At 65.3% G+C, this 66,570-nt stretch overlaps 3 protein-coding genes and 1 long non-coding RNA gene across 6 annotated transcripts; 3 read left to right on the top strand and 1 right to left on the bottom strand.

The window, feature by feature from the left end:
• Positions 1 to 14,161: 14,161 nt before the first annotated feature.
• Positions 14,162 to 31,408, top strand: CD81 (CD81 molecule). Its single transcript, XM_042905277.1, has 8 exons — positions 14,162 to 14,297; positions 24,678 to 24,792; positions 28,129 to 28,226; positions 28,839 to 28,913; positions 29,258 to 29,362; positions 29,796 to 29,897; positions 30,651 to 30,737; positions 30,819 to 31,408. Exons 1-8 carry the CDS (start codon positions 14,232 to 14,234, stop codon positions 30,879 to 30,881), a joined length of 711 nt encoding a protein of 236 aa, XP_042761211.1. The 5' UTR covers positions 14,162 to 14,231; the 3' UTR covers positions 30,882 to 31,408.
• Positions 31,409 to 32,657: 1,249 nt separating this feature from the next.
• Positions 32,658 to 35,765, top strand: TSSC4 (tumor suppressing subtransferable candidate 4). 3 transcript variants are annotated; one of them, XM_042905943.1, is made up of 3 exons: positions 32,658 to 32,985; positions 34,392 to 34,503; positions 34,669 to 35,765. In XM_042905943.1, the coding sequence occupies exon 3, from the start codon at positions 34,690 to 34,692 to the stop codon at positions 35,644 to 35,646; it is 957 nt and encodes a 318-aa protein (XP_042761877.1). In that variant the 5' UTR covers positions 32,658 to 32,985; positions 34,392 to 34,503; positions 34,669 to 34,689; the 3' UTR covers positions 35,647 to 35,765. The 3 variants fall into 3 exon arrangements, with proteins under 3 accessions (XP_042761877.1, XP_042761875.1, XP_042761874.1); XM_042905941.1 differs by having other exon boundaries at positions 34,592 to 35,765; XM_042905940.1 differs by having other exon boundaries at positions 34,392 to 35,765.
• A 998-nt stretch (positions 35,766 to 36,763) lies between these two features.
• On the bottom strand, positions 36,764 to 52,541 carry TRPM5 (transient receptor potential cation channel subfamily M member 5). Its single transcript, XM_042905944.1, is given in 24 exon segments — positions 36,764 to 36,983; positions 37,390 to 37,444; positions 37,722 to 37,794; positions 38,314 to 38,446; positions 38,763 to 38,944; positions 39,407 to 39,560; positions 42,206 to 42,380; positions 42,497 to 42,629; positions 42,818 to 42,936; positions 43,058 to 43,316; positions 43,416 to 43,508; positions 43,666 to 43,778; positions 44,183 to 44,328; positions 44,591 to 44,636; positions 44,638 to 44,715; positions 44,787 to 45,323; positions 45,553 to 45,671; positions 46,819 to 46,921; positions 47,134 to 47,325; positions 47,493 to 47,557; positions 48,700 to 48,883; positions 49,981 to 50,153; positions 50,709 to 50,889; positions 52,393 to 52,541. Coding segments are annotated over 24 exon segments (3,537 nt in total). The 5' UTR covers positions 52,510 to 52,541; the 3' UTR covers positions 36,764 to 36,876.
• Positions 46,657 to 47,295, top strand: LOC122200380. The gene is made up of 3 exons (XR_006193803.1): positions 46,657 to 46,737; positions 46,829 to 46,886; positions 47,224 to 47,295. It is a non-coding gene; the product is annotated as an uncharacterized LOC122200380 (long non-coding RNA).
• Positions 52,542 to 66,570: the final 14,029 nt, after the last annotated feature.

Here is a 66,570-nt window from a genome sequence, read left to right as displayed (position 1 = left end):
GCCCCCCAGGTGCCCTGCAGAATGTGTTTGAAAGATCACAACCAGCGAGGTGTCCTCTGCACAGCAGTGGCGGAAAGAGGGAAAGAAGATAAGGGGATGTAGTTAAGCTCTACAAACATGGAACTCAGCAGCGAGGGAATCTCCAGATGGTTATTAAGAGAACAGCTGGGGCACCTGGGGGGCTTGTCCGTTAAGCGTCTGACTTTGGCTCAGGTCATGATCCCACCGTTTGGGGGTTTGAGCCCCACATTGAGCTTTGTGCTGACAGCTCAGAGCCTGGAGCCTGCTTCGGATTCTGGGTCTCCCTCTCTTCCCCTCCCCGACTTGTGCTCTGTCTCTCAAAAATAAATAAACAGAGAAAGAAAGAAAGAAAGAAAGAAAGAAAGAAAGAAAGAGAGGAAGAGAAAAAGAAAAAAGGAAGGAAGAAAGAAGAAAGAAAAAAGAAAGAAAAAAGAAAGAGAAAAAAGGAAGGAAAAAAAAGAGAAAGAAAGAAAGAAAAAAGGAAGGAAGAAAAAAGGAAGTAAAGAAAGAAAGAAGAGAGAAAGAGAAAAAGAAAAAAGGAATGAAGAAAGAAAGAAGAAAAAAGAAAGAAGAAAGAGAAAGAAAAAAGGAAGAAAGAAAGAAAGAAAGAAAAGAAAGAGAGGAAGAGAAAAAAAAGGAAGGAAGGAAGAAAGAAAGAAGAAAGAAAAAAGAAAGAAGAAAAGAGAAAAAAAAGGAAGGAAGAAAAAAAGAAAAAGAAAGAAAGAGAAAGAAAAAAAGGAAGAAAAAAGGAAGGAAGTAAAGAAAGAAAGAAGAGAGAAAGAGAAAAAGAAAAAAGGAATGAAGAAAGAAAGAAGAAAAAAGAAAGAAGAAAGAAAGAGAAAGAAAAAAGGAAGAAAGAAAGAGAAAGAAAGAAAGAAAGAAAGGAAGAAAGAAAGGGTGCGGGGGCAAAACCAAGGCCTTAATATAGCACCATTGCAAGGCTGGGTGGGCCCAAGCAATGGGCTGGTGACCCACCAGTGCAGTGTCCCCGGCAAGTCTGGCCTCTCTGTCCCAGCTTGGCGGGGTGGGGTGAAAGAAACAGGAAGACAGAGATCACTAGGAGAAACCAGACCTGGAAGTCCGGGGGCCACGTTGAGGCGCCTGATCAAGATAAAGACCGAGGGGAAGGCCGGGTGGCTGGGCTCCACCCTCCCTGAGGTGAGGAGTCCCCAGGCCTCCTTGACACGGGAGCCCCATGTGCTGTGGTGCCCAAACCCACGGTGAGGCCGCAGTTGGCCCGGGAGAGGGTCGCAAGTGCTGGAGAGAGCAGGCCGTCGGTGAGGTGTCTCCTCCCGGACGGGGTTCTGGGGGCGGACGCGGGGTCCGCCGGGAGGTGGCCCCCATCCGCCACCGTCAGACAGCGAGCACACAACTGCACCCCTCGAGCAATGTCCCTGGGACGCTGCCCTGTGCCCGTGACCCCGGAGCTGCTGGGCTGTCCTGTTCGGAAGTCCGGGTGCCGGTGGAGGGAGGCGACAGGGCCCCGCCCCGAGGGCTGACCCGCCTGAGGCCTGCCCAGCTGCGAGGGAAGAATGGGACAGGTGGGAGGAGCCCCTGCGTTTGGTTTCTGTGGACTCGTGGGCAGTGGCCAGCCGCCCGGCCCTGTGTCCAGAGAGACAGGGGACGGAGATGTGCCTGCTGCTGGGCCCCGTGGGAGCTGGAGTAGGACCCGTCAATGCCCATCGGAAGGATGCCTTCCAGGCTTGGAAGGAGACGAAGCCACAGGCAGGTGTCCCTGAGTGCTCCGGGGGCAGAGTGGACGGAGCAGGGGCAGGGCTGCCGTGCAGAGCGGGCCGGGTTTAGACACACCAGGTGCCGGGAACAGCCTCAGTGGCCCGGCAGCCCGGTCCTCATGGGGACAGCGGTGCTCGGAGGGCAGGCGTTCCCCATCCTGGCCAGAAGGAGGGCTCGGGTCCCTTCCAAAGGGCACAAACAGAACGGTAGTAGCTGAGGCTAGGGGACTGAAACGACCATGTAACGAGGGCCGTGCAGCAGGAGATGACGCTGCCTCCCAGCGCAGTGCCACGGGAGCCACGGGAGCCACGGGAGAGGCGGGACAGCAGCCGGACCAAGCGTAGTCGCGTGCTTTGGACTTTTATGATCATTTTGCTGAAAAGGATGCGGCCAAAGGCCAAGGAGGGGCCGGTGATGTCATTAAAAAATGAATATTGGGTCTTTGTCTGGTTCCCGGCACACATTCCCTAAAACCCCTGGTTCTGCAGTGTTGAGAGCGTCCCAGGTGTGTTCCTGCAGTGACTGGTGGCTTATGGACAGAGACTGGCCTCCCGGGAGGCCCGGCGTACTGAGAGCCCCCGGGAGGGGAGAGGGCGGGAGACTCACCAGTGGCCAGCTGTGAGATCACCCAGGCCCACCCAGCGGGACCCCCGGGCTCGACTGGTGAACACGTGCAGGTGGCAGGAGGGGGGCGCCCCCAGACAGGGGCGTGGACCCCTTCCGCGGCACCTCGCCACCTGCATGCACGCCTCCCGTGTGGCTGTTCCTGAGTCGTGTCCTTATAATGAGTGGGTAACCCCCAACGTGGGGCTGGAACTCACGACCCAAGATCAAGAGTCGCACGCCCCACTGACTGAGCCGGCCGGGCGCCCCTGACTCAAGCTTTGGGGTCACTGGCCCCTGACTCAAGCTGCTGGACCAAGAGAAGGCACGTCCCTGTGCTCACGGCCTGGCGGTTCCGGACCCGGGGATGGACGCTGTGACCGGACGGGCTTCGGGGAGGCACAGAAGGTGTCTGGTGGCATGGAGGGGGCACGCGGGTCAGCAGGTCACCGTGTCCTGGGCAAAGAGAACCGCTGCGTTTCTCAGCCTCCCCGAGGGAGTGGGGTCAACACGGCCACGTGGCTGAGTTTCACCAAGGGCAAGCAAGGCGGGTGAGGTCAGCGTCTTCTTCCCTACGAGGTGACCTTGGAGGACACGTGTTCCCAAAGACACTTTGAAGGTGAAGGAGAGCTGGTCGAGCCCCGTGAGACCCCATGCGAGGGAAAAACAAGCACCCTGGGCTTCGGGGCCAGGCCCGCAGTGTGGTCAGCCCTCGCCCCGGAGCCCCCGGCCCGGAAAAGCCGCTGAGCCCGCAGCTGGGTGGCCGCAGGCCCTCGGGGGGCCCGCTGGCTGTGCAGACTCACAGGGAGCTGGGGGCGCTCGCTAGGGCGCGGTCGTCGTGAGGACCAGGCGTCGGAGGCCCAGCGGGAGCACAGGAGCCGCGGGAAAGCAGATTGCCCGGGAGGAGGCCGGCGAGTGACGTGAGTGCAGAAGGGCCTGGAAGGACGGGGCCCAAAGGGAGCCACCGGCCTCACTCACGGGGGTAGAGGGAAGGAGGCCGGGGCTCACTCACGGGGGTGGCGTGGAGGGGGCTGTCCACTGGGAGGATATGGGCACTCGGCCTGAGAAGATTAGAGGCCGGCCACCGTGGACGTGGCCCTTGGGAACCCCCTCCTGTGCTGACGTCGGACCCCTGGAACAGTTCCAAGGGCACAGCGTTTACACCAGCGTTCTTTAGGGAAGCAAAACTGTGTGCGTGTACATAGAAAAGAGGTTTGTCGTAAGGGATGGGCTCACGTGATTATGGAGGCTGAGAAGTCGGTGGGTGGGAGCGGGGGGTGGGGGGCAGGGGCCAGGCAAGACCGACACTCCAGTATGAGTCTGAAGGCAGGAAGACAGTGATGTGTGGGCTCACACAGTCCGCCAGAGGAGTTCCCTCCTTCTCAGTCCTTTCGGTCTAGTCAGGCCGTCAACTGATTGGGTAAGGCCCACCCACATTAGGGAAGGCCACGTCCTACTCGATCTATGCGTCGAAACGTGAATCTCATCCAGAAGCACCCAGAGACACACCCAGAATCACGTTTGTCCCAATGTCTGGGCCCCCCGTGGCCCAGGTCAGGTGACACAGTTAGCCCTCACACAGGGCTCCTGTTGTCTGTGATGGTGTGGTGTTCTACCCGATCTCCCCCTTCAGGACCACAGGCTCAGATATGACAAGGATGAGACACAAAGGAAGCCACAGAAGCTGGGGGTGTCCGTGGGAGTCTGAGCCCGAGCCTGCCGCCTCGGGGAGAAAACCTATCCAGCTGGATGCGATGTCCGTGTTGGAGCACTCCGTTGTGACACGGGGCTTAACTTCCTTGCAAGGGTCTTAGAGCACCCAGGTCACCCCTAGGCTGGCATTTAGAAGCAGGAGGACGAGAAAGAACTTAGGCTATGTGTCTCTGTCTGCTCGGGCGACCATAACTCACGCCACAGACTGTCGCGTCCCCATCCTGGAGGCCGGAGCCCGAGGTCCAGGCGTGGGCGGGGCCAGGCCTCCCGAGGCCTCTCTCCTTGTGTGTGGATGGCCGTCCTCTCCCTGTGTCCTCGCCGGGTCGTCCCTCCGTGCGTGTCTGTGTCCCGATCTCCTCTTTTTACAAGGACCCCGGTCACACGGGATCAGGACCCACCCCGGTGACCCCATGTTACCTCAGCCACCTCTGTAAAGTCCCCGTCTCCAGATATGGTCACATCCAGGTTAGGGCATCACCATGTGAATTTGGGGGGCCGATTCAGTCCACAACACTGACATAAAAGCACGGGACGTCAGAACATACTGCCTGGTGAGGCCGATGCCTCGTTCCCCATTTCTGCTGGGACATGGGACAAATGACCGCACGCTCGGGGGCCTCAAACAAGAGTTTTGTGGCTCCGCACCGTTCCGGGGGCCAGAAACGGACCTCAGGACGCCGCAGGGCCGCATTCCCCGCGCAGACTCTAAGGGAGGATTCTTTCCTTCCCTTCGTGGCTTCTAAAGCCTCACTCCTCGGCCTGTAGCCTCTTCCACCATCTGCAAAGCCAGCAAGGCTGTGTCTCAGGATGCGTCTCTCTGCGGCCATCCCCCCATCACCTTCTGCGGCTCACTCCCCCTTGTGGCCCTTGCAATGACACTGGGCCACATCTCCACAGCTCAAAGTCCTTCACTTACTCGCATCTACAAAGCCCCTTTTGCCGTAGGAGGGGACATTCCCAGGTCCCAAGGATTAGGACCTGGGTACCTCTGAAGACCATTCCTCAGCCGACCTCGGCCAGAGACCCCAGCAGCTGTGTTTCGTGGGGGCCCCCGAGGACACCCCACTTGCCGAGGCAGCGAGGAGTGGAGAGTGGAGTGGCCGGGCTGAGGGCAGGGCTGGACTCGGATGCTGGGACCCAGCACGGCAGAGGCTCACAAGCAGGGACAGGGCGCTGTCACTGGAGCCAGGACCCAGGCAGAAAACACGGCTTTCCTGGGAGGACACAGGCGGGCAGGCAGCAAGGGTCCTGCTCCGTCTGAACCGTCACAGATACCAAAGATGTGTGCCGAGGAGGCCGAGGGCGGCCATCCTGTTATTGGCGGAATTGTGTCCCCCAAATTCTTGTGTCAAAGTCCTGAGCCCCCAGCACCTCAGGGCATGACTGTATTTGGAGGCAGAGTCTTTAGAGACGTAATTCAGGTGAAACGAGGTCATATGGGTTATTCCGGGTGCGTGTGGGGGAGAGGAATGTTTGGAAGGGCGGACTGGCCCTCCTGGTGTGGACGGGCCTCTCCCAGTCCTGCGGAGAATGGGGGCGGGGCGGGGGGAGGAAAGCTTGCTGCCGTCTCCGTCCTCGTCCTGGCCTCTGGCCTCCACACTTGGCCCAGATCGTACGCGGTGGACCCTCCCGGTCTCAGACCTTCAGCCTGCTGACCTGGGGGCCTGCCAGCCTCCGTGAGCGCGGGGCCAAGTCCCTATCATAAGTCTCTGCGTGCATCCGTCCCGCTGGTTCTGTTTCTCTGGAGAACGCCGACCAACACGAATCCCACCAGAGCAGCAGACGACTCAGCTGCTGGGCCGACCACGCGTCTTCGCCAGGCCAGATGGCATGGGCTCAGGACACGGCGTGGGGCCAGGGACCTCCTGAATGGTTCCGTTCCTCCCCCGTCCAGAAGGTGTCCTGGGCATCTCTCTCTGGGCGGTCGTCACATCTCTCCCCGACCCTGGGGAGGAAGCGCACAGGGGAACCTCTAGCAGTGACGGGCAAAGGTCTTGGGAGCACAGGTCTGTGTCCACCGAGGGGGGGTCCCTGAGCAACCGCAGAGAATGGTCTCTGACCTTGGCCACTCAAATGCTGCCCCACGGGGCCCGTGAGCAGAGTGGCCTTGCCGATAGCCGAGGAAGTCCCTCCCACAAAGGATGACCCCGGTCACGGCTGCTGCCCATTGTCCAACCCGCTGGCCACAGGCCACTGGGGAGCCCCGCTGTGACACCATCCCTCGAGAAAGCTGTTGAGCCCTCTGGAGGCCGCCCGGTCACTTCAGACACCTCTACCTGTAAGGGGCAGTCGTCTTCAGCAGAACGGACACTCAGGCCAGGTCAGTCTTCCCCGAGTGCAGACGCTCAGCCCGCCCCGCTCGATGAGGGTCTGCAGCGTTGGATGAGTGCCCTGGGCCCAGGGACTGCGTTTACGGCATCGCAGGAGGTGCGGCAGTGGGCATGGGTCCCCGTGGAGGTCACACCACTCAGAAGTGGCCAGGCCCACAGAGCCCCGGGACAGCCTTCGGAAAGCTCGGCTGAGGCCCCAGCTCGGGGGGAAAACCTTGAGGCAGGGGGGTCACGAAGCAGGATGCAGTGTCCACCCCAAATCAACAAGCACAGGCGCTCTGTCCCCAACAAGGCTGGAACCAAGGGGTGTTAGCAGGGGTGCAGCCCACCCTCCCAGCCAGTGACCACCCTGTCCATGCCAGGCCGTGTGGCCAGAGGAGGCACAGCAGGGGTGAGGCCATGTGGGCTGGAAAGGGTGCAGCAGGAGCGAGGCCGTGTGGGCTGGAGGGGGCACAGAAGGGGTGAGGCCATGTGGGCTGGAAAGGGTGCAGCAGGGGTGAGGTTATGTGGGCTGGAGGGGGCGCAGCAGGGGCAAGGCCGTGTGGGCTGGAGGGGGCACCGAAGGGGTGAGGCCATGTGGGCTGGAAAGGGTGCAGCAGGGGTGAGGCTATGTGGGCTGGAGGGGGCGCAGCAGGGGCAAGGCCATGTGGGCTGGAAAGGGTGCAGCAGGGGTGAGGCTCTGTGGGCTGGAGGGGGCACAGCAGGGGTGAGGCTGTGTGGGCTGGAAGGGTGTCGAGCAGGGGTCCTACTTTAGACCACAGCTGCTGTCTTGTCACTTCATGTTCTTTGTCCTGACCCCCGCCGGCAGGCAGGACAAGGAGTCCGGTGACTGTGACCGGAACAAGCGGGACAACAGTCACACTACAGAGGCCCGGGTGGTCCACGAGGGGGCTCTCGGTGCCCCCCTGACTGGGCAGGGAGCAGCCCTCTCAGAAGGGAGTGGGGACCAGGGGCTCAGACCTTTGCAGGTGACCCCTCGGCCAAGGGCGGGGCCCGCCGGGAGGGAGGGGAACGGGGCTCGGGTAGCATGTTGGCTGTGGCCCTGAGACGGCGTCAGGGCAGGGGTGTGGTCCGCTGTCCCTCCCTGGGAAATGCCCAGGGCCAAGGGGAGCTGGGTCCCCCGAGGTTCACCCTGGGGACAGTTTGTACCAGCGAGTGATTCGGGGAGGGAGCGTCAGTCCGTGATTTCCATCAGGCCACCTTGGCTCCAAGGATGCACCGTGGCATGAAGCTGTTCTCACGGGCACACCCCTCCACCTGGTCCCCCTCCTCGGCTGTCCCGAGTCTTCCTCCGGAGTCCTCCCCACGACACGCCTGGCCTGGACATCTGTCCCGCAGGGTCTTTTTCGGGGCACCTCAGCCAGCTCCCCATCACCAAGTCTCTAGGTCGTGTCCAGACCCCTCGCTCGGCTGCCATACCCTCCCCGGGGCCTGACAGCCTGCCCCCCTCTCCGCCCCCCAGGCCTGGCACACCCCCACTGCTTGGTACAATTCTTTTTATTATTATTATTATTTTTTTAATGTTTATTTATTTTTGAGAGAGGGAGAGACGGAGTGCAAGCTGCGGAGGGACAGAGAGAGAGAGGGAGACACAGAATCGGAAGCAGGCGGGCCAGGGCCAGGGGGTGTAGACAGCAGACGTCTGTGTTCTCGAGGTCTCGGGGCTGACAGTCCAGATCCAGGTGTGGGCAAGGGAGGATCTGGTCCAGGCACCTCCCCCCCGCTGCTGGCCCCCTTGGGGCTCCTGGGCCGGGAGAGGCATCACCCTGATCTCTGCTTTCACCTTCAGCCCCCTTTCTCCTGTGTCTGCCGCGTCCAGCAACCGGGACCCCGTGGCCTGGGCGTCCCCAGCCCCAGCTCTGAGCTTTGGAGCCGAGCAAGACACGCTTTCAACCCAACTTCCCATTCTCAGTCCACCCGACCCACCCTTTCTCTGTTTCTGCCCCTGTTTCCCTATTTTGCAAGCGCCAGAGAAAGCCAAATACGCCTTTCACGGGCTGCTCCGCTCCGCTCCCGGCTGGCCACCTCCCCCTCCCCCTCCCCCACCCCCCAAGGTTGACAGCCTCCCATCGGGACACACCTAAAACTTCCCTGTTTTCAGCTTTATGGAGATATAATTCACACACCGTAAAATGCACTCACCGAAAGCGTATGGTTCAAGGGTGCCTGGCTCCCTCCGTGGAGCGTGTGACTCTTGGTCTCGGGGTTGTGAGTTCAAGCCCCACGCTGGGCATAGAAATTACTTAAAAGAATTTTTAAAAATCTTAAAAAAAAAACAAACCCTAAAGTGTACAGTTTAGTGTTTTTAAAAATACTCTCAGGGTTATGCAACCACCACCACTGATTTAACTTTTCCGCGTCGCAAAAAGAAACCCTGCGCAAACCCGCTCCGACCCTCCCCCCCACCCCACCCCCATCCCGCGATGGTCGCGAATCTTTCTGCCTGTGGGTCCGCCCCACACGGACATTTCACATCAGTGGAACCATCCAGCGTGCGGCCCTCTGCGTCTGGCCTCCCTCTCCCGGCACAAAGTCCTCAAGGTTTCTCCGTGGTTCGGCCGTGGACGTTTCATTCCGTTTTATGGCCGAGTGGCACTCATGTTGTGGATGGACCAGAGTTCGCTGGACCACACTCCTCAACGTCCCCGGGGGTTGAGCCGCGCCCCCCCCCCCCCCACACAGCCGTTGCGAGCGATGCCGCTGTGAACGTTCGTGTGCACGCAAGAGTGTGCTCTCCATTTCTCGAAATGCCCCGACGGGGAGGTGCCCGGTCACACGGGAACTCTATGTTTAGCATCTGGAGGAAGTGCCCGTCTGCATTCCGGGGCCAGCCGCCCCGCTTTGCACCCCCAGGGCTCCGGTTTCTCCACGCCCTCGTCAACACTTGTCATTGTCTATCTTTTCCACCCTGGTGGGCGAGAAGCCTTGCCTCATCCTGGTTCTGATCTGCATTCCCTGACGGCGTGTGACTTCGCCCCCTGTGTGCTTATCGACCATTCTGTGTCCTCTTTGAAAAAACGAGTATGCACACCCTTCGTCCGTTTTTTACGTGGGGTTATTTGGGGCGTTAAGAGTTCTTTGCGCGCACTGGACGCTCGTGTCTCATCGCATCTATGGTTTACGAATATTTTCCCCTATGTCGTGGGCTGTCTTTCCTCGCCACTATCCAGGTCTGATTTACATAGTTGTTCTTAGTCTGCCTGTGTTTTTGGCGTCCTGTGTAGAAGCCATTGTCTAAGCCAAGGCTGAGGGTCTGCTCAGCCGCCACACCGAGGGCTCCGTCCACCTGAGATCCCCGTGAGCTGGTGTTCGCGTGAAGCGCGAGGCGGGGCCCAGCTCCGTGCCTTTGCGTGTGAAGATCCACAGGTCCCAGCATGGCTCGGTGGACAGACTACCCTTCCTCTCCCTGCCTCGTCCCGGGGCCCCTGCCGAGACCACCTGACGACGGGGACCGCGAGGGCGTATTCCTGGCTCTCAAGTGTTTCCCACGGCGGCTCGGCAGCGCGTTTCCAGGGGGGAGTGGGAGTCCAGTCCTTCATTCTTCTGCCTCAAGACTGTCTTGGCTCCTCTGCAGCCCCCGCGTCCCCTTGTGGATTTTACGATGAGCTCCTTGAAAGGCCAGCCGGGTTTCGAGAGCGACCCCGCGTGCCTGGAGGCTGTAGGTTAATTTGGGGAGTTCAGGGCATTTCAGCGGCATCGGGACTCCCCATCTGGGGACACTGGTATCTTTCCACTCGGTTAGATGGTTTGCATTTCCTTTTGATGATGTTTTGTAACTCTTTGTGCACAAGTGTTACTAAATCCATTCCTGGGTATTTCGTTCTGTTTGCCGCGACGCCTCCGGGACCCCGTTCGCACACTGACCATTGCTCGTGCGTGTTGTTAGCACGCTGCTTGTTTTTCAGACTTTAAACTCTTTTCTTCCTTCTCTCTCTTTCTTTCTTTCTCTCTCTTTCTTTCCTTTTCTTTCTTTCTTTCTTTCTTTCTCTCTCTCTTTCTTTCTTTCTTTCTTTCTCTCTGTTTCGTTTCTTTCTTTTTTTCTTTCTTTCTCTCTCTGTTTTGTTTCTTTCTTTCTTTCTTTCTTTCTTTCTCTGTTTCTTTCTTTCTTTCTTTCTTTCTTTCTTTCTTTCTTTCTTTCTTTCTTTCTTTCTTTCTTTCTTTCTTTCTCTTTTAAATATAAAGCTGTCCCCTCTGGGCCTGTCTCTGCCCAGTGCAGGGATGGTCGTTGACTCCCTCACGGAGCACACTCCGCATAAACTCCCTGCTGGCTTCATTTGGGTGGTCTTTGTTGATTGCTACAGGAAATCAAGGCACAGGAGTGGGGTTCAGGGACTCCCCCAACAGGAAGTGTGCTCCACGGGAGCAGTGGCTCCGGCCCCTGGAGCTGTGCCTGGCAAGCAGACTCCAGTCCAACAAGCCTGAAGGAGGAAGCTGCCTCCTGCCTCCCAGGGGCCAGGCCCTGCTCCACGTCCCTGGGCGTGGGCGTGACCTCACGTCCCACCACCCAAGAGCAGGTGATGGGCACTGCCACAGATGGGGAAACTGAGGAAGCTCGGAGCCAGACCCGGGGAGGCGGGGCAGCAAAGGCCTGCTCTTCCCACGTGCCCAGCACATGGCCACCCTCATCACCCCAGCAGCCTCACCTGCCCTCAGGGTAGCCAGCCCCTCTCGGGGCGCGGCTCTCCCGTCGGGGGGTGTAGCACTGGCAAACCGGACCCCATTCTCTAGCCCCCTCACGGCGCTATGCCATGCATCCTGGAGCCAGAACAGAAACCCTTCTCGGGACACCCCCCCCCCCCCCGGGTACCCACCTGCCCCGATCACACCAACACGTGTCACGTCACTGCCGCCCGTGACGTTAGTATTGTGCGTCAGGGCGACCGGCTGCAGGGGGCCCGGACCGGACATCACTTCTGGGGGCGTCCGGAGGGCGTCTCTGGACACACGAGCTGGCATCCGTGGACTCAGGACCACAGACAGCCTTCCCCAGTGCGGGGGGACCTCACCGGGTTCCCCTCGAGGCCCGGGCAGACCAGAAGGCGGAGGAAGGGGGAAGTTGCCCCTTTTCCTGCCTCCCCCCTTGAGCTGGGACGTCTCCTCTCGTCTCCTCCGGCCCTCACACTGGGACTCTCACGGCCGGCTCCCTGGTTCTCGGCCTTCGGGCTCGGACTGAGCCACAGCACCAGCCTTCCCGGGCCCCCGGCCTGCGGACGGCACACGGTGGGGCATCCCAGGCTTCCTGAGCACGGGAGTCAGTCTGTGACTCCTACCGCTGTGTCTCTCTCTGGAGAGCCCTGATACATTGCTGGTGGGTCCCCGACGTCCTCACAAGGTCAAGTTGGCGGGCCACTGGGCGGCGCACTTCAGAAGTGGTCCCGGGAGGGGGCGGGGAGCCCACCTGTGCCAGGCTCCCAGAGGTGGCCCCGAACACCCTCACAGCCCATTTTCACAGTAAGCCCCACGTGCCTGTGGTGCCAGTTCCCCTGGAGGGCCGAGGCAGCCTGCTGAAACGCGTGTCCCCATTCGACACGGGGGCCAGGCCTGTGCAGAGACCCTCCAATCGTCAGAATCTAATGCAGCTCTGTTCTGGGCTTCAGACCCGAGGGCAGGCCCCCCGACCCCCCACCTGCTCCCCCACCTCCACATGTAGCCTTCTTCCTCCTTTCTGCTCCCATCCCCTGGCTTCCTTTCTCTCCCTCCAAACGTGTCCCCCCTTTGCCTGGAATGCTCCTCCCCTACAGGGCTGACTCCTTCTCAGTCTTCAGGGCCAGGTCCCACTGTGGATTCCTCTCAGCCCCCAGTGCCAGAAACACACCCCGCTGTTCCTATCTTTACATTATCCCAGGAATTCCCTCCCTTCCCAGAATTGACCTGATCGTTGTGGGGTGACACCTGTCACCTTCACCAGTTTCTAAGGGCCTCGAGGGAAGGGGGCCTGGCCGCCCAGTCCCCACAGCCAGCATCTGGTATAGCACCTGGCACACGGCCGGGGCCCCTAAGTGGCCACTGCATGCCCGAACACAGAACCAGCGGCCAGACGACCTATTTTGGGGGCTGATGGACCAACGGCTCGGCGTGTGAGGTTCTGCCCCCCACCCGGCTCCGTGAGAGTGGGCTCATAGTCCTCCTGTGCTCCCCTTTCCCGAGGGCCCAAGGAAGGCCTTTCTCTGAGGAGTCAGCCCACGTCTGTGGCAGGAAATGTCCCCATCACTGTGGACAGCAGGCCCCTGATGGGAGAGCAGACGGCCCAGGACTTCTAGACAAGCATCTCGACACCCTGGAGACCTGTTCTGCCTCCTCTCCGGCAAAAAAGAATCTTGGCGGAGCCCCGGGGTAAGGACTCAAGCCACTTTTATTAACAACGTCACCTGGACGAGCACAAACCTGACACCGTGTACAAACGTGTGCTTACAGCTCTCATCCAAGCATGAAGCCAGAACAGATTTTTAAAGTAGCCACCAAAGGGGCGCCTGGGTGGCTCAGTCGGTTGAGCGACCGACTTCGGCTCAGGTCACGATCTCGCGGTTTGTGAGTTCGAGCCCCGCGTCGGGCTCTGTGCTGACAGCTCAGAGCCTGGAGACCACTTTGGATTCCCTGTCTCCCTCGCTCTCTGCCCCTCCCCCGCTCATGTCTGTCTCTCTCTGTCTCAGAAATAAATAAACATTAAAAAAATAATAATAATCAAAAAAAATAAATTAGCCACCAAGAAAACCACTGAAGTGGGAGCACACAGGAGTAAACCGGGGCTGCCGCTGTGTCCACATGAAGCCACAGCAGGGAAGTGCAGTGAAAAATTCGGTTCTGTGGCCGGCCAAGTTTCAAGCAGTCAGTGGCGACGTGTGCTAGGGTTGTGCGGATACAGAACACGTCCGCGGGTCACCTGGCCACAGCTTCGCTCTGTCCCTTCGGGAGGAAGAACCCTCTCCACATCCTCGTCAGCCCAGGGGGTGAGGGCAGCAGAGCCTGGCCCCCACGCCTTCAGAAAGCCAGCTGGGCTGTGGGGCCGGCTTCCGTGGGGGACTGGCACCACCAGGGTGTGCACAGGATACACGGTGTTTAGAGGCTGTCTTCCAGGTGGCTTGGGTCTCCTTGTCATTCAACACTGGTCTAGAGTCACCCTCTCAGCGATCTTTCCAAACAAAGACACCTCTAACAGCACTCCACAACCCCCTCCCCCCCCCCCCCCCATCATGGGACAAGGGCTTGGCTGCCTGGAATCCTGTTCCAAGGTCTTCAGGCCCCGCAGGCGGACTCTCGTCACCCACCCAGGGTCCCGACCCTTGGAGCCCTTGGCATCGCCATCTCTGGTGCACCACTTCCTCCAGGGAGCCTCCGTGGATTGTCCCAAGCGCCTGAGGGAAGACAAAGCGGAGGAGGTTCTTCCCGGGGCGCCGCTGGCCACAAACCCCGTCTTCCCTCGCGGCCCCTCCCGGGCTCAGGCTCGCGGGTTGGTTGCACGCGGGTCTGACCCCGCCCCCGCCCCCGCCCCCGCCGGCCGAGCGCCTGCTCCAGGGGGGAGGGGCTGCGCGCTCGGGCGGCGGGAGGCGGGGCCTTGTGGGCGGGGCCTTGTGGGCGGGGCCTGGGCGCCCTATAACAGGCGGCGCGGGGCGCGCGCCCGGCCAGAGAAGGAGCGCGCAGCGGCGACAGTCACCCCAGTTGCCCCGGCCCGGCCTCCCGCTCCCCGCGCCCCGCGTCTCCGCGCCCCACCCCCCCCCCGCCTCGCCGCGTTCCGCGCCCCGGCCCCGGGCCCGCGCCCCGGCCCCGCCGCCCGCTAGGCCCCGCGCCCCGCGCCCCGGACCGGCCCGTAGGCCGCCCGCCGCCCGCGCCGCCATGGGGGTGGAGGGCTGCACCAAGTGCATCAAGTACCTGCTCTTCGTCTTCAATTTCGTCTTCTGGGTAAGCCCCGACCGGGGGTGGGGCGGGAGGGCGACGGGGGCCCCCCGAGCCCCGGCAGGCCGCGCGCCGCGCTAGGCCCCGCACAGGGGGCGCAGCCAGGACGCCAAGTTGCGGGGCCACCTGTGGGCGCAGTCCGCGGGTGGGGGTCCTGGGCGGGCACGCGAGGAGGTGAGGGTCGTCCTGGCGATGGCGACGCTGGGGGCTGCGAGCCGGGTCTCGGGGCTTCTGCGCGGCCGGGCCCAGGGCCCCCGCGGTCGGGCCGGGGCGTTCGGGGGCTTCGGGTCTGTGCCCGCTGGGTGATGGCGGTCGGTGCGGTGGGTGCGGGCTCCGAGCCGCCGGCCGCGGAGTCAGGGACCACCCGGCTTCGCGGGGACCGAGGGGGCTCGGGGGCGGGGTTCCGGGCGCCCCGCCCCCATGAGCTCATCGGGGCCACCGCCCCTGAATGGGCGGCCGGGGGTGGGGGGGGTGGGAGTGGGGGGGGCGGGTGCGCACTCGGTCCGAGTGTCGGGAACCGTCCACTCCACTCCGCTCCTGGCCCAGGCCGGCTCCCACCCCGGTCAGCTGCCGCCGCCCCGGGGACCGCCGTGAGGGGTCCGGGCCGCGGCGGAGCTCACACAGGAAGCGCCTCAGTACCGTGTGGCCCGCGTGCTGGGCGCCCGCACCGCGGTGGCCACGCTTTGTGGGGCTGACGCCCCTGCACCCCTCACCCAGACCGAGACTGCAGCCCGGCCTCGCCCGGGAGGCTGTGGAAGCTCGGACGGGAGTGGGGCTGCGGCGGCCGTTCGGAGTTGGCACAGGACAGGCGGCCCCGAGGACCCGAGCCTCTCGGCACGCGGCCTGGGTCTGGGTGGATGCCCAGGTCTGGGCTGAGGTCTGGGTTTGGACATCCCCCTTTGGAAAGAGGTGCTCCCAGGATGGTCATCTCTGGGTGCAGGAGGGTCTTGGGGGCTCCAGGCTGCTGACCTGCCAGTTGTGTTTTCCTGGCCTGGGTTAACCGCTGGTGTGTAACCGGTGGTGCTTTGGCACGTCTTTGCTTCCTGTCTGTGTCGGGGTTGGGGAGGGGCCCGAATAGGTGCAGGAACCCCTCTCAGGCCCTGCTCTGCCTCCCTGGGCAGTGATCGGGTGCCCTCCCGGGCCCCTCCATCCTGCTGCGCCACCACAGGCCACTCACCCTTTCTCAGGAGGGACCCTGACAACATCTGGTGGACAGTGTGTTTCTCCAGTAGACACTGGGGGGTGAACTTTTAAAGTGGCCCCCTGAGCAAGTGTGTGGGACTGGGGACATCCGTTTTGCATCTGGACAGCCGAGGAGCCCAGAGTGAATCTCGGGGCAATGAGGTATTTGGGGTGGCGAGGACAGAGACTGGAGTGAGCTCTGGCTGGGGGTGGAGTGGGGGTGTCACAGCCCACCTGGCTGGGGAGGCACAGGTGGGGGGGTGCCGCTGTGGCCATCGGCCTCTGCCCGGGGAGTGGGGGGCAGTGGGGCTGTCAGGATGGGCCAGGCGTGGCCTGAGCAGCCACTGGGGCCTTCACTCAAGGGGCGTTGTCAGCGTCACGTTAGCGTTTGCCTGCTGTGGCCTGGGCATGTCGGGGGCCAGGGGCACATCCAGATGCCCCTCTGCTGGCCCTTAGGCCCATCCCCTGCGAGCAGAGCCTGGGTGCGGGGTCAGGGCCGTGACCAGGAGGTGGAGGGTAGGCGGACGTAGACAATGTGGCTTGGAGTAGAGTCTTGTCCTCAGGCTGAGTGTCTTTGCTGGGTGAGTCCCTCCCCGCCGCCCAGCCTGGCAGGTCTCCAGGGCAGCCCCCACTCACCCCCCAGCTCTACTTGGGTGAGCCTGGGATTTCCCCAGGCAGCTGGGGTGGAGGCCTCACACGTCCCCAGGGGCTGCTCTGTATTGAGGCTTGAAGAGATGTTTGAGGCCTCTCCCCTCAGCAGCCACCCCGCTGAGCACTGAGAACTATGTTCCACGGTCCACGGTCACCGTGGCCCCACCCACCCCTGCGGTGGGGGCATGCAGAGCTGAGCAAGGCGGGGCTGGGGGGCACGGCTCTGGCAGAGCCCCTCTCAGCGCGGGCGTCCTGCCTCTCCTGGCTGAGAGCCGGGGCCGTGGGGGTGGGTCTGGATGCTGGAGCCCCTCCCCACTGTTCCGGGCCTGGGCCTTGGCTTCCTGCCCTCTAAGGTGGAGGTCCACATCCTATCTCCCGGGGCTGGCGGATTACTGACACTCCAGTGTTCGGAACTCAGGAAATGGTTGTAGAGCGTGGATGGCCGGCAGGAAGACTGCTCTCCTGGCCCATGTGGGCAGTGCCTTGGGGAAGGGGCTTGGGGGATCCCAGAGGACGTCGGGTGAGCCCAGCCTGACTCTCACTCACTGGGCAGCCTGGCCACGGTACAGGAGCGGGTGCAGACGGGGAGCTGGGAGGAAGCTTTGACAGTGGGTGTCGGACCAGGTGCTTTTAAAAGTTCCATTTCAGAGAGTGAGGAGGCTCCCACGACGGGGGGCGGGGGGGGGGGGCTGGCTCCTCTGGGAGGGGGCGCCGTCACCCTGCACACTCACACAGGCACGTCTCCTCCTTGTGTCAGACTTCGGGGCCCCAGGCAGCGTGCACTCCGTAGGCCTGCCCACCGCCCGCTGGGGGCTCCCTGGCCGGGCGGGCATCGGGCGGTGAGGCAGGGACGGGGTGGGGGCCGGGCTGGGGCCGAGCCTTCGAGACGGTGCCGGTGGTGCAGACACCCTGCCTGGCAGCGTGGAGATCCTCCCGGTGGGGCGGGACCCAGAGCTTCCCGGCAGAGGCGGCAGGTCCTTGGGAGTCCTGCCGCTGGGGCATTTCAGGAAGGGCAGAGGCTCCCCTCCCCGGGACCCGGGGCAGGTGACCGGCACGTGTAAGGCCGCTCGCCTTCCTCGTCTGTGAAGTGGGTACGATCGCAGCCCTCTCCTTAGAGGCTGGCCGGGGAGAGTGCCGCGTGCCCCGCCCGGGCCTGGCTGCTCTTCTGACCTAATGCCTTCCGTGGCCGCCTTCCAGAGGCAGGGCAGCCAGGCCCGGCTGGGAACGGGGCTGATTAGAAGCCTCGCTAACTGGCATTTCATTCTCGCTTCCAGACAGCACATGACTGTCTGTCACTTAGCGGTTCTGTCGCCTTCCTTCCGGGAGAGGGGATGGGACCCTGGCGGGCTCCGGGTGGGGGTGGGGATTTCCTGTGCCCCGTTTCGGGGGGTGGGCCAGTGGACGGAGTGAGTGGCACAGCTTTGGGGGAAACAGCCGTTGGGCTGAGACAAGAAAAGGAAGTCTGTGGTCTGTCCTTGGAACGAACTGCCCCCCGCCTCCCAAGGATGTCTAGGCGGCGAGAGGCCTGGGGCCCTGGCTGGTTCTGCTCTGGGGCTGGTGCGGTGCCCTTCCTGTAGGGTTCCCACCCCACCCGCAGCTCAGGTCTGTCCCCAGGAGTTGAATTCACCCCCAATCCCTAGCTCACTCTGCTTCAAAGTCCGGACAGGGAGACGGGCCCCAAAAGCCCCCTCTCCCAAAGAATCTACCCCATGCCTTCATATCAGTGCCTGAAACCCCGTGAGGGGAAGAACCTGGGGCAGAAAATCAATAAGGCAGAGTCCAGGCACCCGTGGGAGGGGCAGATGGCCACCTTTGCACCGGCCCAGCGTTTTGGGTTGGGGATGGAGAAGCACAGGGGCTCTCCCTCTGGCCCTGGCACCCCAGGACCCAGGCCAGGGCACACGGCAAGGGCCGGGTGGTTGTCAGCCCTGGGTCTGCCCTGTGGCCAGCATGTCTCATCCTTGACCGAGAACCCGGCTCACCCGGAGCTGGCCCTCAGGACCCTTTTCCTGGCTGTTTTCCACCTGTCTGGCAGAATGTGGTTTGACCCAGCGTGCTTCCAGAAAGCCCTAGACTTCTCAGTGCCCCCCTGCCCCCAAAGTACACATCATTTGTACTTTGGGGCCTGGCCTAAGCCCGTCCTGGTGGCAAAGCAGGTGCTAATTCACACAAGACCATTTGGGGGCTTTCCAGGTGGACCCCCAGATGCTAGGGGAGTCCCCATGGGCCAGCCGAGCCATTTCCCTTCCTGAGCTAGCTGCCAGGGACGGGGTAGCCGCCACCCCCCCTCCCTGCACCCCCCCCCCCCCCAGGCATGAGGCCTGGCCGGAGTGAGGGGCTTGGGAGGCAGGTTGGGCTGGGGGTCAGGTTGGGCCTGTAAGTTCCTCCAGTCAGTGGCAAGGGTGCTCTGGGCAGGAGACCAGAGGCCAGCAGCTCAGCCAGGGCCTGGGGGTTCATGCCTCTTTGTCCCCTTCTTCTGACTTTGGAGGGTTAATCTCCCTCACCTGCCTCCCATGAGTGGGTAACACGGTCATTGTCAAGAAGGTAAAAGACAGGAAGCCAGGGCCGTCTGCCCTGCGGAGTTGGTGAGTGGGTGACCCACCCTGGCGTCCGTGACCAGGAATCGTCTGTCCCAGCTGTCCCACACCCAGCTTGGCCTGGGGCATAGACGCCCTCGGGAGGTGTCTAGCAGCTCCCTGTCACCTGTCTTACCTGTGCCATCACAGGTGTATGTCGAGGCTGGTTTTGCACTGCCGCTGACAGCCAACTCCTGACCGAGGACGTGGACACTCAGGCTGAGACCCAGGGCCGAGAGGCGCCCTGTTGCGGCTGGGGGAGCAGGAGTGGGGACTACCTGCCTCCCTGGGTCTCCAGTCCTGGGGGCCGGGAGGCCTGGCCCCCGGAGCTCAGGGCCCTTGGTCTTGGGTGGGGGCCTCCGAGAGGCAGTGGGTTTGGTAGTCACCGAGTGTGGTCCCACCCAGAGCTCACGGGGGGAGCTCACCCTCTCCCATGGCTGTGGCTCTGCTTGGCCGAAGGCCCACACTGCTCCCTCCGGACGGGCAGTCTTTCACTGTGTCCCCGAGATGATAAGAGCTCCGGCCCATGTGAGGTGGCCCTCCCCTGGGCCAGCTGGGCACAGGGCCGGACGTCTCCTTTGCCTGCAGCCGGGGCCCAGCTGTTGTCAGGCCCACCGAGGAGGCCCTTGCCCCGCTGTGCCTCACAGCCTGGCGTGGCTCCAGGGCTGGGGCTCCCCTGGGGCGGGGACAAGGACATCCTGACCTACTCTCTGGTCCCCTGCCCAAGCCCGCCCACTGCCCATCTCCCTCCCCGGGAGGAAGGCCAGCCCGCCTCTGCAGCCCGTCTTCTCTGGTGGGTCACCGGGACGTCTGTGCCCACATGCCCTCCCTGCAGCGGGCGGGTTTGGGGCAGGGGAGCAGCCCACTTCCTGGTTTCACTACGCGGGGATTGGGTGGTGGGGTCGGGGTCTGGCCCTGCAGTGGCTCTCCAGTGTGGCCCTAGAGGTGGTAGGGTGGGCTGGGAAGTCCCAGCTGAACGGGCCCTTGAGGGCCTGTGTCATGACCCCCTTCTCACCTGCTTTTAGGCGCCGGGCCAGGCGGCTTCCTGAGGTTCAGGGGCCTCGAGAGACACTTCTGCCTCCTGGCCAAGGTGAGGGTCTCTGCTCTTGGTTCCACTTCCTTCCTGCCTTGAGCTGCTCTCAGAGGCCGGGGTGGGCCCCCCCCCCCCCCCCCCCCCCCCCCAGGAAGGCCTGAGGTGGGTCTAGGGAAGAGTCTGGGCCTGTCCCCTCATGGTGGGTGGACAGTGAGGGCCAGCCTGCAGGAACCCAGGACCTGCACCCAGCCTGTAAGATGGCAACAGGACTTCCCCCTTCCCTACTCACCCTGTGGAGCCCATCCTAAAAGTGTCTTTTTTTTTTTTTTTTTTTTTTTTAAGTCTGTTCGTTTATTTTGAGGGCGGGGGAGGGACAGGGGGAAAGGGAGAGAGAAAATCTCAAGCAGGCTCCACATTCAGCACAGAGCCCCATGCGGGGCGTGATCTTATGCACCTAGAGATCATGACCTGAGCTGAAATCAGGAGGCAGATGCCCAGCCGACTGAGCCACCAGATGCCCCCGAAGCATCTTTGCTGCGCAGCATTTCCTCCGACTTAACCTGGTGGCCCTGACGGCGTTTCTGGCCTGTGCTTCCCTCCTGGGGGGTCTCCAGCTCCCCGCCAGCCGCCAAGCCGAGTGGGTGCTTCCCCATGCCTTTTCCCGCGAGCATGTCCCCTGGAGGCGGCGGGTCGGGGAGCACAGCTGGCGCGGAGCCCGGCACCCTCCCTCTCGGTGGACCTGCCCCCCCCCCCGCCCCTGACACCCAGGCCCCGGGCAAGACCAGCACCGCCTGGAGGGTGTCAGTGACGCACCAGTTGTCCTTGTTGCCCGTGGAGCGCGTGGGTGGGACGGGGGTGACCGCTCAGCTGCGGGCCCGGGGTGCGGCTGCCCCAGGCCTGTCCGGGCAGCACCCGCTCCCTCTTGCTCCCTTTTAGCCGCTTCTTGGAAACGGCCGGCAGGCTGGGCAGGATCCCAGCACACTTGGCTGTCCCCTCCTGTTTCAGCTGAGGCTGATATTTATTAATTCTCAGAAGGGAAGGAGAAAGAAACAGAAACAGAACCTTTCATAGGGTCCTAAAGTGGCCGTGCTGTCTCCACTGTGGGACCCGCCCCTGTGACCAAACTGGCAGTCTCCTTCCTGAGTGCTGTGCCCTGGCCCGCCCTGTGGGAGCCTTTGGGGGGCAGAAGCCTGTTGGGGGGCCGGGGTGGGGTGCAGGAGGCTGTTGGGGGGCAGGAAGCTGTCGGGGGGCACGGGTAGGGGGCAGGAGCCTCTTGGGGGGTAGGAGGCTGTCGGGGGACAGGGGTAGGGGGCAGGAGCCTGCGGGGGGGGGGTAGGGGCAGGAGTCTGCTGGGGGAGGCAGGAGGCTATCGGGGCAGAAGCCCTGTCGGGGGGGCAGGAGGCTGTCGGGGGGCACGGACTGGGGCCAGCGGTGCTTCCGGCAGGTGAGGGGGTCCTGTTGGGTGGGGATGATGAAGTGTGTCCGGCCCTACCGCTGATACACCTGCCGCGATGACGATGGCCGCCGGCGCGTGTCGTGAGCCAGTGTTTTCCAGGGGCGGCGTGGGAAGCGCTCTGTGACATGAGCTTACGTACCTTTATATCCTTGTCTTACGAGGGAGGGTGTGGAGGAGCAGAGTCACGGAGGTGAGCCTGAGGTGAGCGCAGGGCACCCCTGGCTGCCCGCTCTGGGCCCCACCCACTGCCGTCACTCCTGCGGTCCCTTAATGCTGGACGTCCGGGCCCCACAGTTCTGCGGTCCCTTCTTTGGCCCTAAGACCTTGGTTCTGTGGCAGGACTTCAGCACAACCTCTCCAGGCGCTTGCCACGGGCCACGGGCACCCTGGCGAGCCCAGAGTGTCGGCCTCCTCACCTTGAGGCCCGGTGGGACCCGGAAGAAACATTCACCCCCAAAGACCTTGCTTAGAAGTTCGTGGTCAGGGTTGACGGGGCAGCTGGGGGTTGAGCACAGCTGTGTCGGACGTGGAGCACCCGGCACGTGGGGGAAGCGCACACCTTGCTTGCTCAGTGCTGACCCAGGTGGACCCCTGGGGGCTTGTCACCGCGTGGAGATAAGGGACGTGGTCACCAGCCCCAGCCTCGGGGCCCCTCCCCCATCCCGGGGCGGCCAGGGGCCTGTTTTCTGTCGCTGCACGTGATTTGCATGGCTTATACTTTAGTTAGAAGCTGCTCTCCACTTGGTCTGGCTTCTGTCGCTCAGCACAGTCCTCGAGCCTGCGGGCTGTCGTGCAAGGGACACACTTCCTACTGTCGGTGGCTTCACCGTGTGGCTGGGCCACTTGGTTTCCGTTCAGACTGTCGGTTCTCCAGTTGAAGGAGAGGTCTGGGGCTGGGAACAGCGGGGCCCACGTCATGGTGGGGGCGCTCTCGTTCACGTCCCTGGGGGGACACCTGCGTCTCGCCACATGGTGGGTGTGTGCTGGGCCTGGTGGAGGACTGCCTTTTTCTGCCAGCACATGGACTTCCCTTCCCTGCCGGGGGCGCTTTCCGATGCCACCCACCACTCCCCCTGTACAGATGAGGTGACCTAAGGTGAGCATCTACCCCCCCTCCCCCCCCCCCCGCTGCCTGGGCCTCGTCATCTGGGAGCCGGGAATGGTCCTCACCACTGCGTTCACCTGGCTCTGCCCGGTGCGTCTGTGCAGGGCCTGGAGTGATGGGGTCCTGGCAGGGAGGGGACACTTCAGCACCAGGCGGGACCAGCTTCCGTGGGCCTGTGGTCCCGCCTGTAGTGTCTGGGGGGCGGGCTCAGCATTTCTGTTAGGACCATGCGCCCCGAGACAGGCTTGTCTCCTCCGTCCCTGGGGGGCACTGTGCTCCACACCCCGCCCCCCTCCACTGATGGGGACAGGGAGGCCAAGCTGCAGCTTGTGGCCAGGCCTCTGCGACTACAGAGGGACTACAGAGGGAGGCCCAGGACAGGGGCTTCCCCTGCCCCTCCCCCTCTGCCCTGGAACATCTCACAAAGCCGGCTCTGGACCACAGTTTCGAAACAGAACAAGTGACTGTTTCAAGCCAGAGTTGCCACGGCAACCCTCAGCCTCGACACCGCCTCCCTTGGAGCCGCAGATGGCCGCCACCTCGGGAGAAGCCGAGGACTCTGGGGCCCCTGCCCTGCCCACCCCCCCTCAGCCGTCCCCTGGGTCCTCTGGCCCGCTCGCGGCTACGACAGGTGCCACAGAGAGGCACAGGATGCTGGGAGCCCGCGGCCCTGTCCTTTGAGGGCTACGCAGTGCCCGGAGTGCCACGGGAGGGGACCTTGGCCAGCAGGTGCACTGTAGGCCCTCGGCGCTCCCACGAGTGCCGGAGGATGGGAAGGGCTTACCCATCCTCCGGAAGGGCTTACCGTGCCTCTCCCCCACCAGACCTGTCTGCCCCTCCCCCACCAGACCTGGTGGTTTACCCATCCTCCGGAAGGGCTTACCGTGCCTCTCCCCCACCAGACCTGTCTGCCCCTCCCCCACCAGACCTGGGACTCCGGGAGAAGTGAGCTGAGAAAGCGAAACCCAGGCTAGCGGGGGCAGACCGGGTGCTCTGAGGGACGTGCCAGGCAGCCTCGCCCACCGCTGATGTGCCAGCGGTCCCACCGGCCTTACCGTTAGCTGAGCCGAGTGTAGGAGGGTCTGGGAGCTGCTGGGGCTTTCCACGGGGCACCGTGCAGTGCTGGGGCTCCCAGCCATACCCTCCGCCGTCTCGGGGGTCTGCTCCCCGGCCAGGGCCCCGGGGCAGATGCTGGGCTGGCCAGGGGGTTTCCTTGGGGTCTGCTTTCCAGTTTCTCTTCCCCATAGGACCTGTAGCTCTGGGTCTGTGTGTGAGGGTCAGCGTCTGGTGCTGCTGTGGGAAGACCCCGGCTGCCAGCACACGGATGGTGGGAAGAGGGAGAGCCGGAGGCTGGCGGCTGCATAGCCAGGCCTCCCGACCGGAGCCGAAGTTTGTAGCTCTGGGAGTACGTGCCACCTTGGTGGGGCACCCAGGGCTGGGACGGCCCGGGGAAGAGGCTGGGGCACTGAGGGCAGCCCGGCCACTGGCCCGGGGTTGGTCAGATGCTCGTGTGGAGGCTGGGCCGGCACAGTCCGGGCTCCTCTTCGGGGGGCCCGCCCCCACCCTCCACGGATGGCCCTGCGCCGGCAGGACAGTGAGTCCGGTGAGGGCCTCCCTGGGCCGGGAGCCCCTGTCCTCATGCCAGGCTCTGAGCAGAACCCCCGTCCTGCCCCAGCTGCTCAGGCAGCCCCTCCTCTGGCCTGAGAGCACAGCGGGCTTCCTTCTTCCTGCAGTAGCTTCCCTTCCCAGGGCCGCAGCGGCAAGGATTTCTCCCACAAACAGCCCGGCCCCTCGGCCTTGCGGCTTCCTGGATGCCACCAGCCTCAGCTGCCTCCCTCCTCTGTCATTCCCTCCATGGGTCTCGCCAGGACCCTGGTGGCATCAGACCCACCGCTCTATGTCTCTTGGCAGCAAACACCTGGGGTCCTCTCCGTGGGGTTCCCAGATGAGCCGAGGGCTGTTGGAGCCACCCCCTCGGAGGAGGGCCCAGCGGTCCCTGGGGTGCTGCGGTCTGGTGTGGACTCTGGCCAGATTTAGCAAATAAAAATACGGGACATCCAGTTAGGTTTACGCCTCAGATAAAAAATGAACACTTTTTTGACATGAGCGTGCCCCATCCGATATCGGGGACCTGGTCTTCGGTATCCAGGCCTCCCTGGGGCCTCTCAGATCCCAGGTCAGCAAAGCAGACGCGTGGAGCCGGGAGGCTGCCCAGACCCCGGCGGTGTCTGTGAGCGCCACCTGGAGCGCGAGCCCTCGGACCGCTGACCCGGTGGCAGTGGGGGTCCAGCACCTGCCGCCCCCTGGATGTTCAGCGTGGCGCGGTTCCCACTCACCCCTGCGCCGCTCTGGGCGAGTAACCCTGTACCCGTTCTTTCTCCAGTTGGCCGGAGGCGTGATCCTGGGTGTGGCCCTGTGGCTCCGCCATGACCCACAGACCACCAACCTTCTCTACCTGGAGCTGGGAGACAGGCCTGCGCCCAACACCTTCTACGTAGGTGAGTGCACTCAGTCCGGGTCCGGGGCCTGGCTGGCTCCGGGCTGGGGGACCAGGAAGGACCCATCTAGGCCTCGGATCAGGACTGCTGCAGACAGACAGTCAGGACGGGCTTCCGGGAGGAGGAGGAGGCAAGGCCTGGGCCGACTTAGTGGGGCTTGCTCTGTGCTAGGCTGCTAGGCAGGTGGAGGCCAGCCAGGAAGGGCTTTTTGGGCAAGAGAGTGAGCTGGAGACAGAAAGTGGGTGGGGTCACCTCAGCCTGGGGACCTTCGGGGCCTGGGGTCAGAGGTGGTCAATGCCTGGGTGCTTGGGACAGGAGCCAGGCTCCCGGACAAAGCTGGAACTTCAAGGGGGGGGTGGGTTGTTGGGATCCCACCAGATCACCGCCGGGGACCACATCGGGGCAGGAGGCAGCTGGGTGGGGGCCGGGGAGCTGTGTCTCCCGGAGGGTATTTCGGGGGAGGCTCCCTGGGAAGGGGTGGGGCCGGATGCCTGGGCAGCGGGACTGGCAGCTGGAGCCCAGAGGAGGGGGCGGGGGGAGGAAGACCGGGGCCCCGGGGTGGGGCAGGGGCCAGTGTGACTCAGGCCGCCCCCCCTCCAGCCACACCTTGCTGCCTTATTAGGCTTCGGCACCGGCTGTGCCCCTTCGGGGTGTCTGTCCCTGAGGGATTGGGCCCCCCCGCCCCCGCCCACCCTGTCCTGCAGAGTTGCACTCCTTAGGTTGGTCCCCAGCCAGTGGGAGGCGGGGCCTGGCCCTCGTGTTTGTGGAGATGTTTCTGTCCTTTAAAGGAACGGCCTGGCCTGGCCCTGGCAGCTGGGCAGGAAGTGTGTGTGTGCCCTAGGGTTTGGGGCTCCGTGTAGGGGTCAGCGGCCACCCCTCTGGCCTGGTGTCCTGGGTGCCGCCTGGAAAGGGTCTGGGCCCCTCCCACGCGCTTGGGATACATGCTTGGTTGCTGAAGCAGGGATGGCCCAGGGCACCCCGGGCCACGAAGAGGATCCTCTCTGAGCTGCAAGGTTGAGAGGTCGGGTCCAGGAGCACCGATAGGGTGGCCCCTTTTTGCTCCCTGGAGATGGGAGCTTGTGACTCTGGCAGTGGTTTCCTGGGGCTGGCAGTCCCTGGGGCGTGGGGGAGGGGTCCTCCATCTCCACATTCCCGGGCTCCCCCGGGGCTGTGCAGCCCCTCCCAGGTTTGAGTCTCCGATGGACAGGGTGCCTCTGCCTACCTGCTCCGAGGGTGCTCACGAGGACTGTGACCCAGGGTCTGCCACAGGCGGTCCAGGCGCCCTCAGAAACAAAGCTGTCGGCTTGGCCCACGAGTCCAAGGGCAAGGAAGTATCCTCCAGACCCACGAGAGCCTTTTCTCTCCTGCGCGGCTCCTCTCGGGCCTCTCCCTCCCCTCCCCCAGAGGTCTGAGCCGGCAACAGCTGGGCGTGGCCTGGGGTGCTGGGGGTGTGGTGGGTGTGGGCAAGTGGCTCCGGAAGGGGTCCCCCTCCTGAAGGAAGCCTCAGGGCACTCCTGCTCTCCCAAAGCCTCCCCCTCACTCCAGGCCAGGGCTGGGCAGGGGAGGGTTCAGGGAGCAGGGGGGCAGGGAGGGGAGGGTCTGCTGTAGCTCCAGGCCTCCTGCTCTGCAGGGCTGTGCCCGGGCTCCAGTGGGGAAGCGGTCCCACGGGAGAAGCTCGTAGACGGTCAAGTGGCCGTTTTCCCACCAGCCTGCTCCTCATAGGGGCGCCACATCGGGCTGTCACCCGGGGCCTGACCCTGGCTTGCAGAGAGGCCTCCAGCTTGGTGCTCCTGGCTCTGGGGGTGCCTGTCCTCGGAGGTAGCTCCAGCCCAGGGACCTGGGTTCCTGCGGTGCCCCCCTTCTGCCCTCCCCCACTCCATGGGCTGCCAGTCCCTGCCCATCAAGCCCATCAAGGACCAGCCTTCTGGAGCCTCCCACTGGCCCTGGTGTGGGCTGGGCCTGCCAGGGAGGCGGGGAAGCAGATGTGTCCCTGACAAGGGCTCTTTGTCCGATGTCGGCAAAGGGGGAGGTCAGCTGGGTTCGCTCAGCACCCTGGGCAGAGCCGCAGGGCCTGGTGGGTCCCTGACCTCACCTGCCAGAACCCGGCCCACAGGCTCCAGAGGAGGTGGGGCCTGGATGGGACCAGGGGTCAGGCGCCTGCTGCCGTTTGCCGAACCTCACACAGTGACCCGGGAATGGGAACTTGTGGGTCTTACGTGGCCTTGAGGATGGGGGTATCAGGGCCTGAGGGGAGGGAGACCCAGTTTGAGGGTGCTGCCCCCCTTGAGCCGGGAGCCCCCTAGGGCGGCCGTAGCAGGAGGCTTCTCTTCAGCCAGGTCCACGGAGTGCTGCCCAGAGGCTTTGGCTTTTCTGAGCCCAGTGGTTGAACCCCAGCTTCCTTCTCCCCCCCCCCCCCCCCAGCTGTCCAGACAGTGGAGCCCTGGGGGTCTTGGCTCTGCGGACCGGGGCCTGGGCTGCCCACAGTGTTGGCCCTGGTGGCCGGGGGACAGGCCCAGGCTTGCGAGGCGGCTATGGCTGGCACTCCCTGAGGGGCTCAGGGCCCTGTCTGGGTGGGTCACGGGCACCAAGAAGGGCAGCATGGCCAGGCCCGAGGCATTCCCAACTCTGTGGTGGCCCCTCCTGCCTCCCCAGGAGCATGTGCCCAGACCGGTGGGCACCCCGGGCAGAACTGTCCCTGCCACCACATGCCATCCTCAGTGGGGCGGGGCACTGCGGCCGCCAGGCCACCTTGTCCAGCAGGCTGAGAGGCTGAGCCGAGCCCACCCCTCGAGCCCAAGGAGCCACACAGAGCCACGGGATCTGACCTCTGCCCAGGAGCGGTGGGCATGCCCTGCTGCTGGCAGAAGGGCCCCTGCAGCTGCCTCCCTCTTCCGACCCCTCAGGGCCCTGTGCACCGAGAGGGGTGGTGCTCTGTGCCCCGCCTCCCCGAGTCCCAGAAGCTTAGGAGGAGCCAGAGTGGGTGCAGGTTGTACGAGGGCCTCCCATCCTGGGGCCCGTGGGTACAGATCTGATGGCCGAGCTCTCTGTGCACCGAGCACATGCCGGGCAGTGCCGGCCTGGGCCTCACCGGCCTTGCTCCCAGGTCGTGGACGAGGAGGCCCGTGCAGGAGAGGCGCCCTCGTGGCTGGCCGGGCTGCAGGGCCCTCTCTGCTCCTCCCTGGGGCACTGGGAGTCCTTTGTCTTCCGGCGGGGGGGCCCGAGTCCTGGGCAGGGGCCGTGCGCACATGGCTGGGGAGGTCCGGGGCGGCAGGCTCTCGGGAAGCGGTGGCCTACGGGACGTGGCGCACTGAGGGCATCTGTTGCTCCCCCACGAAGGCATCTACATCCTCATTGCCGTGGGCGCCGTGATGATGTTCGTCGGGTTTCTGGGCTGCTACGGGGCCATCCAGGAGTCCCAGTGCCTGCTGGGGACGGTAAGGTCCCGGGCGGGGCGAGGGGTGGGGCACGGCTCCGGCTCCGCTGGAGGCAGCACGCGTTCACCTCTGGCGGGACCCCCTTGCCCTCTTGGAGGTGGGCTCTCTCTGTGGCCTGGGGACCTCTCCCTGTGGTTGCCTTGCTTGGTCCTGAAACCCCTCCGTGCTCGGTTGCCGTCCCGCCTGGTCCCTAACTCACGGTTCCACAGTTGCTTTTCTTGTTTTTAAAGAAAAGTCACAGAAACGATAGGGAGCGAGGCCCGGACCCACGGCCGGCCTTGGTGGGGAAGCTAAGGCCAGCCAATCCGGGAGGCGCGGGTAGCGGGCGCCGTATCATCACCCCCTTCCCGTGGGGAGAGGGAGCAGCGGGGTGCGCAGGGGACACGGGGCCCGCGGCTATGCCAGCCCCTCCAGCTGCCCCGCCACGCAGAGCCCACCCCGCGGGGATGGCGATAGGGTCGGCACACGCGGCCGGGTGCCACCGAACACCCCACGCACACCTGTGCGTCACTTGGGTGCCTGTCGTCTGCGGACGGTGAGCCCCAAGCTGCCCCGTGCCTGCTCTAATCCCCCGTTTCTCTGCCCTCCTCGGGTCCTGCACTCCGTCCTCAGTTCTTCACCTGCCTCGTCATCCTCTTTGCCTGTGAAGTAGCTGCTGGCATCTGGGGTTTTGTCAACAAAGACCAGGTGAGCCTAGGGCCGGGAGGGTGGGGCCCGTGCAGCCTGGACAGGAGGGAGGAGGGCCCTGCCGCTCAGCCCGATGGGCCTGACCTCGGATGGCAGGTGCCGTTGGGGCGCCCCCTGATGAAAGGCCACGGAGGGCTTTCTGGAGGAGGTGGCATGGGGGCCAAGTAGAAGGCAGGTCCCCCTGTCTCCCAGCACCCAGGGCGGGGTGGGGGAGGCATCCAGATCTGTCCTGGAAGCAATATCTTCCCAGAAGAGCCAGGTGAATGCTTGCCGCCCCGCACCACTGCGGGGGTTGGTCCCTGCCGTGGGTGTGACCTCACCCCTCCCACACACCCCTCCCCCAGATCGCCAAGGACGTGAAGCAGTTCTACGACCAGGCTTTGCAGCAGGCCGTGGTAGACGACGACGCCAACAATGCCAAGGCCGTGGTGAAGACCTTCCATGAGACGGTACGGGAGGGGGCGCCGGGGGACCAGGGAGGCTGGGGGTTCGGGGCGTTGGCCTCTTGGGTGTGGCCCCAGCACGTTCCTCAGGAACAGGAGGGGCGTGGGGGACCTGGCAGCCCTGCCCCCGGAGGGTCCGGGAGCCCCCCTGGAGGGGATTCTCCGGGACCTGTGCATCCCCAGTGTGAACCAGATGAGCCAGTCGGGCTGCGGTGCCGGGGTCTCCGAGCAGCGCAGCTGAGAAGGGGGAAGGGAAGGGGAGAGGGGCCCCTGGGCTCAGTGCTCCCCCTGGAGTGGACCATCCAAGCCCCCCACCCTGGGCCAGGCTGGGGCAGCGGCTGGGGCTTCGGCAGCCCGTGGGGTCGCCTGGGCCATCTCCCTGCGGACCCTCTCTCCACGAGGGCCCGGGGCTGAGCACGGGTGCCCTCGCTCTCTGCAGCTCAACTGCTGTGGCTCCAGCACACTCTCCGCGCTGACCACCTCCATTCTCAAGAACAACCTGTGTCCTTCAGGCAGCACCGTCATCAGCAACTTCTTCAAGGTACGCGCTGGCGGGCCGGGCCGCCGGGCTTGCTCCCCGACTCGGCCGCCGCCACCCCTGGGCAGGGCTCGGGCGGTGGGGGGGGGGGGGGAGGGCCGCCTGGCTGCTCCGCTGGCACTGGCAGGGATGCGGCCGACAGCCAAGCTGGGTGGTGCTGTGGCCAGTGGGGGTGCTCTGCTGGGGGGCTGGGCTGAGGCCGAGGTTTTGCTGACAGCCCCCGGGGGAGGCGAGTCTCTGCCCCCGGAGAGTGGGTGCGGACGGCGCCCTGACCTCCCAGATCAGCACCCTCCTCGTGGCGCCTAGCGACCTGAGTGGAAGACAGCACGCACAGCACGTTCCGTCTCCACGTCCATTTTAAAACGGGTGTGGTAGGGGCGCCCGGGTGGCTCAGTCGGTCGACCGTCCGACTTCAGCTCAGGCCATGATGTCAGTTTGTGAGTTCGAGCCCCGCGTCGGGCTCTGTGCCGACAGCTCGGAGCCCGGAGCCCGCTTCGGATTCGGTGTCTCCCTCGCTCTCTGCCCCTCCCCTGCTCACGCTCTGTGTCTCTCTGTCTCTCAAAAAATAAACATTAAAAAATTTAAAAATGAATAAACAAAACGGATGCGAGATAACCTGGCAGAGACTGGGCCCCAGTCACACCTCTCCCGAGGGGTGGAACCGCTCCGTGCTCTTTCCGTAATGATCTCGTGCTGCCATACCGTGGGGGCCTGAGGACCTGCGCCCCTGACCGGCTGCGGGCTGTCACCCCACAGGAGGACTGCCACCAGAAGATCGATGACCTCTTCTCGGGAAAGCTGTATCTCATTGGCATCGCGGCCATCGTGGTTGCTGTGATCATGGTGAGCGCACGGGCCGGGCATCTGACCGGGGTCCCCACTGGGTCTCCGGGTGCTGACTGTCCCGCCCGCCTCTCCCCGCAGATCTTCGAGATGATCCTGAGCATGGTGCTGTGCTGTGGCATCCGGAACAGCTCCGTGTACTGAGCGGCTCCAGCCGCTCCTGCTGCGGGGGGGGGCTGGTGAGAACCCTGCGGTGGCCCTAGAGTGACCAGACATCCCTGAGGGCCCCCCTGGAGGGGCCGCCACCGCCTGTGTATAGAACTTGTCCAGTAGTACTCTGCTACACTTCTTAGCCTTTTTACTTCTGAGGTTTTGTTTTTGTCCTGAAGTTCCCCGTTCCCTTTTGGGGCTGAAGTCACCTATAGACGGCATGTGAGTTGGGCCTTGGGGACTGCAAGGCAAGGGCCCCTCTGCTTCTGCAGCTGCTTAGGGAGGGGCTCTGCCCGCTCAGCCAGGCTTCTCCTGGGGGCCACGTGGCCCACCCACCTGCCCCGTGGGCTGCACGGCTCATGCCTTTTTTTAACCCTCTTTCCTCTCCTGCCACTTGTCTAGAGCCGGGTCTACAAGCAGCCTTATGCCTTCAGTGCACCTCTCCTTTCTAACTTGTCACCTTCAACTGTAATTACATCTTGAAAGTCACTCAATAAAGAAGGAAAAACCGGGCATGCTAACAAACTGGCCCCTTCTTGTGCCTGCAACATCCGAGACGCTGGGGGTGGCTGGAGGGGCCGAGGACCCTGGCGCTCGTGAGGCTCAGCTCTGCGGACCTTGCTGGGCCCAGGGTGTGCTGCCAACCTGCTGGTGGGCGGTGATGGGACCCCCGGAGAGCACTCCCCACAGCAGGTGCCCCCTTGGTGGGCCCTGTGCCACCTTCAACAGCTTCCCCCCAACCTCCCTCCCCCACCTACTCCTGGTTTACCACCACCCAGAGCAAGCAGCTGAACAGGGCGGCCAGATAACGGGGTATAGGATGTGTTTGGGGTAGGGGGCTGCCACACTGCCCCTCCTCCTGGGAGATAGCTCTGTGGAGGACACGCATCTAAGGGTCTGTTCCTGGCCTGCCTAGCTGCTCCCTCGTAAGCATTCCCTGGAGAGGCAGGGCAGCTCCGGGCCTAAGCTGCATCTTGCAGGGGCTAGAGGGGAAGATCTCAGACACTGAATGAGGGCACCCACCCGACCCAGCGAGGTGGACTGAGGCCCAGCTGCCTGTGGGGTCAGGCTGCTTCCCCCCACTCAACACCCCGCGTGCCGGGTGAGGTCACCATGAGCTGAGCGCGGGCACCAGCCTGGTGTGTGCTAAACTGACCCCTTGGGGGCCACAAGGGTCTGGCTGGGATTCACGGTGAGGGCTCGGAGCTGCCTCCTTCGGGGGCCACCGGGTCCCAGTGGGTCTGGCCCCTCCTGTCACACCACTCTGCCTTGTGTGCCAGGGAGGGTCGCTGGGAGAACAGGGTGGCCCAAGGAGCCCCCTGCGCAGCACGGCCCCTGGGGCGTCCTGGCCCGGGTGCTGGTGCGGTGCGTGCCGGGGGCCGGGACCGCCGCTCCTGAGGGGCTGCGGAGGGCGGCCCTGGGGACAAGAGGTCCCTGGGCTTCCCGCGACCCCACGACTGCAGCCCCGGGAGGGGCGGGGCCCGCGGAGAGCTCGCAGGGTGGGCCGGGCGCATGCGGCCAGCCAGGCCATCGCGGTGGGCAGGCGAGGCCAGGCCGCCACTCCCCCGCCCGCCTGGAGCTTGAGACCAGCGCCGGCCCGGCCCCAGCACCGCTCCCGGGACCCACGAGGGGCGCGGCCGCGGGCTTCCGGCCGGACCGGAAGTGCCCGGTAACAGCGCCGTGCGCGATAACGTGATTCCGGCTTGAGGCGCCCTCTGTGCTCGCAGCTTCCGACAGGTGGCGCTGGGGCCCTGGGAACGCGCAGCTGGCCGTTAGCCCTCGAGCATTCTGGGAGTCACCGTGCTGCCTCTCCCTCCTCCCTCGTTTCCTTAATCAATTCCGGCTCTGCGCGAAGGAGCGCCGCCGTTTCCGGGGAGGGGTGGCAAAGGAGAAAAGCGAGGGCGCATGCGTAGGGACTCCACGGCCCGACAGGCCTCTGGAGTAGCGGTCCAACAGGCCTCGCGAGTAGCGGCCCAGGGCCTTGTGGGGGATGTAGTTCCCTGGCTGCGGACGCCGCGGCGCTGGGCCAGCGGAAGACTCGGTTTCCCAGAGAGCCGAGCGCGGCGCCAAATGGAGGCCACCAGGTGGCGGTGAGCCGGTAGGTTTGAGGCGAGGGAGGGTGGCGCTGACGGTCGGGTCTCTGGGAGACCGTCGTCCGCAGCCTACTGGCTCGACCCCGGAGACCCCAATGTGCTCCGTGTCTCCCGTGCCACACGGCCTGGGCCCTGGGACCCGAGCCACGTGAGGCCCGGACGCTGGCCCGCCCAGGCCCCTGACACGGAGAGCCTGCTGGGCCCATAGAGCGGAGAAAGCCAAGGGTTTGCTTCCAAGGGGAGAGAGCGCGGCGAGGAAACCCCGGTCCCGCTCCCTGGGAGCTGGCCTGCCCAGACCCTGGCCCCTCGGAGGCCCCCGACCCCGCAGCCCCACGCCCCCCAGCCCGGACTCGGCTCTGCCTCCGCTGAGCTCACCAAGTCCGCAGAGAACTCCCGGGTCTCTGTCCCCGTCTCCCTCTGGAGTGCCCCGCCGGTCAGGCTACTTCTCTGGGTCGCGGTGGAGTCCCCGGCCGTGCGGACGACGGGAGAGCGAATTTGGGAAGCGGGAGTCTGGTGGGAACTCGAGCTTCCCCTGCAGCAGTGTGTGCAACTGGCAGGTGATCTCTCCCTGGCCGGCCCTGCCAGCTGTGAAACACGTCGGTGGCGTGTGTCCCGTGCTCCCTTTCTCTCCTGGAGTTGTTCTTTCACTTTGGGAGTCATGCCCCAGAGCGATGGAGATCTCGTCTGTGTCTGATCTGGTGTGGGGCACTCGCGGCCACTCCGGGTCCACCTACCTGCCTGGTCTCTCGTGGGTGCACGACAGTGGGTCACCCTGGGCTACGGAGGCTTGGTGGGGAGGAGTCGGTGGATGGGTGGGTGAGGCTGGGCTGTCCTCTGAGCCTGGCCGTGCAAGCTGCTAGGTGCCCTGCTTGGCCGCGGAAGGAGTGCGGAGTGTGGGCAGCACTGCTCTGCTGGGGAGGGGGAGGTGTGTGGGGGCGGTTACCGGGGAAACGGCGCTGGAGGTTGCTGCGGGGCTTGCCTCTGCCCAGCAAGGCTGCCCCTGGTGGTGATCCACACCCCAGCTCCCTGAGAGCTTGACCCCAAGGTGCCAAGGACCTGGCGCAGACCCCTGTGGAGCTCCCAGGGCATCTCCCAGCAATCGGGAGCAGACCCCTTTGCCCTGGACCAGGCGGGTGGCCCAGTCTTTGAGGACTGTGCCCCGTGCTGTGCCCTGCGGTTAGTAAGTGAGCCTGCTCAGTGAGAGCGGTCTCGTGAAGCGGAGGCTGTGTTTCCCCAGGTTCAGGCCTGGGTCTGCCTACCCACCCCCCCTCCCCGGCCTTAGCTCCCAAGGACCTGCTCTCCGCCTGGCCTCTGTCAGGGCTTCGCAAACCTGGCACTGCCCCTTGGGGTTGTGGCACCACCTCTGCACCTTTGCCGTCTGATCTGATGGTTGGCCCTCCTCCCCCCACAGCCCACTACAGTGGAGCAGCTGAAAGGAGCCGGACTGAGGCCACCACGCCTGTGCCAGCAAGGGGCCTGTGCCAGCACTCTGGTGTCTGCACGGCGACCCTCAGACAGGGGAGGTGAGAGGAGGGCTTTCAGGGGGCGGGGGTCCTCGGTCCCTTCCTCTGGACGACAGCATTCGTAACGCTGATCCTGCCGCCTGCCTAGGGACAGTGGGTCTACGGGGCGGACCTGTCCTACACGCATGCGATCGTCGGAAACGAACTTGGGCTGTTTTGGTCTAGGTGTGGTGTGCCCTGGGACACATGGCTGAGGCAGGGGCAGGACAGCCCCTGGAGGCTGAGCAGGGCACAGAGTATGCCACCCTGCCTTCTGACACCGCGTCCCTCAGCGACTCAGACTCTGACTTCAGCTTGCCTGGCAGTGCTGAGATGGCGGGGGTGCTGCCCTGGGAGGCCCAGGGGGACTCAGACCCCGACGAGCCCGCTTTGCCTCCCAGGGGCCGCCCCTCGGCCTCGGCCTCGGCGCAGCCGTTCCACCTGAGGGACACGAGCTCCACCTTCTCCCGGCGCAGCCACAACATCTTCGACTGTCTGGAGGGGGCAGCCAGGCGGCTTCTGCCCGCTGACAGTGGGGACTGCGCACGGCCACCGGCGCCCTCAAGCCAGCCTGCGGCGGAGGGCCCAGGCGGGGCCGGCCAGAGCCCTGCCCTCCCGAAGCGGCCCCCCGTCCCTGACTATGTGGCCCACCCCGAGCGCTGGACCAAGTACAGCCTGGAAAACGTGGCCGAGGCCAGCGAGCAGAGCAATCGGGCCGCGGCGCTGGCCTTCCTGGGCTCCAAGAGCCTGGCCGTCCCCGGTGACTACACGCCCTCTTTCAACCAGGACCCCTCCAGCTGCGGGGAGGGGAGAGTCATCTTCACCAAACCGGCCCGGGCGGGCGAAGCCAGACCTGAGAGGAAGAGGGCCTTGAGGAAGGCAGGAGAGCCAGCCGGGGCTGCCCCTGGGAACCTGGGAGCGGCAGGGGGCGAGGGTCCGGTGGAGCTGGCCCACCTGGCGGGGCCTGGGAGCCCCGAGGCTGAGGAGTGGAGCGGCGCCCCCGGGGGCCTTCAGGAGGTGGGCTTGCTCCAGGGGGCTGCCCCCGCTGGGTCAGCAGTGGGGCCTCCAGTGGTGGAGACCGTTGGCTTCCATGGCAGCAGGAAGCGGAGCAGAGACCATTTCCGGAACAAGAACAGACCCGAGGCCCCGGGTGCTGAGGTCTGAGAGAAGAGCCTGCTCGGCTGATGTTCCCTGACCAGGCTGGCGGGGCGGGGCGGCCGGGGTCGCTGCCCCCCTTGGGAAGGGAGCCTGCAGGCTGCTAGTAGGAGGGACCAGCATCCTGGGGCGGGGGGCGGGGGGCGGGGGGGAGGCTCAGGGGAGTGGTCTCTGAAGCAGACAGCTTGCCTGCGGATGGCAAAAGCCCTGGCCACCTTGTGGGGCAACAGTAAAGGTTGTGGGTATTCCTCAGACTCTGTATCTCTGTATAGACCCTCACCTTAGGGTCTCCTCTGCCGTCCGCCATGTACAGGCTCCCTGCCCCCTCACGTGAGCCCCCCCCCAACTCGGTGTCAAGGGGACACAGGATTTATAAATTGACGCTCGGTTCCGCAGCAGCACATCTACCCCCTGAAGGTGTCAGGGAAGGCAGACAGGAGCAAGCACGTGCCCCCTGTGCCTGGTGTGGGGCTTAGTGGAGATCGGCCAGCCCGCCAGGCCCCCAGAGGGGAAGGAAGGAAGCGGGGACCGACCTGAGCGGCTCACCGAAGCTGGGGGGAGCACAGGAGCCTGGACCCCGACCCCACAGGACAGGACCCCCAGGTAAACCCGTGTCCACTGTCCCCCGGCCTTCACTGGCCTGGTGTGGCTGTGTTCTCTTAAGATAGAACAGCTTTGGGGGCAGTGTCCTGGGGCCGTCGCCCAGGCCGGACACAGTGCAGCGCTCACCATGCCACGCGAGCAGTTGGGGGCGTGCAGGGTGTGAGCCCACGAGCGTAGTAAACACCCGGCCCCAGTCCTAAAGGGCAGAAGCAGCCACTAATGTTTCGGACAAATCAGTCTTTTGGCGGGTAACACAGGGTGGGTGGGAGACTTGCCAGCAGACGGGAGGTGCTTCAGGCACGGCACTCAGCACGTGCTGTCAGCCCAGGCCGGGCGGTTCGGGATGGGGACCCACGGGGCTCTCCACCGGCCTGGGAGAGGGCCCACCATGCTCCCAGGTGGAGGGAGGTCCCGGGAAGGTGCCAGGCAGGGCAAGGAGTGGTTCCTTTTGACAAGGCCACTCGAGCCACAGCCCACTGAGGGCTCCACCGGAGCGAGGGGCAGTTCAGTGTATCTTCAGGGGCCCAGGACGGCCAGCTTAGGGCCACGTTCCCGCCTGCCCATCCTGGTCTGGGCCAGAGGGCCAGGCCTGGGGCTCTGGGAGAGGTGGGCCCGGTGCGCCGACAGTCCAAATGCTCAGGTGTCCGAGAGCAGCCGGCCAGCCTCTGGGTACCCCCCGCTGCCCACACCCTCTCTGCGCTCGGCAGAGGCTTGCTGGTGTCCGTCTTCGGTGTTCTGAGAGTCTGGTGAGGAAGGAAGACCCCTCAGCTGCTAGGTGTCCGGTGGGGCGGGCCCGGGGAAGGGAGAGGTAGCTCATTACTGTGAACAGGGGACAGACCTGGTGGCTCTGGGTCGAGGCCTGGGGAAGCAGGGCGGGGGCGTGCGTGCTGCCAGGCCGGGCCTCCGGGAGTCGACCTGGCCAAGCCCTCACGCCTGGCTGAGTCGATGGGCCTCGGCAGAGGGTACCTGCCCCACCCTAAGGACTGTGGCCAGCCGAGGGCCATCGGAGACCTGGGCCAGTCCCCTCCCAGGACAGGGAGAAGCAGAGATCCAGAGAAGGCAGCGACGGGGCACAGCGACAGCCCTCCACCCGTCCGCATATCAGCCTGTGCCGCTCCCCGCCCTCTGCCTTCCCCACACCCCACTTACTCCGGTAGGAGCCGCCCTGGGCCATGGAGGACAGGAGCGCTGTGCAGTAGTTGACCTGGAGGAGAGAGGCGTCCGGGGCAGCCCCAGGCCCTGCTGCCCCGTGACCCTCCCCTCTGCTGGCTGTGCCTGAGGGAAGGGGTGTGGGTGCGGAGTGTGGACAGTGAGGGGTCTTGAGTGCAGGACCCACTCCAGGGAGGGCACACCGTCTCTGAAGTCGCTTGTGGGGACAGGGACCAGGTAGTGGGCCTCCCTGGGGCCTCAGCCTGCCCTGGGTGCGGGGCTGCGGGTGAGGGCCCCCTGCCAGGAGAAGGGCACGAGGTCTCCCTGCCTACCTGTGACTCCAAGTGCTTGATGCGCTTTTCTTGCTCTCTCAGCCCCCCGAGGTGCTTGGCTATGATGTCCACCCTGTGGCAGGAGCTGGTAGGTACAGGGCGCTCCGAATTCCCAGATGCTCCCCATCCTCCCTGAGGCCCTTCGGGTGGGTTTGGGGTCCCTGAACCCTCTCTGGGTGGGGTGCCCTTTTCTCTCATTCCCAGATCTGGGTACAGAGAGCCCTTCTTAGCTCTCTCTGGGAGCTCCATGGGGGCAAGAGTTAGGGACAAAGGCAGGCAGGGGCAATGGGCGCCTGGACAGCTGGGATGGACCATTTTGGGGGGAGACCCAGAGGGCGGGGGGGGGGGGAGTTCCACTCGGGAGACCCCAGAGCTGGGAGGACACCCCCTGTATTGGCCCCCCGTCCCCCAAAAGCAGGGCAGGCCAGGCCCCTGCCCCTGCCAGCCTCGGTCTGCCCAGCTCAGGCAGGTGCAGGGCTGCGGGTGAGGGCCCCCTACCCTCAGGTGACGGGCAGGAGAGGGCCCGACACCCCCGCGCCCCACTCGGGGTCCGGCCCTCCCTTGGGAGGTGCTGCAGGGGGCACCCGCGCACCTGTGGGCGGTTTTCCTCAGAACCTCCTCCTTGCTGTCCTTCCTCTGTCTCTCCAGCCTGCTCAGGTAGTTCTCCTTCTGAACCGTCTCCCAGGTGACCATCTTCTGGTCCAGGGGCTCCGCCAAGTCTCTCTCTGGGAAGGTCGGGGCAGCACAGGCTTGGCCAGAGCCAGGTGGGCCTCGGGGCCAGGGGAGCCCAGGGCAAGGGCAGCGGGCCTCAGTCACCACGGCTAGCCCCGGCTGTGAGGTGGAGAGAGGGGGACGGCCCCCCTGCAGAGAACTCCAGGCTCAGCCCTGTGCCAGCGGCTCTGGGGGTTGGGGGCGGTTAGGGAGGGGGCGCGGCCTCTCCTCGCCTGCCCACTGGGCACATCGCCCACCACCCCCCCCCTGCCCTTCCCCCCCCTCCCCGCAGTCCGGGCAGCCGGGCCAGGTCCAGCCCTGTGGCCTCACCCAGGCGTGCCCGCCTCTGCTCAGCCCCCTTCTGGAAGAGCCTCTTGAGCGCCAGGCTCAGGTGGCTGAGGAGGATGAAGGGCGGGGCCAGGGCGGGGCGCTCGTGGTACTCCGCGATGAGGTGGTAGCGCTGGAACTTCCAGAACGTGTCCGCGTTGCCCTGCACCACCTGGAACGTGTAGCTGTGGGGCCGGCGTGTGGGTGACGGGGGCCACACGGGCACCCCCTCTCCTCCCAAGCTGCCGCCAGAGCTGGGGGGCACCCTCTTCTGTGATCGTCTCAGATCACTGACTTCCGTCTGCGGGTGTGTCTGGAATGCAGTCCACTCGGGTCCCCTTCCGCTGTCCTGGACGAGCCCGGGCCTCTGGTTCCAGAGGGGACAACCCTCCCCCTGACCTTCCCTTCCTCAGGGCCCTGCCCTCCCTCTGCCTGCAGCCGGGGCCCGGCGGAAGGGGAGCCGGTGTTTGGGGTGACCCCTCACGCTCAGGCCTTGCCCCACACAGGCCCCAGCCCCTCCCCGGGGGTGGAGAGACCCCGCAGCCCCCCCCCCCCCCCCCCCCCCCCCCGGGCCGGAGGGATGAGCAGGTCTGGGCCGGGCCAGCCGGGCCTGGGGCGCTCACGAGGGGAGGGTGGGGGAGGGGCACCTGAACATGGCGATGAGCAGGTTCATGAGCAGCACGTTGGTGACCAGCAGGAAGGTGACCAGCAGGAGGATGACCAGCCAGTTGGCATAGAGGTTAGGGCAGGAGGCTGAGCCCTCTTGCAGCAGGGGGTGTAGGGAGCAGTTCACGCGGGCTTCTGAAACAGGAGTGGTGTGGTGGGGGCGGGGCGGCCACAGGGGCACCCTTGGATCTGGGGGGCCTCCCCCTAGGGCTGGGGCCCCCGGGGACGCAGCCCCTGGCAGGGTGACCAGCTGTCCCGGTTGACGGGGGGGGGGGGGGACTGTCTGGTTTAGCACTGAAAGTTCCCGTCTCAGGACACCCCAGTCCTGTCAAACCAGATGGATGGTCAGCCTGGGGGCACTGGTCCACTCTCCACCTCCACCTGACTGGGGTCATGGCCAGGGCCACACGTTCTGAGGGCAGAGCCATTTGGCAGGTGGGCACAGAGGACCCCAGTTTCTGCTGGTCGTTGTGTGGATTCCCCACCTCCCCACGCCAAAGGCTGTGCTCAAAGCTGGTTTGGAGAAAGCTGCCCTAGACACGGGTGACCGTGTCTCCCCCTGCAGGACTTCTCAGGGCCTTTATAACACTAAGGCCTGTCACATGGCACCCAGCTGGGGGGCGAGTCTGCATCACCTCCGAAGCTCATCTGGCCAGGCCGCCCTTGGCACTGATTGCCGCAGGCACCGTGGACACGGCATCTCTGGGCCATGCCAGCTCAAAGAATGTTCTCCGGGCAGTGGGAGTGAATGCTGGGTCTGGGAGCAGGCTGAGCCTTGCGCCCTGGGCAGGCACGCCCTGGGGGGCCCGAGGATCACACCTCTGGCCCCTCACCAGCCAGTCCCCTCCTCACGCTCATGGGATGGGAGGCAAGGAAGGAAGGAGCAGATATCAGTGGGTGAGCACGCAGGCCGTGTACGTGCGCGTGCCCGTGTGGACGCTGCACACGCCCGCACGTTCGGCTGTGTTTCTGTGGCTGCCGCCCTGGTCTTTGCGCTGTGACCGAGTCCGGGTGACACTGGGGGCCTCTGTCCCTCTGTCTACACCTGTGTACCTGTGTCCCCACTGTGCACATGTGTCGGGCCGGCAGGGGCTGTTCTCGTGTGTCCGTGGCTCCCTCTCTGGGGGGAGGCCCTCTCCTAACGTCCCCCGAGTCAGTCTGTGCCAGGAGCCCACGGTGAGCTGCGAGCGTGCAGAAGCGGGTGGGGAAGCAGCATCTTCCCAGACCCTGCCCTGCCCTGGCCTGTAGGTCTGCTCGGGGCCGATTCCGGACCCTCCTCTCTCCCCTGCGCCCGGGCCCCGGAGCAGTGAGACCCCTGTGACTCTCGGAGGCGCCATGAGGCCAGGCTGGAAATTAAAGTGTCCATGGGTCTGGAGGCCAGACCAGGAGCTCCGCCCCAGGGCTCCGTCCTGGCACCCGGGGACCGGACGGCGAGGGGGGGCGCTCGGGGCTCCGGGACCCCAGGGTGCACACGTTACTGAATCACCACAGTCCTGCCCCGCGTGGTGGTGTGGCCCAGAGGCCTGAGCAGACGGGAAGCCCAGGCCGCGGGAGGGGAAGGGGCCCGCGCAGGACCCTCAGTGGGCTGGCCCCGACCTGGCCCCGGTCACGGACTTTGTGCTACAGCCTGCACTCGGGCCTTCCCGAGGCAGCCCCCGGGGCTAGGACCGTCCACCCCCCACCCCCGGAAGTCTGCACAACCTCTGCCCTCCCCTGGTGGCCCCGGGAGTGACCCCACCCCTGCCCTCCTCCAGAGGGTCCCTGCAGTGCAGGGCTGGGCAGGGGCCAATGGGGAGGGCAGCCAGGGCCTGGAACACTCCGTTTGAGCAAAGGAATCCCAGCTGGGCGGTGGAGGGGGGGAGGGAGGGGGGAGGTGGCGCTAAGAAAACAGTCCAAGGAAAGGGGCTTTCAGAACACCCCAGTTAGCCGGTTTCCCCGGTGGCAACGCCCCTCCCCATCTTGGCGGCTCGGGTCCGCTCCCCTCACACTCTCACCCCACTGACAGACACTCAGTGCGTGTGGCGGGCACCCGACCTCGTCTCACTGGCTCCGGCGGCTGGGGCCCGGCCTTAGACACCATGTGCCCGGGGGCGCCCTGGAGCCCCGGTGGCCCTGGTCCGGCACCAGCCTGAGTGAACGGCCCTGACGCTGGCTCACCGTCCCGGAGGGGCTGGTTCCCTCTTCTCCTCCTCCTCCTCACCGAGTCCCAGCCGGGTCGGGGGCTTGCCCCCCAAGCCAGGGCTCCCCTACACCTACCAGCCCCCACGGCGGAGCGGCTCTGCCTCCCGCACCGTCCCCACGGTCCTGGGACAGTCTCGGAACCTATGCTGGCTGGCCCTCGGCCCTGCACAGAGGCCGCCTGCAGACGGACGGGAATGGCCTCGGCCCTGCCCCCGCGGCACCTGCCCTGGCACAAACCATCCCAACGCAGGCCGGCCTCCGGGCCCCCCAGCAGAGGCTGCCTTGCAGCCTCCTGGTGCCTCAGTTTCCAGCCTGGGGCCCACAGGGAAAGGTCTCTGTGACCAACAAAAGTCCTCCCGGAGCCGCCCCTGGGCTGGGCCCGACCCTGGGCAGGTGTGTGGGGCCTGGGGACTGTCCTCAGGGGCCTCCCCATCTCAGCCGGCTCCTCTCCAGGGCCCCACGTCCAGGGTCTTCTGAAAGGAGGCTCCGTAAACTGGACCCCATGTGACAGCACCGTAGGAAGCAGGGGATCTTGTGTCCAGCTGGCTCAGGGACACGCCCCCCCCCCCCCCCCCCCCTCAGGCAGGCTGCGTGCTGACCATCGATCTCGTCCAGCGGGATCTGCCCGAAGATCTGCAGGTAAGGCCGGTACAGCACGCGGCGGAAAACCCACTCCAGGCGGCCGTCGTGGGGGTGCAGCAGGGCCTGTGTGGTCACGCCGTAGGCCACCAGCCACACACTCAGGAAGAAGAGGAAGAAAAAGACGTCCTTCATCTGGGGGAAGAACGGAGAGTGTTAGCGGCCGCCTGGCTGGCGGGGGGGGGGGGGGGGGCGCTATTTCACCAGCTCCCCACCCCCACCCCGGCCCCCAGGCGGGACCCGGGGCTCACCATCCGCTCCACAATGATGATCTTGGGGCCCAGCTGCTTGTGGATGGCGAAGATGTGGATGAGTCGGAGCGTGAACACCATGAAGTCCACGGCGAGGACCGCGCGACCCGCCTCAAACACTGAGGGCAGCATCCTGGGGTGGGGGCCGTATGGGGGTGCCGCTAGCGCCCAGAGAGGGGAAGGAGCTTCCCCCAGGACACACAGCACGGGGGCCAAGGACAAGCCGGGCCTTCTGAGGCCTTCCGAGGCTTCGTCCTGAAGCCGGCCCGCCCAGCGGCCCACCCGAGGGGCCCGCATCCCAGGCCTCTGGGCCCCAGAGACCTGCAGGTGACGCCGACGACGAACAGGAAGATGGCCACCATGTCGCACTTGTTCCAGTGGTCTTCCACGTAGAGGGTGAGCTTCTTCACCAGACGCGTGTCCTCGTCCGTGAAGAATCCCTGCCAGAGGGCAGAGGGCAGAGGGGCGGGCGGTCCACTGACAGCTGGCTGGGGACGCCCCGCCTCGTCCAGGCCAGTGGGAGCGGGGCGGGGGGGGGGTGGCGCAGGTCCCACCACTGACCTGCCGGATCTCTTCCAGCACCAGTGTGAAGACCCAGAAGTACAGGGTGACCTCGGGCCCAGACGGCCCCTGGGGAGGTGGCCTGAAGTCCACCAGCAGGACGTAGGTGAACAGGAACAGGAAGGCAAAGTACATGACCACGTTCCCCAGGAACACGGTCACGGGCGCCCCCCAGAACATCCGCCAGCGCGTCAGCAGGAAGGCAGCACGTGGACCTCCGTCACCCTGAGCCCTTGGTGCCCCGGTCAGCGCGTCCCGCCTGCGCCGCGAGGAGAGACCACGGACGGCGGTGAGGCCGGCGGCAGGGGCCCCACGGAGTGAGTCCAGCCCCCTGGCCGGCCCGCCCCACGGCCCTCACCGGCTGCCCGGGCTGCACAGCAGGCTCCTCTCTGAGTCCAGGCCGTCCAGCTCCTGGAGGCCCTCGGGGACCGTCCTCAGCAGGGCCTCCTCGCTGTGAGCACGGGGCACCCTCAGGGCCCGCGGGAAGGGCACCAGAGCACCCAGCCAGCAAAGGAAGCGCAGGGGGCCCTGGGGAGGGATGTGGGCGGGGTCTTTGCCCAGTGGGCCCCCCCCCCACCTCCCCCGGCGGCTGCCCGCACCCGACAGACCTGAAGGTGATGAGGTTGGTGTAGATGAGGGCCGGGCAGAGGAAGGCCCCCAGCAGCCGCAGGATGGCCGTGCCCGAGGCCATGTTCCCCCACCAGATCTTGGTCAGGAAAGCCTGAAATAAAGGCACAGCCTCCGGTCCCCCACCCCCACACCTCTGCCCATGCTGGGCCGGACACCGGGCGTGCCCGTCAAGGCTCGGCTGAAGCATCGCCCCCCCCCCCCCCGCCCCCACCCCACCGTCCGTCCCGGTGGGGACAGCCTTCAACGGGGAGGCCGGGTTTTGGGGTCTGGGAGGGCTGAGCTGAAGAGGTAGCACTTCCGCTGAGACCCCAAGTGGAGAAAGGGCTGGCGACAACAAGAAGGGCAGCCAGGCGGGTGCCGTCCAGGAACCGAGCAGCCCCTGCCCTGCACGGCCAGGACACGGAGGGCAGTGGGGGGGGGGGGGGGGCACCCGGGGCGCCTCCCGTCTGCCGTCCGCTTTGCCCCTGACGGCCTTCCCCGAAGCCAGACCCTCACCTGCACCCCGTCGTGGGCAAAGAAGGCCTTGGTGTCGGCCTCGGTGGCCAGGTGCAGACAGGTGGTCCTGCTCCAGCAGCGGTTCCGACGCACCAGCAGGGCGAAGGCGCGGTCCTCGCTGCTGCGGTAGCACTCGGAGAAGAGGCCTGCCCGAGGGCGCCGGCCGCCCGCACTCGCCCAGGCGCCCCCTCCCTCCTCTGCCCTGCGCCCGCCGCCCCCCCCCCCCCCCCCCCGCCCCGGGGGCTGCCGAGGCCCGCCCGCCCGCCCTGCCCAGGGCCCTCCCCTCCCCCGTCAGTCACCCCAAACGTCCCGAGGGGGTAGCAGGACCCGGCGTGTGCCCAGGGCCTGGGGTACCCGTCTGCCCCGCTGCGGCCCGCCCCGCCCCGCCCCGCCAGGCCGGTGGCTCACCCAGGGCCAGCTGCTCGTACTTGGCCTCGCTCCCGCCGCGGCCCCCCCTCGGCCCCCGCCTCCAGGTGGGACATCTCACGGAGGATCTTGCAGGCGGCCAGAGCGGCGGCCACCCCCTCCTGGCCCTGGGAGACGGGGTCTGAGGAGGCCGCCCGCCTCGCGCCCACCACGCCGCCCCAGTCCGGGGCCCACCCACCATGGCCCAGAAGTAGGCGGCCATCTCGTGGCGGTTCTGCAGCACGGCCCAGAGGAACAGGTCCCGCCACGGGTTCTCGCTCCTCCGGTTCAGGTCCGGCAGCCCCTTCCGCGCCTCGGGCCGCCCGGCCGGGCCCCGCTCCTGCGGGACCGGGCCGTCAGCGTCCGGGTGGCCCGGCCCGGCCCCGCCCCGCCCGGCCCAGGGCCCGCTCACCGCCTGGTAGAGCCCGCGGCAGGCGTCGTGCAGGAAGTCCTTGAGCAGGCGGGACACCTCGTGCAGGGAGAAGGCGGGCGGGCCCTCGGGCGGCTCGCGGGCCTGCTGGGCGCCCAGGCCGGCCAGCGTCAGCCGGCCCTCCTCGTGCTTGCGCCGCAGCAGGTGGAACAGCAGGCTCTTGGGGGGCGCCGAGCGGTACAGCTGCTGCAGCCGCCCCAACGTCAGGAAGTCCGCCACGTCGGCGCCGTTGTCCACGAAGAGGCGCACGAACTCGGGCTTGTCGCTCACCAGCGCGTCCATCATCACCTCCTCCAGGTCGCGGGACTGGGGCCGCCGCCCGACACGCCCGGGGCGGGGAGAGGGGCCGAGTGAGCGGGAGCCGTGGCCTCCCTGCACCCCCCCCCCCCCCGTCGGCCGCGTGGGGCAGAAGGGGCCCCACGCCGGCGGCCCTCGGGGCGCCGCCTGCCCCCAGGCCCTCAGCTCGGCGCTCCCCCCTGTGTTGGCCAGAGGCGAGGCTCCGGAGGCGTCAGCCGGCGGGCGGGCGGGCGGGCACCTTCCACTCCACGTCCCCGTTGAAGATCTCGCTCTTGGCGATGTCCACGCGGTCCCAGGCCACGGCCAGCTTGAGCTCGTCCAGGTAGTCCTGTGCCTCCTGGCTGTGGCTCTTGCAGGCTGCGGGCGGAGCGGGCGGGAGGTGAGCGGCGAGCCCGGGGCCCCTCGCGGTGGTCTTCCGGACCCGCAGCCGTGGAGCCGTGGCCCGCGTCACGCCCTCTGAGTGACGGCGAGAGGCCCACGGCGCCGCAAGGTTGTCGGCAGAAATGATGGCTCCCGGGTCCCCGACGGGACAGGGTGAGCGGAGCCGGGGCGGGGGGGGGTGTGGACGGTCTGTCTGGAGGAGCTTCCGGCCCCCCGCCGTCGAGGGCGTCCCAGCCCCCCGGCCCCTCCCGGCCTGGGTCTGTGTCTGGCTGCCGGAGGTCAGGCCCTCGGCACGGCGTGTCCCCGCCATGAAAAGCCTCTTGAGGGGCAGCCAAACGGCAGGGACAGCACAGGGTCTGTCATAGAGGAACAGAGAGACACAGCGCGGTCCCTCCGCTCCGTGGAGTGTCCCTCAGCCCTGGAAAGCAGGGAGGCACCAACAGGCCACAGCGTGGATGCTCTGCAGAAACACGGGCTCAGAGGAGGGAGCCGAACACCGCCCATGGCGGGAGCCCACGGACGGGAAGGGCCCCAAAGAGGCAAATCCGTCCACACAGAAAGCGAGCTGGTGGCCACCGGGGGCCAGGGAAACGGGCAGCGACTGACCGGTGCCAGACTGCCTTTGGGGCAATGCAAACGTTCTGGAACTAGACAGTGGGGATGGTCGCACAACTCGCAAACGTACTAAAAGCCGCCGGATCGAACACTTCAGTTTCTGACGTTACAGCAAGATATGTCACACTGAAACTTGTCGAGCACAGAACGCTGGACAAATTTGCACAGAAGCCGGGGCCATCCCTGTGTCGTTCCAGTGTTGTTACATGTGCTGCTGGAAAGGCGAGCACGGGGCCCCGCACGCAGGCACAGGCACTCAGGCACACGCTCACTCACACGGGCACACGCCCGCACGTGACGCACACAGGTGCACGCGTGAGCACACGCGCACGCACAGCAGAGGGGTGCCGTCCCGGGAGTCCTGGCTGCTGATTGACGTGGTCGCTGGGCGGTGGCCCGGCCCCATGCACGTGTCAGATCCCGGAGGGTGAGGCCCAGGACGGGGCGGGTGCGGGAAGCAGCCCCGCACAGCTGGCGCCCCAGCTCACCCCTGCCCCTGCGCCCTCACCTTTTATCAGGGCCTTCAGGATGATGGTGTCCAGCTCCTCAGAGCCCTCCTGCTCGAAGTCGTGCACGGTGAGCAAGTGTGGGTGGGAGGTGATGTTCTGCAGCTGGGACACCGGGACAAAGGCCCTGAGTGGCCCTGGGGGCAGGGGGCAGGCCAGGGGCGGGCCTGAAGCCAGAGCGGGCTTGGAGGCTTTGTTGGGGAAGGGAGGAGGCTGGGCCCTCCCTCGTGGACAGGGGGCACGGAGACGCCCAGCAGGACTTTCCCCCGGGGGCGGCCCAGCGGGAGGGGGGCCTCGTCCTACGGGGGGGCCCCTACCAGCTGGGTCCAGTGCACGACGTCCTCCCAGCACAAACGTTCTCCGGGAAACTTCTCTTTGAACTGCTTCTCCACTGCCTGGGGCACCAGGAGGTGGGGCTGGTTCACGAAGGCAGCCAGCATGTCCGCGATGCCCCCTGAGCCCGCCAGGATCAGCCACGGGGCAGCGTGCTCCACGGCCCTGGAGATCCTCTGAGGCGGCGTGGCGGGGAGAGTGGACCCCGAGTCAGCTCAGGGGCCGCCCTGGGCCCACGTGCCACAGGTACCCCGTCCCAGGCCGGGGGGGGGGGGGGCCCTGCAGGAAGCCGCAGCCGGCCAGGGGGCTCCCGCCAGGCCCCCACCTCCCTCCCCTGCCCTACCTCCAGGGTGCTGGGGTCGCCGTTCACCAACAGACAGAGGACGGGGATCTCGATGCTGCTGGTGCCTGCAGACAGAGCACCGGCCAAGTCCTCCCAGGTGTCCGAGCAAGTGGGGACCCTGGCACCCTCCCCGTGGGGTGGGCACCCAGGCTCTGGCCATCACCCCCAACATTATCTAGGGAGACACCTGCCCGGAGGCTTTTTCTAGTGAAGCGTGGGCTCCAGGCTGCATATCACATACAGACACGCGCCCCTTCGCTTGGGGACAAGGACGCCAGCCCCGCACCCGACTGCCCAGTAGGCCGCTCACAGATACTGAGACACAGAGGGACGTGAGTGAAGTTAAGCACTCAGTCCCTGGCTGCACTGGCCACATTTCAAGCACCTCCATTCCCGTCGTGGCAGAAAGCTCTGCCCATCGCCCTGCAGGCTCGCGGGAGCAAACCAAAGAGTAGGGGAGGGGCCTTGGTCAGCTTCGCCCCCAAACGTCGTTAGCCGGAAACGAGAGTCCCGACGCGGGAGGACGCTGGGGAGGCAGGGAGCAGCGGGCCCCTCTGACTCCCAGAGCGGCCTCCTCGTTGAATCTAGAGGACAGACCGGTGCGTGCCGTCCAGGCTTCAGCGAGCCGGAGCCCGCCCCCCCCCCCCCCCCCCAGACGTGGTCTAAACGCGGCCTCGACCGTGTTTTTATTCTTAAAGAATACTCAGTTAACAGATATTGAAGCTGTTTATAAATATCGTAGGCAGTTATGTATCGTGTGTATAAGTTTTACTTACGCACTGGTATTTCTTAATACTAGAAACCCAGCTTTCAAACCCACCTCTGGCCACAGTCACACCCGTTCCTTGGGCAACACTGCCCTCTGGTGGCAGCGTACCTCGTGGCTAGCTTGGCTGGTAGAGGAAACCAGGCCTTTCGAAGCTTGCAAATCCGTTTCCTTCCCAAGCCCCGAGACCCCCGCCCCCCCCCCCGGGGAGCCCCAGGGCAGCCGAACAAACCGGCAACTCTGTCATCCGGCAGGAATGTCGCTGCCCAGTGGGGCCAGACTCCTAGCTGCGCCCCCACCAACGCACTGACCGCTTCCCATCCCAGACCCCCAGAGGCCGGGTCTCCACGCTCAGGCACGCTCAGTGCCTTCAGCCCGGAATGCGCACACCCCGTGCCCCCGTGACCCCCCCCCCCCCACCCGCCCTGGGACAGGTCTCACCCCCGTAGCCGGTTCTCTGCTCCGAGATGTGCTTTTCCAGCGTCAGCCGCAGCTCCGTCGGCCCGTCCCCCTTCCCGGGAGGCCCGGGCTCCACCAGGACGAAGTAGGCGTGGTTGTTGTCCAGGGAGCAGAGGGGGCCCCGGCTGCTGCCTTCGGCCGCGGGGTAGTGGACAGGGCTGTCCTCCTGGACCCCCCCACCCCCCACCGTGAGCCCTAAATGAGGGTTCTTCTGCCCAGGCCTGTCCCCACCCCCAGAGGGAGGGAGGGCCGGGCCGCCGGCGCCTGGGGCCCTGGGGCGTGGCGGGGGGGGGGGGGAGGGGCCGGGAGCGGCCAGTGGGTCCTCTGGACAGAACCAGGGCCGTGGGACTGCCAGGCCCTGCCTCGGACAGACTCTGGGCGGGGGGCAGAGGCCACTTGCCGGGGTCACCCAGGCTTGAGGGCCGGTGTCCGGATGGGGCCTGGGTCCATTGGGAACCAGTCCTGGGCAGGGCCCTGGAATCCAGGTCCCCATGTCTGGTCTGCGCTGGCTGGGAATCCGGCAGACCCCTCCCCACACTGCTCCCTGAGCAATGCTGCCACCTGCTGGCCGTGTGCTGGGCTCGCCGTCCTCCCCCTCTCCTCTTGCCCTCCTCCCTCCTCCCTTCACGCCTCCTCCCTTCCTCCTTCCCCTCCTCCCTCCTCCACTCCTTCTTCCTCCTGTCTCCTCCTTCCCCTCCCTCCCCACCTCCCCCTCCCTCCCCTCCTCCCTCCCTTCCTCCCTCCCCTCCTCCTTTTTCCATCTCCTCCCCTCCTCCCTCCCCTCTCCCTCCTAGCCCCTTCTCTTCCTCTTCCTTCCTCCTCCTCCTCCTCCCTCCTCCCCTTCCTCTCTCCCCCCTCCCCGTTCCTCTCCCTCCTCCCTCCTAGTCCCTCTTCTTCCCCTCCCCCCTCCTCCCTCCTCTTCCTCTCTCTCCTCCTCCTCCTTCTCCCTCCTCCCCTCCTTCCCTCCCCCTCTCCTCCCACAGCTTCGCTTCAGTATCTCGGTCCTTCAGGGTGCCTGCCTCACTCCCTGAGCCTGTGAGTCCCCCGGCATGGGAACCACTCTGTCCATTGCAGGCCTGGCGTGTGTGGGGGGGTGTCTGGTCTGCCGAATAACCAGGTGGTGGGGTGTGGCCGGCCTCGGAGAGAGCACCGGTGGCTTCCTCGGCGTACCCCCTACCCTGGGGTGGGTATACTTGCGGGCCACGAGCCCCTCCCCGCCCCCCGGGCCCAACTTGCCCGGCGGCTCGGCGCTCCGAGACGGACGCTTACCCGGGCGTCGTCCAGAAGCTGGTGGTGCAGGACGCGGCCCAGCGAGGCAATGCCGATGGCCACCACGCGGGCCTTGGTGGACGTGCTGGCCAGCGAGTGGTCACGCACGGCCTGTCCCACGTACCGGGCCAGGCCCACACGGAGCGCGCTGGTCAGGATCCAGGCTCCTAGGGCAGGGGGCTCAGTGTGCCCGGTGGGCTCGGGCCCCCAGGCCTGCCGGAGCCGAGGCCCCCCCCCCCCCCCCACCGCCTGCAGGTGTCGGCCGGACCCGAGCCTGGGAAGGTTGTTCTGAATCACGAGGCCCTGGCCTAGTCGGCTGTGCAGGCCTCTGCTGCACAGCAGTCACCTCGCGGTGAGGGGGTTCGGAAACCCCATATCCTTCTGCCGCCTTTTCTGCAGGCTCGGCGGGCCTGAACGTAAATTAGCCCAGTAACTGGGTTCGGACCCCACGACCGTCCAGCAGGCGGTTCCCCTGAGGCAGGCGGAGGGTGCGATGGGGGCCCGCCCTCGGGCGCGGGTGCAGGGGGGGCCGTCTTGCCGAGGCCCGCAGGGTGGGCTGCGCCTTCCGGGGGGGGACCCCGGCCCCCCCCCCTCCGCTGCATCCCCCAAGCTGCTCCCGCTGCAGGCTGCAGGGAGGGAGGCACCGGGCAGGGTCTGGGGGCTGTGTGGCCGGGGCGCGGGCTCCGGACTGTGCGGGCCGTGGGGCCCTGGCGGGGCCTCACCTGTGCTCTGAGCCGCCTTCACCAGCCCGTTGCGCAGGACGTCCCGCAGCCAGGACTTCACGGCGAACGGCCGCTCCTCACCCGCCAGGGACACCACGAGGTTGGGCACTGGCAGCTGCCACTCGGCCAGAAGGAGGTCAAAGAGCACGGAGGGGGCCACACCGCTCGGAACCTTCACGAACTGCAGGGCGTGTGTGTGGGGGTGGGCATGGGGGTGCTGGGCATGGGGGCGCCAGGGGCACTGGGTATGGGGACACAGGGTTTGGGGGAACCAGGGGCACTGGGTATGGGGTGCTGGGCATGGGGGCGCCAGGGGCACTGGGTATGGGGTGCTGGGCATGGGGGCACCAGGGGCACTGGGTATGGGGTGTTGGGTATGGGGGCACTGGGCACAGGGTTTGGGGGCACCAGGGGCACTGGGTATGGGGTGCTGGGCATGGGGGCACCAGGGGCACTGGGTATGGGGTGTTGGGTATGGGGCACTGGGTATGGGGGCATAGGGGCACTGGGTATGGTGTGCTGGGCATGGGGGCACTGGGCACAGGGTTTGGGGGCACCAGGGGCACTGGGTATGGGGTGCTGGGTATGGGGGCACCAGGGGCACTGGGTATGGGGTGCTGTGTATGGGGGCACTGGGCATGGGGGCACCAGGGGTACTGGGTATGGGGTGTCGGGTACGGGGGTGCTGGGTATGGGGGCGCCAGTGGCACTGGGTATGGGGGCACCAGGGGCACTGGGTATGGGGCACTGGGCATGGGGGCGCTGGGCATGGAGGCACCAGGGGCGCTGGGCATGGGGGTGCTGGGCATGGAGGCACCAGGGGCGCTGGGCATGGGGGTGCTGGGTATGGGGGAACCAGGGGCACTGGGTATGGGGTGCTGGGCATGGGGGCACCAGGGGCACTGGGTATGGGGGTGCCAGGGGCACTGGGTATGGGGTGCTGGGTATGGGGGCATAGGGGCACTGGGTATGGTGTGCTGGGCATGGGGGCACTGGGCACAGGGTTTGGGGGCACCAGGGGCACTGGGTATGGGGCGCTGGGCATGGAGGCACCAGGGGTGCTGGGTATGGGGGCGCCAGTGGCACTGGGTATGGGGGCACCAGGAGCACTGGGTATGGGGCGCTGGGCATGGAGGCACCAGGGGCGCTGGGCATGGGGGTGCTGGGTATGGGGGCACCAGGGGCACTGGGTATGGGGCACTGGGCATGGGGGTGCTGGGCATGGGAGCACCAGGGGCGCTGGGCATGGGGGCACCAGGGGAACTGGGTATGGGCCGCTGGGCATGGGGGAAACTAGGTATGGGGCGCCGGGCATGGGGGTCACAAGGAGGTGGGGAGCACCAGCATCAGGAGAGAGGCCGACCCCGTTTAGATGCAGGGTGGCAGCAGGAGGCCAGGGCGCAGGTGGGTCCGGCCCTCGCCTGACTCCTGTCTAGGCCTCCCTTCCCTGTCCGTGGTGGGGCCGGGCGGGGCGGGGGGCGCAGAGGAGGGGCCCTGGACGTGCTGTGCATGGGGGTGGGAGGCGGGGGGCCAGAGGGCTGGAGTCGGGTCCTGGAGGCTCTGACAACGGCCAGGCTCTGGAGGGCAGCAGGCGCCCAGCGCTCAGTGTTTGGCGAGAGACTGGGAGCTCAGCGTGGGGGGGGGGGGGGGTGCGAGCCTTACCACGGCGGGGGCGGGGCCTTACCTTGCCTCGCTTCTTCCCAGACCCTCCGAATTCGATCTCGCCCCGGCACAGGTCCCGCGCCCACCCACGTCCGGCAGCCCTGGGGCTTCGCCGGCAGGGACCCCCGGCACCCCACATGAGGACCTCTCTGCAGGGACAGAGCCGACCTCCGAGGGCGTGAGAGGCAAACCCTGTCCCCGTCCCTGCAGGACGCCAGTGGCGGCCTCACTGGGGAGGCCACTCCCCCCCCAACCCCGCCAGTGGCCGGGCCGCGCCACGACGTCCACAAGGCCCCCTCGCAACCCGGCTTCCGCTACTGGAGCCTCCCACGCGCCCCCTTCCCAGTGGGGTTGGGCGTGGGGGTGCATCTTAGCCCCTCCCCCCGGCTCCGGGCCCTGCTACTCACCCCCCTCCCCGGGGCGCCTCGGGCCGGCCTCTCCCGTCAGCACTTCTGCACAGGCTTTGGTGGGGGGTGTCCTAGAAACCCCAAAAGTCTCTTGGGCTTCTGGACAAGAAGCCTGTCCCCCGCACCCCCGTTGGCCCCCGGACGGGGACGGACACCCCGGTGTGCCTGGGCAGAGGGGATGCGGGTGAGAGGGTCAGGCTGGTGCACGCGGCTCAGGTGCAGGGGCCCCGGGGGAGGGGGGCCGGGGGAAGATGGCGTGGGGGGAGTGACGGACCACCTCTCCTTGCCAGGAGGCCGGGCGGGGAAGGCCCTGCCCCAAGCTCTTCCCCTCCCCCCCCCCCCCGTTTCTGGCCGGCACCCCAGTGTCTCCCCCACCCCCAGCCCACATCTCCCTGGTTTTCTCCGCGCCTGCCCGAGGGCCCTGGGTTCCAGGACAGGTGAGCCGCCCTGGCCAGTCTCCCCCACCCTCGGCCACCTGTCCAAGTAGGGGCGTCGGCAGACCCCTGCCACTGAGTCAGTCCCCAGCCTGTCCACGGTGGCCCCACCGGCCCTCTATCCCCGGGAAGCGTCCCTTGGTAAAAGGCAGCTCCCCGGCCAGGCCACCCTTGTGTCTTGGAGAGGGGCCACCGGCATACAGAGGAAGGGGCAGCGGTGGCGGTCACGGCCCCGCAGGCTTGACAGGGACCTACAGCCTCACACCCTCCCCCACCCCCGCCGTGTGCCCCAGAAACCCAGGCCCAAGTCCTAACTCCCGGCCCCCATGAATGGGGCCCTCTGGGCAAATAAGGTCTTTGCGAACGTGGTCACGTTAAGAGAGGACATTAAGGTGGCCCCTGACCCGGTGACTGGTGTCCTCATAAGAGAAAGGGAGGAGCCCAGCGACCGCAGGCAGAGGCTGGAGCGAGGAGGTCACAAGCCCAGGAATACCCGGAGCCCCAGATGCTGGAAGAAGCGAGGCAGGCCCCCTCTCGACGCTTCAGAGGGCGTGCGGGCCCCTGACGCCCCGATTTGGGAGATGCACACCGTGAGCTCCTCTGTTCCGGCCGCTGTGGACACGGAGGCCCGCAGAGCCGGGCGAGCCTTGCTGGAGCCAGACCCCAGGCCGGAGCCGCCCTGTGTCTGGGCAGGGCCGGTGTCCTGGGGGCGGGGGGGCGGGGGGGGGATGCAAATCCTCCTGACTTCCACCCCCCAGAGCAGGAACCCGGGCTGGATTTGAATGTGGCCTTTCCAAGCTGGGGATTATGGACTTTTAATAGGAGGCTGGCGTCTGGGGACAAGGCCTGGCCGTGTGCGGGTATTACCGGGGCAGCTGTGACCAAGTCCAACAGACCTGGTGGCTTAGAGCAACAGGGACCTGCGTGCCCCCTGCTCAGGAGCCCGAGGGCCAAACTGAAGTGTGGCAGGGCCGCGCTCCCCCGAGGCTTTAGGGAGGGTCCCCCCCTCCCCTCCGGCTCCTGGGGGCTCCGGGTGTCCCTGGGCTGTGGCCACGTCCCTCCAGCCTCAGCCTCTGTCCTGTGTCTCTGCGTCCAAATGTCCCTCATCTCGCAGGGACACCAGTCACTGGATAGGGGCCCACCTTACCCCCTGTGACCTCACCTTAACTAATTACACCTGCAAAGACACGATTTCCAGATGAGTCACATTCTGGGTTTCCGGGGGACGTTCCTCAACCCCCAAGAGCAGGTGGCGAGGTGCAGAGTGTGTGCGCCTCGCTGGGAGGGTGGGGGCAGGACAGGGACCTCGGGGCTGCCGTCTGGGAACAGACCTCCCTCCCACCAGGGGCCTGGGGTGCCGGCCGCCCGGGAGGGTCCCCTCTGGCCGCATCTGGGCGTGTGCCCTGTAAGCAGGACGCACACAGCCCAGGGTGTGTGAGCGTTTGGGGGCGTGGGGCCTGGACAACTTGGGTGTGCTCAAACCCCGGGAGCCTCGGGCTTGCAGTCCCAGGGAGGGGACCGGTGGGGACGGCAGCAGGCAGCGTCTGGAGCTCCTCCTCCCTCCCTCCCCGGGCCCTCTGTCCTCCCGACGGACAGGCGGTCCTGAGCAGGAGTGTGGGATGCCAGCCTTGCCCCTCTCTGACCACACCCACCGCCCCGCACCCCGCACCCCAGCCTGGGGGCTGTGCCGGGCTCCAGGCAAACGGGCCTCCAAGAGGGAAGGCTATGCAAAGAGGCCGGATTTGCATGAGCAGCTGTCCTTGTTTCCAGAGGGGTGCGGGGGTTCGGGGAAGCTGGAGGGGGGTCCTGTATGTACAACCCCTGGTCGGAATCTCACCCCCTGCCTGGTTGGGGAAACGGAGGCAAAATCTCCAACCCTGGCAGCAAGGGACCTGGGGGCTCTCGCTTGGGGGGCAAAGGGCCACCCCTTCCCAGAGGCCATCAGGAAAACGGCCCCAGCGTGGACCCAGCCTGGTACCCAGGCCCCAGGGGTCCCAGCCCAGCCCCTCCCCCAGCTGCGTGACCGCGGGCAAGCCCCTCAGACTCTCTGGGCCCAACCCCTCCTCCACGAGTCGCAGGGAGAGACCAGCAAAGAGAAGACGCCAGACAGACCCCCACCCAGCTCAGCAGGCCAGCGGTCAGTGCTGTGGCCCCTCTGTCCCCCGCGTGAGGCCAAGCATGGAGGTGGTGGGTCAGGGGAGGGCAGCGTGGGTGAGCCTCCCCGCCCAGACAGGCGCCGCTGGGAACCCCTGCCTCCTCTCCCGACTGCTTGGGCAGACGCTGCCCCGAACTCCAGGGCCCGGGGCCTCGGGGCCACCCCGCCAGCCCGGACCCGCCCCAAGCACTGGCTTTCGGGCACCCCCTTCCCACCCCCCTGCCTCAGACAGAGAGGCTGTCCTCCACCACCCGGGAAGGCAGAATCCTCTCCAGGCTGCAGACCAGGGGACGGGGACCAGAGTGAGGGATGTGGCCGGGGCCCCCACCCCGTCCCACCTGGAGGCTGGCAGCCCTGGGCACCCACCTGCCTGCCTTCTCCCCGGCGCCCTGGCATGCGGCTGCCGGCCAAGGTGCAGAGTGCAGGCCACCCATCGGGGCGCCCGCCCGCCGGCTCTCTGCTCCTCCTCTTCCGCCTGGCACCCGGGCAGCCAATGCCGTGCCCGGCACGGGCACCACCTGATCTCTGCACAGCGGACCCACACGCCTGCCGCGGCCGAAGGCCCACCCCCCGGCCCCGGCACTGAGGGCCGGCCTTTCCCGGCCTGACCTCGGGCTCAGCTACAGGGGGCCCCACGTGGGGGTCGCTGCCAGGCCACCTTGCTTGCGGTCACGCCCCCCACGGGCTATGCCCCGGGGCGGCCTGGGGCCTGGGGCAAGTCCCGTCTGTGTCACACCGGACGCGCCTGGGTCTCTCTGTCCAACGAGGGGGCTGGCTGACCCCAGGGTGCGCAGCCCAGGCGTGTCGTGGGGGACCGGCGGCCGGGGACTGCCCTTCCCTCCTGGGCTCGCACCCTGTGTATCTGTCAGGCTCCCCATCCGCTCTGGGCCTCTGTTTCTCTGGAAAATGGGAACCTGAAAAGCCCGGCTTCTGAGAGTTTGTGGGTCACACGTGAGAACAGAGCCTGGACGACACTTCTGTAGGCCCCTTCCCCAAAGAGACCCCCAGGACCCCCCTCCCCAAACCGCCTCCCAGGGATGACTCATTCCCTGAGCTGGGGGACGGGTGGGCGACAGCATCCAGGCCCTGCCCTCTGCCGCCACGCCCCCCTCCACCCGGGCCTCTCCGGTCTGACCCGTCAGCCACCAGAGGGCGCCCCAGGACCGCGAGCAGAGTCGGGATGGCCGAGGAGGTCGGGGCAGTGGAAGCCAGCTTTGCCCCCCCCCCCCCCCCCCCCCCCCGCAACACACAAGGGCTCAGATCGCGGCCGGGGCCCATCCCCTAGCCTTGCTGGGGGCCTGCCCAGGGAGGATGGGGCTTTCTGAGGTCCCTCAGGAAATAAGGGGCCCCAGGTAAATGGAACCCACAAGTCCTCCGGGCCTGAGACCCTGTGGGCCAGATTCTGAAGGGGAGCGGCCGTGTGTGCACCGGGTCAGACTACAGCCCCGGTAAGATGGGGGGGGGGGGTCTGCTGGGCCACTCCCCAACTCTGAATGACCAACCTGGGCTCACGCCCACCCTGCCAGCCTGGGGCCTGGGCCGGCTGGGGGTCCTGCCGGTGTCGGGGGGAATGGACAGTGAGGTGGTCTCCCCAGCCCCTGGAGCTCGTGGGGCACACGGTCTGCCCCTCACTTCCTCTGTTCCTGTCCTGCCCCTCTGTCTCTGCCTCCCGGGCACCCTGCCCCAGCCACCCCAGCCCCGTATCGGGCCATGCTCCTTTCCTGCCTACAACCTTCCATGGCTCCTATTGTTGAAATAGAACCTTAACCCGCCCGTGGCCCCTGCCCTGCCCCTGCCCATCCCCCGCCTCCCTCGTCTCCACCTCCCCACCCCTGCCCATCCCCCGCCTGCTTCTCTCCAGCCATCCGGACTCTGCTTTGCTCCCTGTCTCCCCCTCCCTTCTGCTGTCCCCCTACCTCTACCCGACCAGCACTGGGTCCTGCCCTGGGTCTCTCTCCCACATTTCCCGGTGTTCTTCTCCGGGGAGCCTGGCCCTCTGAAGTGACCTGTCACGTACTTGTTTGCATCGGGCCTACTTCCTGGTCAGACCCGTCAGCCGCTGAGTCCGCCGCTGTCCCCACCCTGGGCTCAGAACCAAAGCTGTCGGGGAGCAAAGGAATGAGTGGGGGGCTCAGCGAGCGTGCGGGGCTGTGTCTGGGCGCGAGCCGCCGTGGGGCCAAGACAGGACAGCTGGCAGGTCTTAGTGCCTGGGACAGGAAGGGTGTGGCCAGGCTTGGCTCAGGCTGGGGCGCCTCCAGGCCCTGGGACCCACCAGCGCTGCGTCCCTCTGTGCGGGGAGGGCCGCCCCAGGGCCCTGGGACCCACCGGCCCTGGGACCCGTCCGAGTGGGCCTCCCTCATCCTCGCCACAGTTGGCCCCGGACGGGATTGGGTTCACACGACGCCTGCTTTTGGGGGAGAGACCAGGTCAGAGAGGGGACCAGCCCCCCAGGCCTCAGACCCCGCCCCAGAGCAGGCCGACCCCAGGGACCCACAGAGGCACAGCCGCGGCCCGGGAGGGACGCAGGCGCGGAGGGTGTGGCCCTAGAGGGGCGGCCCTCCCCGGGGTGCTGGCTGCCACACCGGCTCTCGTCTGCGGGGAGACTCTCAGCCTCTGCACCACCTTTGCTCTGTGTCGTAGCACAAAAGCCACGACCCAGAGAGGGCCCCCCGGCCCTGGGTCTCCTCCTTCCCCAGGCCTCCCTTGGGTCTGCATGAGGCCCCGACTCAGGGCCCCTCAGACAGGAAGGGTCACTGCCCTGGTGCTCATGAGGGATGCCCCCTCCGGCTGCTCCCAGCAGGAGAGGGCAGGGCAGGCTCTGGGAGCCGGGACCCCTGACCGCAGCCTCTGGGCTGACCCGGGTGCCCACAGTGGAGGCCAAACGCCCAGTTTAAGGGCCACCCATGCGGCGCAGCCCAGACTCGCACCCCGCCGTGAAGCAGAACCGGGTCTCTTCCCCCGGCTTTCTGGAGCGGCACGAAGGAGACACGCCCACCCGTCCCCTCCAAGGCGCTTGGCGGTCAAAGGCAGCACTGCAAATAAAGGAGTGCCTCCCACAGCAGGCGGCGGGCCGTGCAGAGGTGTGGAGGGCTGGGCCCAGGGAAGGGGTGCTGTGTCCCGCACGTGCGCACACCCCTGTGAGGGGGCAGGGGCTGCCGGGTAACGCTCCCTAACAACCGGGTCCCCATGCGAAACACGGACCGGACTCCGCTGCCCGTGGGCTGTGGTGTGTGTGTGGGGGGCGGGGGGGGACAGCGTCCTGAGCAGAGCCCTGCGTCCTTGGAATCTCTGGAGCTCCCTCCCCCGCGCCCCGCGCCCCTCGCCCCAGGGCCCCAGGGAGGTGAGCGTCCAGGGACCAGAGGGTGTGCTGTGCACCCGCCAGGTGTCTTCGGCCACACAGGTCTTGTCCTACGGGGGCAGCTGGAGCTGCGGAATGTGGCATCGGGTCCGAGGACCACAGCCCCGCCAGTCCTCAGCTGTCCCCATCCTTCCTCGTGGCCTCCAAGAAACCAGTCCCCCTCACCGGGCTCTGCGAGGGTTGTCACACACGGGCCTCTGTGGACTCCCCGCCTCTTGGCCCTGTGGTGCACCCACCCACACACCACCCCGCACCCCTTCTGTCACCGAACACGTCAGCACTGTGCCGGGTGTGAGGCGAGACACAGACAATGAACAATGAGACACGTCGGAACTAAAGAAAAGAGAGGGGCTCTTGGGTGTCCAGCTCTCGATTTCGGCTCAGGTCGCGATCCCAGGGTTTTGTTGAGCATGGAGTCTGCTTCGGACTCTGTCTCCCTCTGCCCCTCTCCCTGCTGGCTCACTCTGTCTCTCTCAAACATTAAAATAAGATAAGCTAAAATAAGATAAAGTAAAAGAAACACCAAAAATAGCTGTGGAAAAAGTGATTATAGGATTTATTTAAGCAGGTCTGTCTGTGAAGGATGACCCATTGAGAAGGTAACATTTTGCAAATGACTGAAGGAAGGGTGGTCCATCTGCCTGTCATTCATTCGTTTACCCTCCCCCATCCATCCACCAGTCCATCTGTCCATCCATCTGTCCCACCACCCGTCTGTCTGTTCATGAATCCATCTAACTGATCCATCAACCCACCTGTCATGACTCATCCATCCATCCATCCATCCATCCATCCATCCATCCATCCATTTATCCCTCTACCTGCTCATCCCTCTATCTGTCCATCCATCCATCAATCTGTCCATCCAACCATCCATCCACTCATTCATCTATCCATCCATTTCTCTGTCCATCCATCCACCCATCCATCCACCTGTCCATCCATCCATCCATCCATCCATCCATCCATCCATCCATCCATTTATCCTTCTACCTATTCATCCCTCTATCTGTCCATTCATCCATCCATCCACTCATTCATCTATCCATCCATTTCTCTGTCCATCCATCCATCAATCCATCTATTTATCCTTCTACCTATTCATCCCTCTATCTGTCCATCCATCCATCCATCCACTCATTCATCAATCCATCCATTTATCCCTCTACCTACTCATCCCTCTATCTGTCCATCCATCCATCCATCCATCCATCCATCCATCCATCCATCCATTTATCCCTCTACCTGCTCATCCCTCTATCTGTCCATCCATCCATCAATCTGTCCATCCAACCATCCATCCACTCATTCATCTATCCATCCATTTCTCTGTCCATCCATCCACCCATCCATCCACCTGTCTGTCCATCCATCCATCCATCCATCCATCCATCCATCCATCCATCCATCCATCCACTAGTCCATGTGTCCATCCATCTGTCCCACCACCCATCTATCTGTTTATCTATCCATCTAACTGATTCATCTACTCACTCATCATGACTCATCCATCCATCCATCCACTCATTCATCTATCCACCCATTTCTCTGTCCATCCATCCATCAATCCATCTATTTATCCCTCTACCTGCTCATCCCTCTATCTGTCCATCCATCCATCCATCATCCACTCATTCATCTATCCGTCCATTTCTCTGTCCATCCATCCATCCATCCATCCATCCATCCATCCATCCATTTATCCCTCTACCTACTCATCCCCCTATCTGTCCATCCATCCATCCATCCATCCATCCATCCATCCATCCATCCATTTATCCCTCTACCTACTCATCCCTCTATCTGTCCATCCATCCATCCATTCATCCATCCATCCATCAATCCATCCATTTATCCCTCTACCTACTCATCCCCCTATCTGTCCGTCCATCCATCCATCCATCCATCCATCCATCCATCCATCCATCCATTTATCCCTCTACCTACTCATCCCCCTATCTGTCCGTCCATCCATCCATCCATCCATCCATCCATCCATCCATCCATCCATTTATCCCTCTACCTACTCATCCCTCTATCTGTCCATCCATCCATCCATTCATCCACCTGCCCACTTTTCCACTAACCCTTCAGTCCCTCTACCCTCCCATCACCATGCATCAGTCCATCTGTCTGTCCTTTCCTCAGTCCACCCCCCCCCCCCCATCCATGCACCCATTCGTCTCTCCGGCCACCCACTCAGCATTCACTGCCTTCTCTTGGACACCTGGACTCACAGGAATGAATGAGTCAGTCTCAGCCCTCAGGGTGCCCACATGGCTGGTGAAAACGGCTCTTTCACAGGCGCTGGGCAGCTGTGGGGGGTGCAGGGGAGGGGCCGGGCAAGGCACCGTGTATAGCGTGTCAGGTTCTCATGTGGTTTCTCCCTTGGTCTGTGTATCTCACAGACAAAATCATCATCTCCCCCGCCCGAGGCAAGACCTGGCCTTCCGCTCATCTGGTCTCCCCCACACCGTAGCCAAGCAAGGCTGGGAATTCAGTAGGCGCCCAATAAATACTGGCTGGGCGACTGAGTCATCCCTGCTTCTCCCTCCTCCATTCATCCCGTTTTGCTGTTGGCTCTGCCACCTGGCCTCCCTGCCGGTCTGTGGCCCGAACCTGCTCACCTGCCCCGCTCCTGGCTGAGGCCCAGTCTGGTTCTGGCTCCAAGACAGGCCCCAGGGGCAGCTTCAGAGGGCCCGCCTGTTGGCTGGAGTGCCAAGCCAGCAGCACTAGCCAAGTGGACAAGGACCCTGGCCAGGAAACCGCCTGCCATGGCCTCAGAGGACTGGGGACAGACCACCTAGTCCGGGCTTCCTGCCCTCCATTCTCCAAATGGCCAGGGACACCCACCTGAGTCTCCAGCAAGGAGGGGCCTGGTAGCTCACCAGATGCCCCAGGAGCAGGCCCTGCATAAACCTCGAGGGGGCATAGCAGCCTGCTGACGGGGCAGGGTCAGCTGAGGCCGTGTGCGGTGGGTGTGGGCGGGGGGCGGGGTGCCCCCAGGGCCCGACCTGGCTCGGAGAGCCCCTGACTGTGCCCTGTCAGGTCACACCGGAAAGCAAAGGATGAGGGCGAGAGCCTGAGGAGCACGTTTTCGGGGTGATGTCACCAAAGGGCACCAGACCGCACATCCTTGCAACGGTTGGATGGATGGTTTAGCATAAAATCAAATCTCGATTTTGCAAGTAGTTGGTGCAAATTCCCAGCAAAGGTATTATTACACGGCCCTGCCAGCTGGACGCTGGCCCCAAATCCCAAAGCTGACTTTTCTGCCCAGAGTAAGTGCTGTCCGGGGCCCCTGCGAGGGAGACCACACCAGGCTCCAGCCGCCTTGGACCCTCGTCACCGGGACTTTGGATTCTCGGGGCTGGTCCCAAGGACATCCTCTCCGAAGGGGAAGGAGGCTCGAAGGCTGGTGGAGGGGGGGAGCCGGGGGGGGGGACCCCAGGGTTCTTGCGGTACAGTCACAACACCCTTCTGAAGCTGAACCCCCAGCACGAAGCCAGTGCCGGGGCCCCAAACTCATGCGAAACGTTTGCTCCATCAGGAGAACTGCGGCTGAGCCCCAGCGAGCAGGCAGAGCGGCCGCCTGTGGCCGCCCTGGGCCCCGACCCCAGAACAGGGAGCAGGAGAGGAGCTCGGGAAGGCGGTGATGCCTGGTGACCTGACCTCGGACCACAGAAAACACTCGGGGAGCTCCCCGCTCGCCCACGGGATGCCGGGCAGGACTCCGCGTCCCGGCTGGGAGGGGTGAGTGTGGGTGTCTGATTCTGCAGGCAGGCGACCGCGTGGGCGGCCGGCTGGGGTACAGGTATGGGCCTGCGGGGGGCTCCCTGCCCCCAGCTCTGACCGTGCCGGTCTCCCTTCTGAGCCCTTCTTTCCTCCGACCCCACTGGGTCTGGTTGCTGCTTCCAGGCTGCCCTTCCAGGAGGGCGGACGGGGTATCTCCGGTCCCTTCGTGGTCCAGCACAGCCCGGGCACACGTGTGTGCCAGACACGCACGCAGACAGGCAGAACACATAGGCGTGCCCACGCGCCCCACAATGTGCTTGCACACTCGCGTGCACATACATGCACGTACACACGTGCATGCACACGGCTCCAGCCTCGCGCCTCGGAAGGGAGAGGGGCAGAGAGCACAGGCGCCAAGTGGAGGAGAAGGGCGGGGGCCGTCCGTCTCCTGCCTCCGCGGTGCCCGTGCGCTGACGGTGCGTCCAGCTCAGTCTGTCCGGCTGGGCTCTGGGACCCGCCAAGGCAAGGCCTCTCGCTCGCCAAGCCGGGCACACAGTGGGAACCGGTCGCCTCTGTGGAGTGACGCCACACGGCCCGCGAGGGACACAGACGTGGGCAACTCAGGAAGGACTCCCCTCTGGCCTCTGTCTGAGTGCGGTGCCCAAACTTGGGGGTCCTCAGTGTCCCCTGCCAGGGAGGGCGGGGAACCCACCGAAATGCCGATTCCTGGGCCCTCCCTAGACCCACTGCCTCTGCGTCTACACTGGGAGTCCCAGGCGACTCGGTGTCCAGCGGCCGGGGACCCCTGCCTCGGGGGTGCTGTGCCCACCGGCCCGCGCGGACGGGAGTCCGTGCAGGGCAAGCGTCTAGGGCTCAGGTGCGACCAGAGCCGCCAGTGGCCAGGATGGAGAAGAGCCTAAGTGTGCGGCTGGGCGGGGCAAGGCCACATTCCCCGGCACCGCTGCCACGCCCCCAGGGACACGCGCCAGCCAGCACAGGACCGTCTTTGGAGAGACTGGTTAGCTTGAGGAAGACAGAGCCGCGGCAGCGCCGCCCCCCCCCCGTCCCCCCCTCCACCCCGCATCCCTCCACTCTGCACTAACTGCCCACTGTATGCGGATACCTCTCCAATCAGCTGAAGGGCCTGGAAAAGGTCTTTGTAAATGTGTCCCCCCTAGACCCTCTCTGGGGGTCCCCCTCAGCAACCCGCCCTCCCCCTCCCCGGCCGCTCTGTCTCCTGCGTCTGCACTGCCCGCTCACGTCAGTCCCCGGGAGGGCAGAGCCTCCCGCACACAGCTCGTGGCCCCTGCGTGAACGCTGTGCCCGTGCTCAGTGAGGCTAGAGTGAAAGTCAAGCTGAAGGCCACCGGCTGGGAAGCCTCTGGTGGTGCGTCCCCTAGGCCACAGACCCCGTGGCAGCCACGCACCCCACCCTTCACCAGCCTCGGTTTGCCCAGGTGTCTTCGATGAGCCTAGGCTCCTCCCACGGCAGCTGGCCTGTGGCCCCCCGGAAGGAAGGTCCTCAGTTCTCAGTCCCGGGTCCTGGGTCCTGGGCCTTTGGTCCTGGGTCCTAGGTCCTCGGTCCCGGGTTCTCCCCCAGGGTGGGGCTCGCAGGGAGCTCTCTGCAACCTCGTGGCCAGCCTCCCGTGCCCCCCAGTGTCCCTGTGCCACCGCCCAGGACCCCCAGAGCAGGCTCCTGCATGGCTCAGGGCACGCCCACCAGCCCCTTGCCGTCCGGCCCGCAGCCCCAGGCCAGCACGTGGCCCTCCGGGAAGCCTCCCCGGGTGCCTGGGTGGCAACACGTTACAACTTAAAAAATATGGAAACGGACACAGAAAGTAAACTTGGTAGTGTCATGACCTTGCCCAGTGGCCAGCCCAACAATGGCCAATTCAGAGGCGGTTTGGCCTAATCTGTACTCTGACCCCCACCCCTCCCTGCCGACTGCTTCAAAGTGACTCCCGACCCGGCACAATCGTTATCGGGAAGTAGAGCAGGGCACACCTCCAGCACCTGGGCCTCTCGCCCCTGAAGCCTGGTTCAGAAAAGGGCGGGCGGGATACACACGCCGCCGTCCCTTCTGAACTCGGTTCCAGAACAGCCGGCCCCGCTACCAGCACAGGCTCAGCGAGGATTTTTTTTTTTTTTTTTTTTTAGCCTCGCTCTGAATCAACGGTTTAAGCCATGAGGTCGTTTGCTCCACGAGTCTTTTTCATGCTCAAGTTGTCCTGCTGCCCACGGGCCCCTCCTGAACCTTTTCGGCGGGACGGGCTCGAAGGTAATTTTGTTTTCAGATAAACGGGCACAGCAGATGATGCCAGGATTCCCGATTCCGATCCAAGGATTGATCCGTATTTCCTTGATGGCTATGCTTCTATTTCTTATACCCAAAGTCCCTGAATTTAACATCCTATACCTAATCCCAAAGTGACAATACTCCTATCGGGAACAACGTGGGCTCTGGGTGCCCTGGGCCTTCGCGTGCCGGTGAAAACTTCGATCGTGGGCGACGCTGTGGGGCGGTGCCGTATCGCATTCGACTAACTGAGGGATGTTGCTTCCGGCGTTTGGCTGATACAACCAGCACACCGCTGCGTGGCCCGTGTGTGCACCATTTTCCATCCCCCCCCCACCCCCCCACCCCGGGTCTCTGGGTCAGTTCCCGATGTGCGGGAGCCCTGCCTCCTCGCCCGCGGCATGGGGGCCCCGTCAGACGTCTGGATTTTCGCCAATCAGATAGGTGAACGGGGTATCAGAATGTACTCTTCGCTTGTATTTTTCCTGCCACGAGTGACGTCGGTCATTTGCTCTAAGTGCAAAGACCACGAGCCCCTTTTCCTGTGAACCCTTCCCGTCTTGGGCCCACTCTCCCGGAGGCCGTCTGTCATTCTCTGTCCCGCATCACATGTCCTTTACGAGTGGGTGCTGTATCAATCCTCCAGCCGCGATGGGAGTCGTAAATTCTCCTTCCAGCTGCTCGTTGTCTTTTTGACCTTGCTAATTTCAGGCATCGTCTCGATTTCAAGCACAACTAGACATGTTTTCCCTGCTTACAGGTGGTTGCGGAATGAGACTTTCTACAGGATCCGCGTGACTTCAGCGTTTATATTTAAGCCTCTGACCCACTCAAACACTACTCCCGTCTGCTGTGTGTGAGACGGGTCCGAACTCACTTTTTTCCTTCCTTCTCTACGGCCCTCCCTCCCCAGTCCTTCCACCATTAAAAGACCATCTTCCTCCTTCGGCTTGGGATGTGGATGTGCGGACGCAGCTCGCTCATTCACGCGTTCATTCAGAAACGATTGACTGAGTGCCTGCTGTGTGCCCTGGCCTGTCCCCTGGGGCCCCGTGGTGGCTGTCTCTCCGCCTCCCTCTGGCTGTCTGCCGAAGCGTTGTACTTCCAGAGAGGCTCCCTAGTGCCAGCCTGGAGTCTCCAAAGTGCCCGGCACAGGCTGGGACCCACTTCATTCATTTTTCTGCAAATACAAACTGCTGGCTGTGTGCGGGCAGCACCCAGGGGTGGGGAGTCGGGGGCGAAGGGCCAGACCGCACTGTATCCACCAACACAGGTGGCTTTCTGGTGGGGGCGGGGTACATGAAATAAATCAGCCCGGGGTGCTCAGTGAAGACCTGGGAAGTGTCCTGTAAGTGACCTGTCCCTGACATGGCTAGCAGACAGTTATCCGTCTGCCCTGGGCAATGTCCCAAGAGAGGCTATTTTTTTCTGTTCCTCCCCCAATGCTCCACTTCTGCACCTCAGGGTGCAGGGAACCGGACGCCAGGGGCAGTGCGGAGGACCTTGCAAACTGACACCCACCCGCACCCAGGGAAATCCACAGTCCCAGCCGCAGCCTGGGGCAGAGGGCCAGAAGGACAAGACGCCCATCCTGCACGGCCCTTGAAAACACCTTGCCATGACCTGCCCAGCGGTCGACCCCACCGAAGACCCCTGACAGACACTTCCGGCAGCCTCCACCCGGCTCCCGCTGGGCGGTCCTGACCGGCTTGCCTCCCAGGTCGGATGGCCCTGGTGGGCACGGAGCCCACCCATATTTCTCCCCTCACAGAGCCAAAGGGGGGGGGGCAAAGGGGGGGCGCGCAAAGTGTTGGAG

Source organism: Panthera leo, chromosome D1 (genome assembly GCF_018350215.1).
Source record: "Panthera leo isolate Ple1 chromosome D1, P.leo_Ple1_pat1.1, whole genome shotgun sequence".
Taxonomy (NCBI): domain Eukaryota; kingdom Metazoa; phylum Chordata; class Mammalia; order Carnivora; family Felidae; genus Panthera; species Panthera leo.
Note: the sequence above shows the minus strand (reverse complement) of the source record. Positions and strands in the feature narration are given on the sequence as shown.

What these genes read in the sequence shown, in the direction of transcription:
- TSSC4 (XM_042905943.1), top strand. Translation starts at nt 34,690, where the DNA reads ATGGCTGAGGCAGGGGCAGGACAGCCCCTGGAGGCTGAGCAGGGCACA.
- CD81 (XM_042905277.1), top strand. Translation starts at nt 14,232, where the DNA reads ATGGGGGTGGAGGGCTGCACCAAGTGCATCAAGTACCTGCTCTTCGTC. An exon ending in GTTTTGTCAACAAAGACCAG is followed by an intron (nt 28,914 to 29,257) that starts GTGAGCCTAGGG and finishes CCCCTCCCCCAG; the next exon opens with ATCGCCAAGGACGTGAAGCA. An exon ending in TCATCAGCAACTTCTTCAAG is followed by an intron (nt 29,898 to 30,650) that starts GTACGCGCTGGC and finishes GTCACCCCACAG; the next exon opens with GAGGACTGCCACCAGAAGAT.